The sequence below is a fragment of the Ipomoea nil genome, unplaced genomic scaffold, assembly GCF_001879475.1.
Source record: "Ipomoea nil cultivar Tokyo-kokei standard unplaced genomic scaffold, Asagao_1.1 scaffold0382, whole genome shotgun sequence".
Lineage (NCBI taxonomy): Eukaryota > Viridiplantae > Streptophyta > Magnoliopsida > Solanales > Convolvulaceae > Ipomoea > Ipomoea nil.
In genome coordinates, this window is record NW_017616810.1 from 2593777 (window position 1) to 2663241 (window position 69465).

The window sequence follows — 69465 nt, forward strand, 5'->3', positions numbered from 1 at the left end:
TGTGTGTGTGTGTGTGTGTGTGTGTGTGTGTGTGTGTGTGTGTGTGTGTGTGTATGTATATTAATGTATTTGTACACATAAAATACAGAATATAACATAAAAAAAAAAGAGAGATAGGGATTTGCTATACTTGGAATCATATCATCAGCATCTAATTTAGTACTTAGAACTGACATCTTGCTTAGCTTAGACTTAGAGAATATGTAAACAAGTTATATGTGGATATGTGTGTGTGAGTTTGTGAGACACATTTCTAAATTGTGTCAAAAATTAGTTCTTAGTCTTTGCACTTAATTGTCTTCAATTTTAGAAAACTAAAGTAATTAGTTGTTGCTAATAATTTTGGTAAGTTTTGTCCATAAAATTCACAACAATATTTAGTATTTACCACAGGTTTCCTCAATCAAAATATATGAGTAGGATATTCCTTTTCCCGAGACCTCCAGTTACTTAAAAGGGAAGTCACCCACGCTATCTCACTCACAACTTATGCGTGTATCTTTCCTCAAATTATGGAGAATTTACAAAGCTATTGAGTAGAGATTGTATTTGCCTTCTTACGACCTCATACTAAAGACTTACGATTCACTTTGTATCTTCAATAGAAAAACAATTCTCCCCCAATAACTTGGCAACCTTCCTTCTTCTTCTTAATTGCTGGTAGAGCGGTAAAAAAGGGTTAAGCTCGTTGGGTCAGTCTGTCTTGCCCTTAATAAGTAGCGGGCTGGGCTTTGATTTATATATAATGTATTTGTACATTATTATTGTAGAAATGATTTGTAATCTTTTAAAAGTTTTGTATAATAACATACCTAAAACTTTGTTAAAAATTTAGTGTACTAGCTAGTACATTATATAAATATTTTGTAATATATGACTATTAAGTGTGTTTGAAAATTTTAAACTTTAAACTAATTTTGTATAGATTATCTATTTAATTATTTGAACTTATTAGTTATTATTACTAACTTTAATAAGTTATATTAATGTTTATTCAAAGTATCTAAACAATTTTAGAAAAAATTATAAGCTTTTTAAAAATTTGACCGGTCAGCCAGCTAAAGCCCGTGAACCTAAGCAAGGGTGGGCGGGCCTTGCCCCTAACTCACTTTGACAATACTAATTGTTGACTAATGAGTTGGGCGTTGTATTTGAAATGCACATTACACTATAATGGAGTGGCCAACTCAACTAGGATTGTCCCGGATAATGCACTCTTAAGAAGTAAAATTCTTTCATATGTTCACATAGGTATTAAGGTAGTCGTATTTCTAGAACTTGAACCTGAGACCTTTAGTTAAATTAGAAGAGACTCACACCATCTCATATATTATATAGAGAAAATATTATTAATTTGTTTTTAATGTTTTTTAATAATATAAATCACAAGCATGCATGCATTTGTTAACTTTATAAATAAAATAACAAGTATGATGAGCTTTCACCTAACTAATATCTTACAATCGTCGGACTCTATGTTAGTTAAAATTACTCTCTACACCCCCCCCCCCACCCCCTCCCCCCCCCCCCCCCAAAAAAAAAATAAAAAAGGAAAATTCCCTACTCTCCTTTAGCTTAGTTAGTAAATATTTGGTGGCGATACCTTACCAGCTAGGTTACGATATCATAAAAATAAAAATAAAAATAAAAATAAAAATATTTGACTTATTTGATCATTATTAGCTGTTTGACTTTGTTAAACAATCAATATAAGTGTTTAATTAATTAGCTTTTTGTAACAATTTATTGTTTCAAAATGTTAAAGTTCAAAATATTATTCAAAATAACTTTTTTGATCAACTTTTTGAGAAAGTTATTTTATATGTTAATTTACCAAACATTTTTTTATAATCAGCTAATATTATCAACTAGTCAAACCTACTAACGCAATTAGCTAACAGCTATTTACCAAAAACCTCTTATATTGGTGCGACGATGCTAGGATTTTCAAGTAATGTACAATGCACCGAGTCAAAGATAAGTTTTAAGTGAAAATATCTATGATTAATATGGTTGGAGATATTAATTAATTTCTACTAAATTAGAGTAAGCATTGGAAGCAGGACAGAGACACGTTTCTTCCCAAAAATAGAAAAAGAAATTGATATTAATTAATTTCTGTGTATAATATAATTATGAATTTTGACCAACAAAATAAGAATATATATTTGATAATAAATTTATGTGCGATGCAGCGGGATGTAAAATAAATAAATAAATAAATAAATATATATATATATATATATATATATATATATATATATATATATATATATATATATATATATATATATATATATATATATATATTCTAATTAAGGAAAATTAATTTGATATGTTTTTAATGATAATATTCATTTTACTCTAGAAAAAAATCATTTTACTCATTAAAAAACATTAAAAAAAATAGAGAATTTCTACTCATTGAAATAATATATTACAAGAAAATATCATAAATTAGGTTAATCTTGAGACGTGGTTTAGAACCCTCAAATGTCTCTCCAACCCACCTGTAAATCTCAAATGCTTGTATACTGGTACTGCAACAAACCTTCATTTTATTTTATCCTTGATAGGGTCTGAATTCTATACCTTATTTTAATTTATTTTGAGTTGATTAGCTAGTTGATGGCTGTTTTTAATAGCAGTTATACCATGGATTCGGGTTCACTTTGCAAAGTAGACTCGAGTCCAAAATACACAATTTACATACTGAATGTTCACAATTTGTATTGTGAACATTTAGTATGTAAATTGTGAACATTCAGTATGTAAATTTGTGAACATTTCAATTATAAATTGTGTATTTTTGGATCGGGTTCACCTTGCAAATGGACATGGGTCCACAAAATAATTTGCATGTTCTTAATAAAAAGGATTCCAATTGGATTGCTACCTATAAATCTAGGACCAAAAATAAAATTTACTTTTAATTAAATGTATTACTGCATCTATCCTATTTTACTTATCATTTGTCAAACCAATTCTTTCATTTTGTTAATTTTTACTTATTTTTTAAATTTATTTTTTTTTTGTGTTTAATAATATTATAGTTTTTAAATATATAAATTTTGTAGGTTAATACTAAACTTAACATTATAAAAAATATAATTTAAACTAATTTCAGTTAAGTCTTATTAATTAAACTAGACACACAAATTGGAACGGAGTTAAATAGTATTATATTGATATTTGATAGTGATAATGTAGAAAGGGGTAAAAAGTCATAACGTGCAAGTCACGATTTTCAGTGGAATTTCTCACGCCTGCTACTCTGCTAGCCCTTTCTAGGCTTATTATTTTTATTTTATTTTTACCACTTTCTCTCTCAACTTTTAATCATAGACTACATTTATTTTAGAAACTTTGAGTCTTGTTATAGATTATTTTTTTTTTTAATGTTAAAATGATGAATTACATCAATGTTTTGATCGTTTACAATTTAAAATTATAAATTTATAGTTGGTGAGATTTTAATTGAATTGGTTGAAAGAAATTTGACAATTTCTTGGTCATTGATGTTAATGCTGATAATTAAATTCCATAGAGAAAAAAATATGATTAAATGAACTCTTTAACTTAATACGAAAGTATAATTATACTTTTTTTTATAAGTACTATTAACTATGTTACAATGCAGTATCTATTCATAACTATTTTTTCAACCTATAACAACCATCAATACATGGGGGGGGGGGGGGTGTTGAACAGTATTTATAAAACAACAAACAATTTATAACTATTCTTAAAATTTCAATTCCTATAATAATTTGTCTTTGTTCACATAACACACCATTTGTACAACTCCTAAATTTGAACTAAACAACCAAACAAGCCATGGGTAAAAGGCTAATTAAAACAACTGACTAGGTAAAATACAAAAGTTTTTTTTTTTTTTTCCTTTGCATTATGCATATCTAGATAAAGGTATATTAAGAGTAGAGAATAAAGTGACGAGAGAAATTTGTAACTGCTACTCGATTGTGTGCATTGAGTGAACCCCACAGTAGTAATGTAATAACTTATAAACAAGCTAACAATTAAGATAAATTGTACATACTATGAAGACCCTGTTTGACGGACTCGACCGAGAAGGATAGGTGTTGACGGGAACTAAACATGTAACCTTCTGGTACTATAATCATGCTTCATCTACTCTTTAACCCTTTCGAGACAAGACATGACATTTTAATATAATAATGGAGTCATATGATGTCACTGTTTTACTTGTCTATTAAGGTTAGACATTCAAACTCAAGTACTAAACTATTGGTGGAATAGGTTTAAATTAGTCAATTCAAATGGGAAGAGTCTTTTTAGAGATTGTGGTAATTAACTCGTTATATTTTACTATAGCATCCATATATTTTCATTGGAAAGTCCATGGTACCTTTTAAAGTATAGTACCTTAATGTTTTTGTTCTTTGTTTTTTTTGTGTGGAAAGTTAAACTTAGTTCATAGTTGTACACATTGAGATTATTATAACACATCATTTTAATTAAGAAATATTGAGTAAGTTTATTTTATTTCTCATCCTAATTCGGTTTGGTTGAATGCATAATGTTTTATGAGGCTTGAGTTCTTGAACTCCTACATATCTAGAGTCATGAATGCATATTATTAGACATGTTTTATCTCTGAATTATCCATTATGAGATTAATCTATGATTATATATTTCTGTTCAAATAATTTGTGTCCGGTGAGTTTGACTCTTACTCAAATAAAGCTTGACTCATGGCTCTTTGACATGAAGCTTGTAGTAGTTGTATTAGCAATCTGCTTAGCTTAAGATTGCTAGGTTGTGAATTATTTATTTTCATGTTGAAGTGTCTCAGATCAAAAAAAATCTAAATTTATAATGTTATATTGTTATGAGTTCAACTAAGTGATAGAAAACATTTGTTAGCAACCATAGAATGTTGAGTTTGATTCTTATCAATGACAAAAACGAGAGGTGTGTATTTGACCTTATTGTAAATACTAGTAGTGTACAAACATTTAGGGCCTATAGGTCAATTGAAGCACATCTTGTAATTTACCCGTCTTCAGAACAAGAACGGTACGGTGAGACCTCTGAATCACTGTAATTTAGTTCTTCACTACCCTGTCGAACCAAGGTGTAATAGCCTTGAGAGCGAGAAAATTCCATTGTTTGTGGACAAGGAAGGATGAGACCTTTAAGTTTGGGGTTCAAACTTATAAAAAGTGATAGGAAAACTTGGCCTCCACGTTAAATGACTGCATTATCCTTGATAGTTTTGACCTATGAACTTGAACGGATCGGAAGAAAAAGAAAAGAAGAGATACAATTTTGAATTTAACCAAAATACAATGGAAAAGGAATCTATAGATAAAACTGGAAAACTTCCAATGAGAGTAGCAAACCATTTATGTAATCACGCGGACCATTTACTTTGGACCACTTGATGCTTTATTGCGTGTGTTGAACGGTAAACCGTTACTTTCCGACTAATACTACTCTTCTTTAAAAAAAATGTCAAATAAACCCTAAACATTATACGAAAATACAATTAGGCCCGTAATTTTTTTTAAAAGAAAAAATAATTGAACACATAAACTTATCATTTTGACGTATCTAGGTCCAATAACCGATCACCAACCTGTAATGTAATATTCGGTAATTAAATTTATGATGATTAAATTGATTGTCGACAATGATTAACAAATGTCGACGATCGCTAAGGTCGCCTTCTTCCTTAGTCGAAGAAGGCAACCAGCGCCGTATTCTTCAACTGAGGAAGAAGGTGACCATGTTCCCTTCTTCTTGGAGAAGGCGAACAACTGGTAGTCGGCGGTCGTTTTTTGTCGTCGGTGGTCTTTTTTATTATTATTATTATTTAGGATGGTGGTCAACGACAAAAATAGTTACAGGTAACTTATTGGTCACCGGTTAAGTGGATTTATTTGATTGATTTTATAAAGTTGAAGTATTTAATTGTACTTTTTTTGAAGTTGAAGGGTTTAATTACATTTTTGTATAAAGCTTCAGAGTGCATTTGACCATTTTTTCCAAAAAATATGATTGAGCCGGTTGCATATATATTTAAAATGTGATTTGTTAATTATTACATAGAAACATAATTTACCCACCGAACACATTTGGATAGTGATTGCAGGTTTTCTTTGTCATTAAAAGAAAAGATCATTGTTTCAAAAAAAAAAAAAAAAAAACATAGGATTTTTAAAAAAGAGTTTGCTACACCCCTATAATAATTTTTTTTTTTAATATTCACCTCCTTATGTAACACTACTGGATTATTTTATTTTTTTTTAAAAAATGTAACACTACTTGATTTATTTTTTGATATTTTATTAATAAGTAAATTATTATTTTTATATTCGTGATAAAAAGTCGACTAACGAATACAAAGAATTTTATAGTTTATCTTATGATAAATATTAGGGGTAAATTCACGAGAAAAAAACTCTTTCTTAAAAAACATGCTAGTGGTACTCGCAAGGAATATTACTATGTTACGTGGCTTACATTATATGAGTGAATGGAAATTTTTATAAAAAAATAAAAACAAAACAAAACAAAAGAAGTGAGTCTTATGTGAGATCGTCACAGATTAGATGGATTGGGTCATGATAAAAATTTAATACTTAGCTAAAAATGTAATATAAATTGTTTGTTACCTATTAATTAATCTACACTATTTGTTATCTTCAGCTCTGATCTCTGCTAGAAGGATTTGCTGGTTCTAACTCTTATACATATAAGAATTCATTTTGCTTTGGGGCAATTCAACTGTCAACAGTTGGTTTGATAACCATACGATTTTAAATCTGACTTTTCATGGAAGCTGTTTATTGACATTTTTTGTCTGAATCGATTAATTATGGACAACTTAGTTGATTTATAGTAGTCTACTATGGCCACAAGACAAATTTAACTCATAACACATATTCGATAACGGCTGAGAATTTTTTCGTAAATTAAACTTTTCTTTGCTGGTTTTGCCCAGATTTTCTGCTCCGCTCTCTGTCTTCACTATTCAGCATGCTTTTCTGCATGTACTTATAACCCTGGCTTGGCAGCTCTGTATGGTTTTTGGCTACTTCTCTTGTTGTATCTATGAACTTTTTAAGGTTTTTTTTTTTTTTTTTTTTTTTTTTTTGAGAAACCACTTTTTGAGGTTTAATGATCTCTTTTCTTTTTCTTTTTTTTTTTTTGCTTTATTTTTGTGTACAACTTTTTGGACAGTTACCACTTCTCCGATTCTTGGTTTTCTATTCTCCCTTTTTTGTGTTTAAGCTGATAGTTGGACTACACATTTATGTTTATATATTGTATCTACTCGGTTTTACTGTACATCTTACAAACGAGAAACGTAAAGCATAAAATTCTGGTATTTCGATAACCTTGAGAAAAAAAAATGTCTGCAAACTCTTACATATACTGCTATTCATCTATGCACAACCACAAGACTTGTAAATGCAGATTTGTAAACCTCAGAGGCAGCTAAAATGCACATAAAGAAGAAGAAAAGAATAACAAATCTTGGCGATCGATAGGGCACCTCGCATAACTACACTATGGATGAGGAAAGTTCGACCTGGATCAGATTCCCAGCTCGACGTTAAGATCATCGTCTTCTTCAAAGAGCTTTAGCAGGCGGGCGTGCTGTTCTTCTCTCCTCTTCTTCTGCCAAAACTTGAAGAGGATGACTGCCCCTCCAACGAGGGCTAAGACCCCGAGGCACACGCCAAGGACTAGCAGCGCGGTGGACTTCTTGGATGAATGGTTTGGAGAATTCGTTCCAGAGTTTGCTGGCGCCGAGACATCTGCCAACCCTTTAGAACAGAAATGGGAACACGAAATAAGTGTAAAACCACACAGAAGCTCAGTCTAAAGAAAGCTGTTCTATCGGTTATTGGAAATTAGAGCCTCTGAAAGATGAATAGTTCATAGCTAAAGCTATGTTTGAAAAATCACAAAATATCAGTGATAAGAACAGTAATCTGACACCCATCAACAAACTAGATTTGACATAATGTTACCTTCAGTGAAAGGGAAGAAATTAAACGTGCCCCAGACCCACCCCCTTCCTTCCTAACCTCCACCAAAGGAGGCTGAATCAAGGGTAAGGCAATATAGGTACCTGACCCTCCCGAACGCTTAAAGGACTGATAATCAGATTCGGGTAGACAAAATAATACCATTCGGCTAGTTCTAAATGTATTCAGCTTCAAGAATGACTAAAACTGGCAAATACCCGAGGCAACCCCAGCCAAGTTGACAAAGTTGTTGCCTTGGTAACCACAATATTACAAGTTCGACTGTTAAGGGAAGCGGCTAATTAGCTTTTTTGGTTTGAACGAGTCAGATATGAACAATCTAGGCTGATTTACTTTCTTATAATCCTTTTCCGACTAGGATCACAATGTGAAGTTTATCCAGTCCACATTCCTTCTCGGGCAGTGGGTTTTCCTCGTCATCCAAAAAGAAAAGGGCCAATACCCTATCTGTTGTCATCCCTACTCATTTCTAGGCTGAATTCACCTCTGCTCATACCAGGGGGTTAGGGGTTAATGTCAAACTAACATTTGAAGATGAAGTAATTAACCACACAATATTTGCATCCACAATGTCAACTATGCTAAAACCAAACATGTTTCAAAGTACTAATCACAGAAAAATGAGAAAAGATCCAATCTTTGCCTCTAAAACGACAATCAATAATCAAGATTCATGATTTGCAGAACAATCACTCCAATCCCACAAACCCCATCAAACCAAATCAAACAAAAAACCATCAATCTGAACAAAAATTTGAACTGGGATTCAAGAATCAGGAAGAAGCAAAGAGGCAAACCTGGAATGAAGCAGAGAAAAACTGAGAAAACTACCGACAATATCGAAGATCGCATGAGCACCAAACAAGAATCCCCTTTCATTTCTGTTTCTTTGCTCCTCTCCTGTTCTTGCAAAGCTGAAGGCGAAATCAAAGAAGAAATTTTTCTTTTGAAAGAAGCAAAGGTCAGAGTAGTTGTGCCGTCAAACTCGTTTGCGAGTCGAATTTGACCGTGAATTTCAACGAGAATTGTCTATCCTTTTACTTGGTAAGAATCGAAACTAAATTTGAGATTGGAGCAAAATCAATGCGTAACGTATACGTGGGGTAAATCATAATTTTGGAGTTTAAAAGAGAAGAGTTGACTAAATTGCATATAGTATAGATAGTTTGATGGGACAATAGTGCATTTTTAAAAGAACAATGAAAATGAGTAGGATGGTACTCGGATTTGTACTAAAATGTGTGAAATAGAAGACTTTTACGGCTATAATTCATACCGAGTATAATTGTTAATAAGTTCAGGTATTAAATATATTGGTATGCCATATATATTTTTCCAATATGAAACAAAGTGATCTCCAAAATATTTTACAAAGCATTTTCTTATATTCACGTGTATACTTCTCCCAAATACTACCCACTAAATCATTGAGCTAAGTCCGTACGGGTAAACCTATAAATAAGAGCCCGTGAGTATACTTGATTTACCTATTCATCATCTTGAACCTATAAATAAGAGCATCTCCAATAACGTTTTTGGAGCAGTAAAAACTGATGTTGAGGTTTTTTGACAATGAGAAGCTTGGATTTTCATTAGACTTTTCTCCTGCAAAGACCTTGGTTTTTGCAGTAGAAAAAAAAAACATCAGAAGGCGCACTTGGAGTGCACTGTGCGTCTCATGGGCACATGGGAAACACGCGCCGCTGGTGGCCACTCTGAAAGTCTGAAGGAATGACCATTACTGCTCCTTTTTTTTTTTTTGTCAATTCTTTTTTTTTTTCCTTTTTCTTTTTCTCCCTCTTCTCTCTCCTAATTGACACCTCAAAAAAAAAAAAAAAAAAAAAAAAAAAAAAAAAAAAAAAAACTAAGAGCAACCATATCAGTGGTTTTTGCTCAAATTTTGAGAAGAAAAAACAAACATATGTTTTGTGAACTAGTCTGAGAAGGGGTTTTTAACTCATGCAAGTTATGTATTTTTATGGCTCCCCTTGCTGATAAAATCAACAAAGAATAACATGGCAGGTGCGCGTTTCGCACACCTGCTGCGCATAGTTGGCACGTGCATTCACTAGGCGCGTAAATGACTGGTGGTTTAATTTTTTGCTTGAGCTGTCATAATTTTTTTTTCTTTGCTTCATCTCTCTTCCTCCCTCTCTTTACTACATGGAATCACAAAAACTCAATAAAATTCTTAACTGATATGGATGCTCTAAAGACTATTAATGTTGCTCTAAAATCTTTGTATACTTTCTTGTTTCAAAATGAGTTTTTTTTTGGGTCATATTTTGCTTAGTTGAAATGAAGAAAAAAAAATCAAGAATTTAAAAGTGGTTGTTAGTTGGAAACCACTTTGACGCGCCTAGTGAGTGTGTTAAAGATACACGCTCCTCTAGGCATACTCTGTCCGCTCAGGACATGACTAGTTTGTTTTTTGTTTTTGTTTTTTTTTTTACAAATTTAAAATTTGACAAAAGACTGAGAAAAATTTAAAATTAACATTAAAACCCCTGCCATCTCTTTCCCCACTCTCCTTTATTTTCTTGCCAACAACAACAAAGGCAAAACCCCTTGTCCTAAAGGCTCCTATATTCTGACCAGGTAAAATTATAAAGGGGTTAGTTATTGCGATTACTCATTATGTATTTTCCCCTCTTTTTTCCTCTCTATATGGACAAAAATCACCAAAAAATTGAACATTTTGAACCAATGAAAATGTTCTAACGTGAAAGTGTGCAACCAAATTCTCATTGAATAATGGCTTTGACATTTGAGATACATTATACTCCCTAGTTGTTTTCTCTAGGAAGCTAAAATAGGATTGGCAGCCTAACATTTAGCTTGGTTTGATGGGCACATGACTATTATGTAAACTAGGGCATGCACCCTACCTTCTTACATATTACATCAAATTTTATTACAAACTATGTAGTTTTAGTCCCTCAATTATATATATATATATATATATATATATATATATATATAGTCATTATAGTGAGAAGTTAATTTCATGATTTTCACCTAAGTATTTAGTCTCACATAATGAAATTCGTTACTCGTATTTGTTTGTGAGCCTTAATTTGACATGATAAATTATTACTTTTAGTCTCTTGACTATTCTACATGAATTATATTTGGTCTTTGACTATTAAAATTTTATAATTATGTGCATAACTATGTAATTTGTATCAAATTTGGTCATGTCGTCTAATTTCTCAGCCAACTATTGTCGGATTTCGAAACGAGTATTGCGTTTGCTTCTTCCGGAAGGAACACTTCCGGTAATAGTTAGGGCAGAAAATTTGACAACAATACCAAATGTGATACAAATTACATAATCATACATCTAATTAAAATTTTTTAATAATTAATGACTAAATGTGATTCATGTATAATAGTTAGAGGACCAAAAGTGGAATATTTTCATTTGACATGATATTTTTGTCACTTGTGTAGACTTTTTTTCTCATACAAAATATGTTGACCAACCCACTTTATTATCAATACTAGTTTTTTTACGCGCTTTGCGCGAATGAGATAATGCCCAATAATTATTTTTAAATAAGTATTTCAAAGTATATCAATGCAATATTATATAGGAGATGTTCATGCATAGGTAAATAAATGTTGAATTTGTTTATTTATATCGGTAATTTAAAGTATATAAATGCAATGTAATATATGAAAGAGATCGATTATAATTGTCACTACAATAAATGTTTGCAACTTTGTAATAACGCTAGTTTAAATACTTAGTCTTCAAACTATAGTCTAAATAAATACTACTTTTGATTTAAATTTCTCTAATTCTTCTTAATTATCTTTTGGGTTGCATTGTTATTGTTTTCATCTTCAGTACATGTCCTTTTTTTTTTTATTATTGGTAGTGTGTCATATGCAATTAGGTTACTGATAGCAGCATAGAGGGATTCATCATGCAAGAGATTATGGTGTAGGCAGTGCCATCCCTGGACATGTTTGCCCAGGGACCTTGCACACTTTGGGGGCCCCAATTACAAAACATATATACATATACTATACAGCAGGCAGTGCTGCCTGCTGTATAGTATGTGTATATATATAATTTATTTTTATTTTTATTTTTATTTTTTTACAATTGGCCCTCAAATTTGGGGGCACAATTGTAAAAAAAAAAAAAATACTTATATACATATATTATATGAGTTATATATATAATTTTTTTTTCAATTGGGAGCACAATTGTAAAAAAATAAAAATAAAAAATTGTATACTTATATACATGATTGAAAAGGCACTCCTCGAGCAATCGGGGGAGCCTAGCATCTAGGGCACCTCGGCATTCATGTATTTTTTATTTTATTTTTTAAAAATTTGTTTAAAATTTTTAAATTTTTTAAAATTTGATTATTATAAACTATTTAATACTTTAATAGTTAATACTAAAATATTAAATATTCACTTTAAAAAGATGAGTTTGAACAATTTAGAGTTATTTTGCTCAAAACGATGTCGTTTTGAGTGAAATAATTTATTTAAAAGGAATGAAGCAATAGCTTGGCCGATTAGGCGGTTTTGTCGGCGCCTAGGAGGCCGAGGTGGCACTTAGGCGGCCGAGCGGCCGCCTAGACCACCGATTATGGTGGTATTGTAAACAGGGACGGAGCCAGGACGGAACAGTGCGGGGGGCCAAACTACGATTGAAGTACTAAATCAAATACATTGATATCCCGTTAACATATCTCAAAATAATCATTACATTACAAATTCAATAAAGTTTAGAATAAATTATTTATAATTGAATCTATATTAAATTATTTTGCAATATGCTTTTCAATGCACATTACTTTGTACGGTTGAAAGAATGAAAACATTCACGCATGTTTTAAAAGACTATTGATTATTTCTTGAAAAACCCTCTTCACAACATAACATAATAGCAATTGTTTTCTCAAATACATATACTACACAATTGTTACATTATTATGCATTTTAAATTAAATACAAAATTTATCACACAACCACAAATTTACATAATTAACCAAACAAATGCACTTGATATCCATGATTTAGAATCAAACAAAACAATTATTTAAGATAAACAATAGAATATGAAACAAAAATTAACCAAACAAGTAGTTATAAATAAAAATAAAAAATAAAAATTAACTTGAAAAATATGCATAGATTTTGTTAATGACAAATTATCTTATTATAACGTATATGCCGCATATATGCATGGTTCTAGGCAGAGAAACTAGTAAGTAGGTTAAATGAAATTTAATTTGAATGTGAGTCAACAATATATGGAATACATAATTTGAAATAGGAGAGAACTGAAAAAGTTGAGAAGATGAAAAAATTTATAACTTTACCTGTAACATTAATTAAGTGGAGGGGGGCCAAATATTTTGAAAAAACAACAAAATTTTAAAATTCTATATAATATTTTTTAAAAAAAATTTAATACATATATAATATTAAAAAAATTTTGGGTGGGGGAGGGGGGCCAAGGCCCCCCTAAGCATACACTTACCTCCGTCCCTGATTGTAAATAGTTGTGGCAAAGTAAGAGATTCGATCCTTTAGAATAATGCAACGTATTTATACAATTGAACAACTATTTATTATTTATATATATGAAATAGTTGAAAAGGGGCCCAAATTACGATGTCGCACAGGACCCCCATTTTTATTGAAACAGCCCTGGGTGTAGGAAGTGTTAGATTTGCCTTGCTGTGTATATGACTGGGATTTTAGTTGTAATATGAACTCTTTAGCGTACAAACACCTATTGATATTTAGTAGTGTTTTATGTGTTGTGAGATGTGTGTCGTAGGTTATCATGTGAAAGTATTGAACAAAATATTAATATTTATTATATTTGTATAAAATACTTGGTAAATAAATAAATAAATAAAGAAATAAATAAATAAATAAATAAATAAATAAATAAATAAATATATATATATATATATATATATATATATATATATATATATATATATATATATATATATATATATATATATATAACATGTTTTGTATTATAACTTTGATATTTAATTACAAGATAATGTAAAAAAAAAAAAAAAGACAATGAACAATGTAGTGAATATAATAAATTAATAAATTTGAAAGTAAGGAATCTTTGAATTGTAGAAAATAAAGATAATATAACTAATGAAATTATATTTCTTTTAAGTTTTTTTTTTTATAATGAATAATTTTTTTTAATAAATAAAGAATTATAGACATCTAATTCTAAATTAATTAAATGCGTATGTATTATTTTTTGTTGTAGTTACTAATTTATTTATATTTAATTAATAGGAGTAATAAAGTGTCGTACATACTTTTCTTCAACAATAATGAAATCAATGATTTTTTTTTTTTTTAAATTTTCATTCCTTGTTTAGACAAATTGTTTTGAAAGTTTGTCCATGACAATTGCTACAATTGCTGTCAATAGAGGATGATAATAAATAATTCAAAATATATGGTTACAATAGATATTAATATAATGATATAGTAAAAATTAACTTACAATTTTTTTTAGAAGTTTTCATGCATTGATAAAATTTTGATGTGTAAACTTGTTCAATTGGAGCTAGTAGGATGTTAACATTGTCAATTATTTGGAAAATGATCCTACCGTTTTAGAGTCCATGTGTAATTGTATTTATGATCAACAACTTTGTAGTTAGGCCGCGCATGTCTGATGTAAGAACAATTTTGTCTGATAAAAAAATAATAGTATAATATTTGTAAAGTAATGTACAATTGTACCATTATAAAAAAAAATATAAAAAATATTAATATCATAATGGCCTAAATCATTCCAATAATTCAAAAGCATAATTGAAATATTAAGTTTTGTTTTAAATAATCAGAAGAATATTAATTAAACAAATAAAAAAACTTAACATTATTTTTTTTAAATAAAAAATTCAAGAAAATCAAATGATTTTAAAGTAGTTCCTGATTTATAATCTTTGATGCTCAACTTTGAATGCTATGTATTTAGTGGATCTAATTATTTGACCAAAATTTATGTTAAATTTTATATTATATAGATATTTTTAATACATTTTAATATATTCATAATATATGTTTAACAATTATGCCAACTATACTTGGGATGAGGTTCGAACCTAAGACCTTATATAAATTAAGAGTATGTTAAGAATAATAAATAGTTAACGGAATATTCCGTTACTAAAGTTTAAACTAATGGAATTTAGGATTATTTAAGGGAAGAAAATAATATAATAGAAGGTAAATAAGGGAATCATTAAAAGATACTAAAATCAAAATAATATGAACAATTCATTTTAAGAAACAATTAGTACTGACATTTTTTTTGTTCCAGTTAAGGGCCTAACATTATTCGCTCTTATTAAATTTGTAGAAAAAGTGCTAATATTAGTTTCAAATTGAACTTATTATTGCAATTTTCTACTTGATATGAAATAGGTTGGTCTAAGCATCTTTAAAGAAAGAAGGAGATACAATTGACCAAAAAGACTGCTAGCTTAGAATTCATGTATTTTTTTTGTTAAGTAATTATTATCCTTGTTTCATTTTACCTATGACATTTATTATTGATTAGTCAAATAAATTATATAAATTTTATGTATTAATACTCAACTTTAACAAATTTTTAAAATGACAAGTAAAATAAGACTTTTGCTTAATATATGTTTAACATTTTATTTCACAATAAGAAAAAAAAAAAAGAAGGAACTTTCATTTTATGGGCAAAATAAAATTTATTAAATATGGGGTTTACTTGCAAATTTTGAAAATTGTTCAGTAGCGGAATTCCTAAAGTGCCCTTATTCAACACACTTTCCTGGGCCGACACAGCATATTCCACAAACATTTTTCCGGTACCCATAAAAAGAACTGTTCACACGGGTAGTATATATTTATCACATTCGTATCCGATTTTGACCTCTCGATCGAAACCCTAAACCCCACTCCTGCAAGTGAAGTGGCCTACGGCGGTTTCTCAGAACAAGTAAGTCGCTAAGATAATCTCTATGAATTTCATCCGATCTGAGATTGTATTTCTCGGTTCTTAGTGTATTTGGATGCATGCGTTGGTGGAGTGTTTGGGCGACGTTAAGGGGATTTTGGTTTTTTGATTTTGATTTTTCAGGTAGCTGTGGTGGGAAAATTGTGTTGGAAGTTTCTAATCTGAAGCCATGGCTCTGGTGAGTTTTCTTAGGGATCTTGCTTTGTAATGGATTCTTAATTTTGAGCTGTAGATCTGGATATTAATTGTGTATTATCATTTTGATTGCTTAAAGTTCAGTTTTTTAGCTGATTTTGTCGTTTGGTTAGAGGGTAAGATGCTGAATTTTGCATGTTTATAGCTTATGGTTTCGCCTTTGTATTTCTTATTGTTCCTCACATTCATGTACGTCACAAATTTGTGTTTCTGGGTGTGAAAAGAATGCTGCTTTTTATGGTTCTCTTAATTGTTTTTGTGAGTCTTGTGCTCTATATTTTTGGTCTAAATTTGTAATGCCTTTTCCTTCAAATGTCTTAGTTTTATGACTTTTATCTTGGCTAAGAACAATTCTTCAAAATTAGCATGTTTGGGATTCACATGCTTGTTAAATACTCGAAGATGGTCTGTTGTGGATATTATAAACATGCTAAAAGGCATCTGTTTTTGTGAATGGCGGGGTCGACGAGGAAGGCCAAAGAAAAGCATACATTTAATTTAATCTGTAAATCTAAAAGTTATGATTTTTATTAATTTCCTTCCCTTGATAGGTTTATTAAGTCTACTTTTTTATTTTTTTTTATTGATTGATTTTGGTTGAACCTGGAATTGGGTCCATTGCTGCCTAAATAACAGGTTTTGGACTTACCAACTTAATAAGTTTATACAGTTTGTAAATAACCTGGATCTATTTTTTAGAAAAATAGATCAGTGATTGCATTTGCACATTTGTCAATGTGCTACAGTGGTCTGGTGTATATTGCTCCCTATTTTTACACTTTTGACTAAAGTAACACAGGGCTAAAGTATGTTTTCAGATTTATGTGCTATAACAAGTCTTCTTGATTCTGCATTTCTAGGTTCTGCATTCTCCCAATGAAAACAAAAACGCATTCAAGGCACTCATTGTTGCGGAATACTGTGGTGTGAAAGTTGAGCTTACGAAGAACTTTCAGATGGGTGTGTCAAACAAGACTCCCGAGTTTCTTAAGATGAACCCAATTGGAAAGGTATTGCATCAGTTCACTAGGATATACGGAGTATCAGTTTTTAATTTTTTCCCCCCTGCAATTTGTTTAATGTCTGCCAATTTTTTTCCTGTTGTAGGTTCCTGTGCTTGAAACACCCGATGGTCCTATATTTGAGAGCAATGCCATTGCACGCTATGGTGAGAGTCGTGTTATTTTTGTTTGATATACTGAATTTGAAATAGAGTTCTATTCTGACCTTTACTTTTCCTAATCCTGTAGTTGCTAAGGTGAAGCCTGACAATCCACTTTTTGGCTCTTCATTAATTGAATATGTAAGTCTTATTATTTAAATTTTGACACGGTTATAATTCACTCGTTGAAATATGTTTTTTCTTAACTCCTCTTTTTTATAATATCCTCGGGCAGGGCCACATTGAACAATGGACTGACTTTGCTGCTACAGAGATTGATGCTAATACCGCAAAATGGTTGTACCCACGCCTTGGATTTGTGATATATTTGCCTCCGGTATGTGAGACTGCCTCTATTCATACCTTATGCACTTAGCATTGTTGAACCTGTCTTGTATTAATAATTTAATATCAAGAATCAATAATGGTTTCATGGTTTTTGTTTTTTTTTGTTGTCAAAAAAGGCTGAGGAAGCTGCAATTGCTTCGCTGAAGAGATCGCTTACTGCTTTGAACACCCATCTTGCCTCTAACACTTACTTGGTTGGGCATTCTGTCACACTAGCCGACATTGTTATGATCTGCAACTTGAGCATTGGATTTAAGTGGATCATGACTAAGAGCTTCACCAAGGAATTCCCACATGTTGAGAGATATTTCTGGACATTGGTTAATCAGCCGAAATTTGCCAAGATATTGGGTGAGGTTAAACAAGCAGAATCAGTTCCACCTGTCGCATCCAAGAAGCCTGCACAACCAAAAGAATCTGCTAAACCGAAAAAGGAAGAGCCAAAGAAAGAGGCTAAGAAAGAAGCTAAGAAAGAAGATCCAAAGCCTAAGGATGATGCAGATGAAGAAGAAGCGCCCAAGCCAAAGCCAAAAAATCCTCTTGATCTCTTGCCCCCAAGCAAGATGATTCTTGATGAGTGGAAGAGGCTATACTCCAACACCAAGACCAACTTTCGTGAGGTTGCCATTAAAGGTATATTTTCCTTTCTATATGCTTTTGTCAAATATTATGTCGTTTTTGGTGTCATGAAGCTTACCACCGTTTTTTTTTCTTTCCCCCCATTGTTTTTCAGGTTTTTGGGATATGTATGATCCAGAGGGATACTCTCTTTGGTTCTGTGATTACAAGTACAATGATGAAAACACTGTTTCCTTTGTAACGATGAACAAGGTGGGCGGTTTTCTGCAGAGGATGGATCTGGCACGCAAGTATGCGTTTGGCAAGATGTTGGTGATTGGCTCAGAGCCCCCGTTCAAGGTGAAGGGGTTGTGGCTTTTCCGCGGGAAAGAAATTCCCAAGTTTGTTTTGGATGAATGTTATGACATGGAGCTGTACGAGTGGAAGCAAGTAGACATCAACGATCCAGCTCAGAAGGAGCGGGTCAGCCAGATGATTGAGGATGCCGAGCCTTTTGAAGGTGAGGCTCTTCTAGATGCAAAGTGTTTCAAGTAAGCACATTGCCACATCGTATCATTCCCATAACTCGAGTTTCGAGTTTGTAGCTTACACACTGCAAATTTTGAATTTCCTCTGTTATGAACTATCCTTTTTCTTTACTGAGAGTATTTGTAGCGGTTTTGAATTTTGACCTTTGTTTTTGGCAAGAATGTTATTTATTATCAATTGGATGGATGCTTGTTATCTTGCTAGCTAGAATGAAGTTTTGCATTTCTTTTGTCACCTTGAGAACTGTCTATTATTCTTATTGGTTTGGTTTGAGTCAGTTAGCTATGGAAAACTTAGACTAATTTATTTTCTTGTAGTCTTTAACTTAGACTAATTTATTTTCTTGTAGTCTTTGGGCAGTTGAATGATTTGATTATACGCTGTTTAGTTTTGATTTGTTTTTCTTTTGTTGTAAATTAAAGAACTCTACAAGATTTTGAAAACATTTTTATGCCAAATTCATTTCAAGTTTTATCTTTGCAATCAGATATAATTTTGAAACAATGATTTAAGATAAGAACGTTCACAGTGAACATTGTGGCAATGGAACATATTTATAACATTAAAAGAAAATGTTACAATATGATCAATACAACTACATATAGTCCCATTCTAATTAGGAACATGCAACTATAAGACAACAAGAGACTATAAAGATAAATATACCAAATAAAAGGACAAAGGTCTGTCTTGTAGAGTTCTTTGATTTACTGGAAAACCTGCTGACACTACTTGAACGTGGGTGAAACCCAGGTAAACCAGTCTAAGTTGTCTATAGCTGAATAGACTTAAGCAGTATTTTCAAGAAATGGATAGTCATTATAGCCAATAATAGGGTCTGAGGTATAAAAAGTGTTTCTGTCATACTTGTTGAGAGGGGCATTGAGCTCGAATCGCTTTGGTAAATCGGGATTGGCCAAGAATAGGCGGCCATAGACTACGAGATCACCTCGGTTTTCGGCCACCGCCTTGATCCCGTCTTCCCTGTCATAACCACCAGCAACCAAGAAAGTGCCCTTGAATGCCCTCCTCATTGGCAAAAGACTGTCAAGGCCGCAGTCACTCTTCTCCCCAACTGTTTTCATTCTTGGCTCAACCATATGGCAGTACAGAATGCCATACTTGTTCAAGGATTCAGCCATGAAAACCCCCAAACCATTTGGATTTGAGTCTCCACATTCCATATAGTTAGCAAAGGGAGAAAGCCTTATCCCCACCCTCTCACCTCCAATCTCATCTGCAACACCTTCAACCACTTCCAAAGCAAATCTGCACCGGTTTCGCAGACACCCTCCATATTCGTCTGTTCGATCATTCACTCCATCTTTCAAGAACTGTTCTATTAGATAGCCATGAGCCCCATGGATCTCCACTCCATCAAAACCTATACAATGAACAAACCATATGGTTATCATATCAGACAGGTAAAATTGTAGAGTTTTCCCATCAAAACTTACCAGCTTGGATTGCATTTCTTGCAGCAAGCCTGAAATCATTGATGACTTGAGGGATTTCATCTGCCCTTAGCCGTCGTGGAGGAGTAAACTGTGCTTGATTTTGGGGAGTTAGTGGCTTATCAGTGCTGGAGATGGGTGCTTGTCCATTGGGCTGAAAATCTGCAGAAAACTGATAGTCAGCTGAACAAGCTCTGATATCATGTTATAAGCCAAATCACATTAAAAAAAAAAAGAAAAAATTGAATCCAATTAACTGGCCAGTCTAAGGCATGACCTTATAAACCCATATTTTTCAATGTGGACTCTTAACAACAGACAACAAAATGCCATGTAGCCAACAAGATTACCTGTATTTGAGACTCTGCCAACATGCCCAATCTGGCAGAAAAAGATGCCACCTTTAGCATGCACTGCATCTACAATGGGTTTCCAGGCTTCAACCTGCTGCTTTGTCCATATACCAGGTGTATCTGGGTATCTGCAACTCAAGGTTAAAGAAGAAAGGTATGAATTTAATAGTAGAAAAACTAAAACTTGCTTAATTAATTAAAGTGAAACAATTAGGTAAAATTACCCTAGGCCAGTGTCAGAAATTGCTGTGGCTTCTGCTATTAGAAGACCTCCTTTGGTGGTTCTCTGAGAGTAATGCAAAATAGCATGAGGCTGAGGAATGGTGTTGTAAGATCTCTGCCTTGTCAAGGGTGCCAACACAATTCTGTATCAAACATTAACATCAGAAAATGGGTTAGATTATATTTGTCCCTTAATAGTAAAGGCCTAAAGGGATTATAAATCATTATTCTTGCCAACACCGTTTTGATTTATCAGGTGGTATAGTTTTTTTTTTTTTTTTTTTTAAGCGTGATTTACTTCTTTTGTGTAGTTTGCAGGATTTACACCATACTCACCCTCGAACAGTAATTACGAAAAAAATGAGGTGGTTGATTCAAAAAGGTAGATATGATTACGGGTCAAACTCAACTCATGACCCTAATCGATAAAGGATCATACGGAGGTAAACTAGTCTACGTTATCCATAGACCATAGTTGACTTGCTTAAAATAAAAATTATTAATAATTAGCCAACTATCCAACCAATTTGACTTGGATTTCCCCCAACCCGTTCAGCTTTTAGTAACTAGTTTTGTAGCCCCTCTAGTTTGATTAAGAGAGAGAGAAAGAGTTGTTTACCTGTGAGATAAGTGAAAATTTCCCATTTTATAGGGTGTGAGCAGAGGAGTTTCCTGTCCTTGGGTGACACTGTTTGCCATTTTTTAAAGGTTTCTTTTGCTTATAAACGTATGGTTTCTTTGGATATAAATGGGTTTACTTCATGGAATATGGCATTTCCTACTCGTATTTATAGAAGGTGATGATGAAATGGGGAGAGAGAGAGAGAGAGATGTAAGCGAATTGCCATTTTTCTACTCCTTGAGATCTTCATTTGACCATTCATTAATTTTTGTTTTTCCCTATTATGAAAAGAGTAATACTATATTCCATTTCTAACTTTTACTTTCTAATTTTATATTTTTACGTGATAATATTTGACTTTAAAAAATGAAGTTAGAAAAATTATTCCCACGTTTGGTGTAATCTTTGAGGTCGGAAAGTTTGAAATAATTGGGAATTAAATTTCATGATATCAAACAAAATAAATCCCACTTATGGGAGTAAGATTCATTCTTTAAGGTGACTGAGAATCTACCAAATTTATTCAATTACATATTTATCTTTTTTAATACACTTATAAATATAGAAAATTTGTTTCTCTCACCATTACTCATTTATATTCGTGTACTGTATATATATAAAAGCAAACTCTTTTTTGTTGCTCCCCAATGACGCAGCACGAGAAATGTATGTCAAGACAATTCTTTATAGTTGAGCCTACATGATATTATTATTTTTTAACTTGATTTTAATTTTTGGGCACTTAATTAATTTGATAATTTGGTATTTTCAACATACATATTGTTTTGTATTATGAATATTCTTGTTGCATACTGAACTTTTTTAGCATATGATTTATTAATTTATAAGCAATTTATTAAACTCTCAATTAATTGTTATATTTCCAGGACAACACCAAACATGTTAATTAATTTTTTCAATTATTTCCATCAAATATATTCATCGAAAATATTTTTCCTAGAATTTAATTGAGGAAAAGTACTAAACGCCCTCTAAATGTAGTATGGAGTACATTTTTTTCCTCAAAATATCACATTTTTCCTAATAAGTATTAAACTTTCCCGTATAAATAATAATCAATTTATCTATGACTAATATTACAATTTTTTCGATGAGTAGTATGTTTTCTCTCAAAAGTAATAATCAATTAATTTATCTCTAATTAGTATTACATTTTCTTCAAAAGTAACTTTTTAACCCCTAAATATTATATTTTTTTTAAAAAATATTACATTTTAAATCAAAATTATCCGTAAAACGAGTCAGGTTTAGATAGAAATACAATACATTTTTTTTTATTTAAAATGTAATACTTTTAAAACAAAATATAAGATGGATATTTATTGTAGGTGTGATCATTTAGAAATTCCGATTAATAAAAAATAATAAGAATAATGAGATATGGAAAGCAATGAAAGAGATATGGAAGTCAATATTTGGCTATAGTCAGCTGAGGTTAGTGTTCTGGAATTATTCAAATCAATGATAGATTCATAGTCCAAGCAGCCAACATCATTCATACTAACATTCTAGAGTTTTCAATTTTGAGTATCTCTAATGAGAATTTTAGTATAAGATTTGAAAATTTGAAACTTGACAATGCAAAGACTTAACTAATAAGATTATATTTATTCTTGGAGTATCTTATTAGTTTCAAATGTGACTATATGTTGAAAAAGAAAGAAAGAAACAAAATATATTAAATAAATATATGTCACGTTACACTAATAAATTTTGTAAAAAGTAAGGCTCTGATCTCAAAATTGTTGAAATGTTTGACTTTTGAATATTATAGAAAACAACCATATGAGCAACATCAACCGAGTTGGTTACACAATTAGCTTGTTCTTTTTCAGTCTTAGCCAGTTAATTATGAACAATTAAAGCTAAGTTAATTTAACTACTCATTTACCTTCTCCTAAAAAGTTGAATGCCCGTTTTGGGCATAATTCAAACACTATCACCACCAAGATTCAAACCTTGGTCTCTTCTCCCAAATATTACCCACTAAACTATTGAGCTAAGTCTGTACGGGTACCTAATCATTTACCTATTTGAATTATAATACGAGTTTCACCCTAAGCTCAATTTTTAAGGTAACCACGCGGACAAATTGCACCATTAATAAGCTAACAAATAGCACCAACCAACCAAAACTCCTAAAGTCGAAAATGAAGGTTATTTGTACGTGGACAGGAAACCAGACAAGATACATTGTACATCCCAATCATGCCTGTCATTATCATTTTTTTTTTTCTTCAAAATTTACTATACAAGTAAATGTAATTAGGCCACTGAACTCAAAAAGAATACAATTGGACCACTGAACAACGCAAAATATTGCAATTCAACCAAAAATGACTTGTTTACTTGTTAACTTGCTGATGTGGAGGTTATCATTTAAAATAATATTTTTTTATTTTATTATAATAATTTAAAATAAAAAAATTAAAAAAAAAAAAAAAAAGGTTTGCCGCCGGAGACGAAGAACCAATCTTCGTCTCCGGCAGCCTGGTCTTCGTCTCCGACCGGGGATGAAGAGCTCTTCGTCCCTGGCCGGAGCTTCGTCTCCATGCCGGAGACGAACCTCTTCGTCTCCGGCCAGGGGCGAAGAGCTCTTCGTCCCCGGTCGGAGACGAAGAAGGTTCTTCGTCTCCAGGCTGCCGGAGACGAAGACTGGTTCTTCGTCTCCGGCAGCGTTTTTTTTTTTTTTTTTTTTTTTTTTAGATTTGTTATTTTAAATTATTAAAATAAAATTAAAAAGTATTATTTTAATATTGTAACCTCCTCGTCAAGTAAACAAGTCATTTTTGGCTTAATTGCAACATTTTGTGTTGTTCAGGAGTTCAATTGCACTTTTTTTGAGTTCAATGGCATGATTGCATTTTTGTGTGTAGTTCGATGGCCTATTTGATCCTTATTCCTTTAAAATTTAAGAGATAATTAGTTCAGTAGCACACAGCCACACACAAGAAATTGTTATGGGATAAATGGTGGAATGATGATATCATGGATAACTTTATTTGTAGGAAAATGGCAATTAGCTTTCATCTCACTTCCCTTTCACCGCCTTCTATGAATACGAGAAGGAAATGCATCCAGGAAGTAAAACCACCACTTAGCTTCGGCAGAATTGTAGAAATCAGAAAAATTTGTAGAGCAAAAGTAACCTCAGAAATGGCGAACAATGTCGGCGATGTACAGGAAGAGAAGCAGCAGGAAATTCCTCTGCTCACACCCTATAAAATGGGAAACTTTCACTTATCTCACAGGTGAACAATTCTTTCAATCCCTTGTTCTTGCGAGTATTTAATTTTCTGATTTATACACTACTTGTTTCCCAATTTTGGATTGGGGGGATAGATTCATGCTTGAGATGTGTAAAAAAGTTTTGGTGAAGTTAAAAGCATTCTTGAAATAATTGAGTAGTGTAAATTCGAGATTCATCCTAGTATGATGGACTAAAACTTAGTTGCAGAAATTTGATATGTTGAGCATATAACCATTAATGTGCAATCCAACTATAAGCTTTTAGTTGAGATGGAGCACATGTTTCAATTTGGTATCAGAGCCAAACCAAAGGTCATGGATTCGAATCTCTACGGTCCACGTGAGCACATGCTTCAATTTGATAGCCACTATATGAGAGTGTTGTGTGGGTAATCCCTGCCCGCCTTGAGACCCTAGCCGACAGCCCGACCAACTTGGCTAGGGTGCTGCAATTCTAAAGTTTTTGGATATCATGGACTAGAGTTTCAAAAGAATTCTGTCATATTGATCCTCTGACTCGCTAATCAGTTATTGTCAATCTCTGCTACATGTATAGATACACTTTACCATTGTGTTTTCTGTGTCAAGGAATGCAATGGAAGCTTGAATGTTACTTGATTTGCAATACCTGTGGTATTGTGAACAAAACTTTCCCTTCCCATTTATTATGTAGTAATGGTGCAAGTCTGGCTCAAGTATAAATCAGAACTGGAAAATTAATTGGCAGAAGACTAATTGCATTTGCTGAAAAAATTTACCCTTCAGATAGGCAGTGCCTGCTAGATCTTAAGTTTCTTGTTCTTTTCAAGAGGATTCATAGCACTACAGTAGTACAGTCTTCAATTTGTTGACCCGGTGTGATAATTTGATTGCATTAATACCGAGACACTGCATATCGATCATAAAAGTATCCTTAGCATATTGAACTTCCCATATGCTCATATATTGAATTTGAGTTTTCCGTCTGTTCATTTATTGAGAAAATGGCCAATAATGTCGCAGATGACTATATTGTTTTATGGCTATGAATTTAGTTTTCCCCGTGGTTTATAATCCCCTTACTTTTTAGGGACAAATCTAAGTTATCTAACCCATTTTTTTGTGTCAATGTTTCATTTAGAATTGTTTTGGCACCCCTGACAAGGCAGAGATCTTATGGCAACGTTCCTCAGCCTCATGCTATTTTGTATTACTCTCAGAGAACCACGAAAGGGGGTCTTCTAATAGCAGAAGCCACGGTAGTTTCTGAAACTGCCCAAGGGTAATTTTAGTTTTTGTACCATTCATAAGACCCTCCAAATCCTTCTTCAAAAGTGTTCCTGCGTACTTATTACTTTTAATATTTATTTAACGTTGAGTTGCAGATATTCCGATACACCTGGTATATGGACAAAGGAGCAGGTCGAAGCCTGGAAACCCATTGTAGATGCAGTGCACGCTAAAGGCGGTATCTTTTTTTGCCAGCTTTGGCATGCCGGCCGAGTTTCAAATAAAGGTAATCTTCACTACCTGGTGTTTTGTTGGCTGTAAACTAAACATAAGTGGAGATTGTATGAGCCGAGTATGTCACACAAAGTTTTTTTGAGTGACAAGGGAAACCTGTAGCCACTACCCGAGGGTGTGCACGGGGTAATCCCGCCTTGTGGCCCTAGCCGGCAAAGGACCACAAGGAGGTAAACCAGCCTAGGTTGGTCATGGCTGACCGACTCAAACCAAAAAGGCCAATAGGCTGCTCTCGCTGGGAGTCAACTTATAACCTTGTGGTTACCAAGTAAACACTCACGCAAAGTTTTATACCATAGAAAACTGCATAAGATGGATTTTGTTATTTATGTGAGCACAGACGACTTGCTTCTGTATCCTATCTGTTTCATTCCATTAAACCAAATAGTTTTCTGCAGGTTTTCAGCCCAATGGACAAACACCTATCTCCAGCACAGACAAGCCATTGACTCCCCAAGTTCAAGCCAACGGCATTGATGTAGCAGAGTTCACTCCTCCACGACGGTTAAGGACAGATGAAATCCCTCAAATCATCAATGATTTCAGACTTGCTGCAAGAAACGCTATCGAAGCTGGTAAATTTTTTCGGGAAAAATCTACAATTTTACTGCAGATATGCTTAAATTAATATTTGTTGAATTGAAATTTTGATGACATCACACAATGATTAAACTGAACCAGTGAGATATTGTTGCATGTAGGTATTTATGTTTGTTGTGTCTGAATATTGCCCACATTCAACGTCTACACTGAACTGTGTGATTGCATACTACCGGAAATGAAATTAACCATATGGTCTGTTGTTGTATAGGTTTCGATGGAGTGGAGATCCACGGGGCTCACGGGTATCTAATAGACCAGTTCTTGAAAGATGAAATCAATGACCGAACCGACCAATACGGGGGCTCTCTGGAGAACCGATGCAGATTTGCTTTGGAAATAGTCGATGCTATTGCGAACGAGATTGGAGCTGAGAGAGTAGGGATAAGGCTTTCTCCCTTTGCTAACTATATGGAATCTGGAGACTCAAATCCAAATGCTTTGGGACTTTACATGGCTGAAGCCTTGAACAAGTATGGCATTCTGTACTGCCATATGGTTGAGCCCAGAATGAAAACAGTTGGGGAGAAGAGTGAATGCCCAGACAGTCTTTTGCCAATGAGGAAGGCATTCAAGGGCACTTTCTTGGTTGCTGGTGGTTATGAGAGGGAAGACGGGATCAAGGCGGTGGCTGAAAACCGAGGTGATCTCGTCGTCTATGGCCGACTATTCTTGGCCAATCCCGATTTACCAAAGCGATTTGAGCTCAACGCCCCTCTCAACAAGTATAACAGAGACACATTCTATACCTCGGATCCTGTGGTTGGTTATACTGACTATCCATTTCTTGAAACCACTGCTTGATATGATTCTAGGTGAGCCTCATGTATCCCAAATGTTGGGCAAATTATGCCGTGGTTGCAAAAACGGCGTCGTTTTAATCAAAACGACGTGTCCGACTTTAAAAAAAAAAAATCAGTTTCGATTGCCATTAACGACGTTATGTTGTGCATAATTTGAACTATATATCCAGAATGAATGAACTATATATCCAGAATGAATAAATTATATATCCAGAATGAATGAATTATATATCCATAATAAATGAATTATATATCCAGAATGAATGAATGAACTATATAGTTCAAATTATGCACAACATAACATCGTTAACAGCAATCTAAACTGATTTTTTTTTTTTTTTTTAAAGTCAGACGTCAAAACGACGTCGTTTTTGCATGGTGCACACGGTTACACAGCATAACGCTCCCAAATGTTGTATATGATACTATTGAGCACCAGTGTTGCCGACATGCCCAACAATAATTGGTACCAATCGTTATACCCTGCACCACGGCGCGTGTAGCACTGTTCGCCGCGCGCCTCCCAAAATGACGTCGTTTTGGTAAGTTATGTAGGGAGTTGACGTGATTATGTGTATTTTGTTTATACAATTATGTGTATTTTGTTTATACAATTATGTGTATTTGTTTATACAATTATGTACATTTTTTATACAATCGTGTACATCTTTTTTTATACAATTATGTACATTTGAAACAGGAAATTTATGTGTATTATGTTAAGAGTTGATGTTTATTATGTTAAAAGTTTATGTATATTATGTATTATGTTAGATTATATGTATTATGTTTAACCATATCCTTATAACAATTAACATAGTAGTCATCTTGTAATGCCCATGCATATTACAAACATAGATTCTCCTAAACATATATATACCCGTATAGTTCGAAATATTTTGAATTTTGGAATATTTGTGGAATTGGATATGATCTTCTTAAGATGCTGATTTAATTTGGCTAAGGAGAAAATTTCAATTTTGGTCCATTGACTATTGGAGTTGTATTAATTGCAACACTTGACTTTCAAAAATGTTAATTGAGTACCTTGACTATGCAATTTCTTTCAATTTTGGTCACTCCGGTCAAATTACCGGTAAAATCTCACCGGAAAAATTTAATAAGTCAAATAAGGAGGGTATTTTAGTCATTTACTCGTCTTTTCTTTCTTCCCCGGTGAGTTTCTCCATTTCCGGCGAAATTTGATGAGTTTCCCGATTCTCTTAGGAGAATCAAAAGAATGTATCAAAAGAATATAATGTAGTTTCTGTCAGAAATAAATTTGATACTTCAAAGTTTTGGTTTACTTCAATTACTGTTCATCTCTGTTGAAATCCTTGAGATTATGAGGAATCAGAAGCCCACTTTTCTTTTGATTTTAGCATTTTCAAATCTAAATCTCTGTGCCTTGCCTCCCCAACTCCAAACTCCTTTTAACTCTCCAGGTTTCTAACAGTGAACCCGTGGTTTCAAATTCTACAAACAAGCGCAAACCCCTAAGCTGGCAAGAGCAAAGAAAGCTCAAACGGCAACAAAAGCAAGTTGAAGAGGATCAACAAACTCTGTCCAACTTAGAATCGGCTATTCCGCAATCAAACATTGGGTTCAAAATGTTGAAACAAATGGGTTACGTTCCTGGCTCAACGTTAGGCAAGGATGGCTCAGGCAGGGCTGAACCAGTGGCTCTGGAAATTCGAAGGGGCCGTGCTGGCCTTGGGAAGGAAGATTCAAGATTAGAGAAGGCAAGGAAAGAAAAAGAGACACTTGAAATCGAGAGAATAAAGGAAAAAGAACTTTACTCTGCCGACTCCCATCATCGAATTTCGCCGGAAATGGAGAAACTCGCAGGGGAAGAAAGAAAAGACGAGTAAATGACTAAAATACCCTGCTTATTTGACTTATTAAATTTTTCCGGTGAGATTTTACCGGTAATTTGGTCGGAGTGACCAAAATTGAAAGAAATTGCATAGTCAAGATACTCAATTAACATTTTTGAAAGTCAAGTGTTGCAATTAACACAACCCCAATAGTCAGTGGACCAAAATTGAAATTTTCTCTTTGGCTAAGTATTCTTGCACAAGTTGCATGCCATATTGTCATCCAATGTTTCACTTTATGATTGGTGCTTATGCTTTTGAGAGGTCATTTCTAATTCTATGCTTTTCATTCAACAGTACACCTTACCATTAGCCAACCAAATAATACAAATTTTTAAAAATTATTTAATATTATTGAGTTAAAAAATGAAGTGAGATCTTAATCCTGAATCTAATTCAGAACAATTTCGAAATTGAGATGATGAGATCTTAGCACTGGATCTGATTCAGAACAACATCGAAGTTGATGTGCACAGATTTATACTACAAAGTGCATAAGTTTAATACTACAAGTGCATAAGTTTATATTACTAATTTATAAACTTATGCACATGTAGTACAAAATTTATGCACTTATAATATAAAACATGTGCACATTATAGTATAAATCTGTATGCATGGGCCTATACTACAAAGATTGATAAATTTCTCGCTTTTTAGCAATCTAGACAACACAACTATGTATAATTGAAGTATGTGCTCCAGAATTGCACATTTATGTTGATATATAGTATATGACAAACCTAAGACTTTTGGCATGAATCTGATACCAAATTGAAGCATGTGCTCTCTCCCAACTAAAAGGATAAACTGATAATTGAATTGCACAGTTATGTTAATATATAGTATATGCAACAGATATATAATCCTTTCTTCGTAAGCAGGCACCTTTTCAAAAATTTTAGGGGTAATCAAGTAATTTATTTGTGGTGTGCATCATTCTGTTTTTGTAATCCGATCCAGTGATCATCTCCATCTTCCCTTCCTTGAGTTTATCTTCACCGATTCTTCTCTTTTTTAACATACGTATTGTTTTGTACTATGAGTATTCTTGTTGCATACTGATTTTTTTTTTTTTTTTTTTTTTTTGACATATGACTTATTAATTTATAAGTAATTTATTAAACTCTCAATTAATGGTTATGTTTCTAGGTAATTTAATGTTATGTTTCCACGGCAACACCAAACATGTTAATTAGTTTTTCAAGTTATTCTCATCAAACATATTCATTGGAAACATTTTTTTGAAAATTTAATTGATGGAAAAGTACCAAATACCCTCTAAATGTATTACGGAGGAGTACATTTTTCTTATAATATCACATTTTCCTAATAAGTATTATACTTTCTCGTATAAATAATAATCAATTTATCTATGACTAATATAATATTACAATTTTTTTTTCATAAGTAGTATGTTTTCTCTCGAAAGTAATAATCAATTAATTTATCTCTAATTAGTATTACACTTTTTTATAGAGTTAACACCTAATTATTATATTTTGTTTTAAAAGTATTACATTTTAAATCAAAAGTATCACATTTTCTCTCATAAATAATAATCAATTTATCTTTGATTAGTATTATATATATATACTCTCCCTCTTTTCCGTAAAACGAGCTAGGGGATATACTTTAGATATATATTATCTATAAACCTGGCTCGTTTTACGGAAAAGAGGGAGAGTATGTATGTATATATATATATATATATATATATATATATATATATATGATTTAATTAACTTGGGGTAGCTCGAATCGATAAACCTGATAAATAAGAAATGGATAAATGCGTAGGCAAAATAGGACAAATATGTATCATAAGGTCGTGGAGACCAAATATTGTATTAGATAATACTGGTAGAGCTATTACAAATTTACAAGGGTAGCGCAATGCCGAGTACAGTAGTCAATTAGGACAAAGTAAATAGAATATTGTAAGAGATGTGGCATGTCCTAATGGAGAAAACATAGGGTATTTATATAAAATAAACCCCCAATCGCCCTCCTAAATCAGGGGCTGGTTGCATCTTCCGCGCTGATCACGGCGGGCCGAGATCAGATCCGTGGGTCAGCCGTGCTGAGCTCAACTGCGACCGAACCCAAATAGCCGAGCTCAATAGGCCAAGAACGGAGCTCAACCCCAGGGTCCCAGATCCACTCCATGCTTCCTCACTCTGTCTCTTCGAGTCGATTTACTATGATCTTAATATATCCATCAATATATATAATGTTATCCAAAACCAATTATCAAGGAAAAAGGCATTTATTGCAGGTGTGATAATTTAGAAATTCAGATTAAAAAATAATAAGAATAATGAGATGTGGAAAGCAATGGATGAGATGGAAGTCAATACATTAGGCTACGGATACGTCATGGCTATAGTCAGCTGAGGTTATTTGGTCTTAGTTCCCAATAAAATTCAAATCAATGATAGATTCATAGTCCAATTCAAGCATGAAGCAGCCGACGTGGTATAACTCCACATCATTCATACTAACATTCTAGACTTTTCTATTTCGAGTATCTCTAACCAGAATTTTTAGTATAAAGTTCGAAAATTCGGAACTTGACAATATAAAGACTTTACTAATAAGATTACATTTATTCTTGCAGCACCTTATTAGTTTTGAATGTGACTATATGTTGCAAAAGAAAGAAAGAAACAAAATATATTAAATAAATATATGTCACGTTAAATTAATAAATTTTATAAAATATAGGGCTCTCAAAATTGTCGGGAGCTAATGTATCTTGAGAGAGAAAGTTACCTTATTGCGAGTAATTCAATCATAACATTGTTTGGCCGCCTTTGAATATTACAGAAAACAAACATATGAGAAACCTCAACCGAATTGGTCACACAGTTAGCTTGTTAAGCACAAAGTTTCGAGTTCGACTTCATGAGCAACCTATTGACCATTTCAGCTTGAGTCGATCAACTATGAATAACTAAAATTAAGCTGATTTATGTGATTATTTACCTATTAAGATCATAATACGAATTTCACTCTAAGCTCATTTTTAGGTAACCACGCAGGACAAATTGCACCATTAATAAACCTAGTTCCATTAAGAAGCTAACAAATAGCACCAACCAACCAAAACTCCTAAAGTCAAAAATTTGAATCATTATGCACGGAACAAAGTGAAGGTTATTTGTACGTGGACAGGAAACCAGACAAGATACATTGTACATCCCAATTATGTCTGTAGCACACACAAGAAAATTTTAATGGGACAGAGATGACAAAAATTCTTGAAATTAACTCCATTTTTGTCTTAGATTTATATGGAAAAAATAATGCCCTAAAAATACTTAACAAGCAAATGAAACAAGATTTTTGAATTAGAAGATCATAAATTTGGCTATTGTCAACACCGCTTCATTGAGTTTTTATGTGTGATTTGTAAACTATTATCCCTTTATCTCATTTTACCAGTCCAATTTACTATTTATTGATCAAACTAACTATTTCTTCATTGTTTATTTTTTTAGTAATTTTTAATTATTTTTAAATTTAATTTTGTGTGTTTAATAATACTTTTAATGTAATTTTTAAATATATAAATTTTATATGATAATACTAAAATTAATATTATGAAAAATTAAATTAAAAATAACTTCAGTTAAAATTAAAGTGGCTACATATTCTCTTGTCATAATAATAATAATAATAATAATAATAATAATAATAATAATAATAATAATAATAGTCCGCATGAGTTTAACTCAATGATTCAGTAGACAGTATTTGAGAGGAGAGACCAAAATTTGAACTTCGGACGATAATGTGGGCATTACGCCAAAAGTAGACAGATCTCTTGTGTGAATTGACATTTGGCCTGTCTAGTAAGTCATTGAGTTATCGTGATTTACATCTTAAATGTTTTATCTGGTCAGAGTGTGGGACCTTTGGAGTCGGGATCAACATTTTGGGGAAGAATTAATAATAATAATAATAAATTTTCAAAAAAATAAAAAATAAAAAATAAATGGTGAAATGCTGACATCATGGAGTACTTCATTTGTAAGAAAATGGCAATTAGCTTTCTTCTCACTTCCCTTTCACCGCCTTCTATAAATACGAGAAGGAAATGCGTCCAGGAAGTAAAACCACTTAGCTTCGGCAGAATTGTAGAAATCAGAAAAATTTGTAGAGCAAAAGTAACCTTAGAAATGGCGAACAATGTCGGCGATGGACAGGAAGAGAAGCAGCAGGGAATTCCTCTGCTCACACCCTATAAAATGGGAAACTTTCAGTTATCTCACAGGTGAACAATTCTTTCAATCCCTTGTTCTTGCGAGTATTTAATTCTCTGATTTATACACTACTTGTTTTCCAATTTTAGATTGGGGCATAGATTCATGCTTGAGATGTGTAAAATAGTTTTGGTGAAGTTAAAACTTAAAAGCATTCTTGAAATAATTGGGGAGTGTAAATTAAAGATTCATCCTAGTATGATGGACTAGAACTTAGTAGCAGAAATTTGATAAGTTGGGATATTTTGTTAATTCATCATAAATAAGCTCAATATATGTAATGCTTTTGTTTATGGAATTGGTTATTGGGGCATTGAGTTCTAGAGATTTTTGGATGACCAGGAAACCCGTAGTCACTATACGAGAGTATTGTGATGCAGCAAAACCGACTTAGGCCAATAATGTTGCAGATGATTATATTGTTTTATGGCTATGAATTTAGTTTTCCCCATGGTTTATGATCCCCTTACTTTTTAGGGACAAATCTAAGTTATATAACCTATTTTTTGTGTCAATGTTTCATTCAGAATTGTTTTGGCACCCCTGACAAGGCAGAGATCTTATGGCAATGTTCCTCAGCCTCATGCTATTTTGTATTACTCTCAGAGAACCACGAAAGGGGGTCTTCTAATAGCAGAAGCCACGGGAGTTTCTGACACTGCCCAAGGGTAATTTTAGTTTTCGTACCATTCATAAGACCCTCCATATCCATCTTCAAAAGTGTTCCTGTGTACTTAATATTTTGAGTTGCAGATATCCCGATACACCTGGTATATGGACAAAGGAGCAGGTCGAAGCCTGGAAACCCATTGTAGATGCAGTGCACGCTAAAGGCGGTATCTTTTTTTGCCAGATTTGGCATGTTGGCCGAGTTTCCAATAAAGGTAATCTTCGCTACTTGGTGTTTTGTTGGCTATAAACTAAACGTAAGTGGAGATTTTATGAGCTGAGTATGTCACACAAAGTTTTTTTGAGTGACAAGGGAAACCTGTAGCCACTACCCGAGAGTATGCACGGGTAAATCCCGCCTTGTGGCCCTAGCCGGCAAAGGACCACAAGGAGGTAAACTAGCCTAGGTTGTTCATGGCTAACTGGCTCAAACCAAAAAGGCCAATAGGCCACTCTTGCTTGCTGGGAGTCAAACTTATAACCGTAGTCGCATCGAACCCTTGACCTTTGGTCTGGCTTTGATACCAAATTAAAACATGTGCTCATTTCAACTAAAAGCCTACGCTGATAGTTGGATTGCACATTAATGGTTATATGTTCAACATCCTATCTGTTTCATTCCATTAAACCGAATAGTTTTCTGCAGGTTTTCAGCCCAATGGACAAGCACCTATCTCCAGCACAGACAAGCCATTGACTCCCCAAATTCGAGCCAACGGCATTGATGTAGCAGATTTCACTCCTCCACGACGGTTAAGGACAGATGAAATCCCTCAAATCATCAATGATTTCAGACTTGCTGCAAGAAACGCTATCGAAGCTGGTAAATTTTTTCGGGAAAAATCTACAATTTTACTGCAGATATGCTTCAATTAATATTTGTTGAACTGAAATTTTGATGACACCACACAATGATTAAACTGAACCAGTGAGATGGTATTGTTTCATGTAGATATTCATGTTTGTTGTGTCTGAATATTGCCCACATTCAACGGAAATGAAATGATGTTTCGAGCATAAGCTAGCCTCGTATGTCTGATGCATATCGTGATTAATTAACCATATGGTCTGTCGTTGTATAGGTTTCGATGGAGTGGAGATCCACGGGGCTCACGGGTATCTAATAGACCAGTTCTTGAAAGATGAAATCAATGACCGAACCGACCAATACGGGGGCTCTCTGGAGAACCGATGCAGATTTGCTTTGGAAATAGTCGATGCTATTGCGAACGAGATTGGAGCTGAGAGAGTAGGGATAAGGCTTTCTCCCTTTGCTAACTATATGGAATCTGGAGACTCAAATCCAAATGCTTTGGGACTTTACATGGCTGAAGCCTTGAACAAGTATGGCATTCTGTACTGCCATATGGTTGAGCCCAGAATGAAAACAGTTGGGGAGAAGAGTGAATGCCCAGACAGTCTTTTGCCAATGAGGAAGGCATTCAAGGGCACTTTCTTGGTTGCTGGTGGTTATGAGAGGGAAGACGGGATCAAGGCGGTGGCCGAAAACCGAGGTGATCTCGTCGTCTATGGCCGCCTATTCTTGGCCAACCCCGATTTACCAAAGCGATTCGAGCTCAACGCCCCTCTCAACAAGTATAACAGAGACACATTCTATGTCTCGGATCCTGTAATTGGTTATACTGACTATCCATTTCTTGAAACCACTGCTTGATATGATTCTAAGTATTGTATCCGATACTATTGACCCAACAATAATTGGTACAACTAAAATAATAATCTTTGCAAATTGATGCCCTAGAAAATTCCTAAAATTGTTATAAGGATATGTATTATAGTATAGCAGAGACACACTGTCTTAGTGTCTCTATCTTAGATCTTGTTATTGGCGGTGACTACTAAAGTAAAGTTTATAAAGTTATTTTGAGTTGGTAGACCAGTTGAGTTGTTTTTCGTCTTTTTATAATTATATTTATGATAAATGTTGTCAGTTACTATTAAACCTCCATTATTAAACTCATAGCTACTCCAACCACATGCTGGCCTATAACTTCTATTAATTTTATTAAAGTCCATCCTATACACTATATCACATCAGATTTATTTATTTTTAATTAATTTTCTTACATAGTATATCCATATCATGTCAAAAAATTATTTTTGATGTGCTATTAGTATATTACCACATCAAGTTAACAAAGAGTATTAATATTGTTAATAATTATACTTAGTTGAGAATAAAAATAAAATAAAACCACGATGCATAAATTAAGTTAAACAAAACAATACAATAACTTCACAAATCTTAAGAGTAAAACCCCAGCTGACAACATCCATGACGTATTTGTAATATAATAATTGACCTTCTTTTATTGACAATAGCCCTGACGTATTTGGTGTGTTATAAAATGTAGTAAATGATTTGCCATCGTTGTCTGCCTGGGTTAAAAAAGGCCGGCTATATAGAGATCGTGGAGTTAAATTATTACGATATTTCAGCGGTCTTTATGTGAAAGGATTAATGCTTGATGATTGATTTAATTAATCGGGATGGACCTGAATTAATAAATCTGAATAAGAACGTAATACGAATAATAAATAAATAATATAGAACGATGTCGTAAAAGGCCGTGAGACCGTATATTATATTAAATGCCGTAGAATTGACCTATTACAACGGTTTGGTAAGACAAAGTAGCTGGAGTATGAATTAAGTTGTCCTAAAGAGACAAGGTGGGGTGGTTTTTATATGCAACAAACCCCCCAACCGCTCCCTCTAAAAAGGGGGGCGGTTAGATCGCCCTTTGACCGGGGACCTGTGCGGACCGGGTCGGGTCGGGTCGTGCTACCCGATCTGCGCCCCACGTAGCTCATGTCCGTGTGCTTTTAGGCTCCAACGTGGTGCTCCGGGTCCGTGTTGCTACCCCGGGCCGGGTCGTGGATATAATATATCCATCACTTGGTGATCACAATGAGCTACTCCATAAGAGGGTGAAATTCTTACATTATAGCGATTGTTAAGATTTGATAATGTATTATTCACTGTAATCTTTCACTCTACAACCAATTGAGCTAACCGTGAGAGTGTCATCATCATTATCTGTCCAGAACTACGAATTTGTTGTTCTTCGAATAATTTTCTATGTCATATGATACCCTAATATAGTGAAGTTGTCTTTTTTGATCACCTTTGATTTACGGAAAAGCTAGGGTTGCTATCCGAAGGTACGTTATGGGTGAAACTCACCTTGTGATCTCAAGGACCACAATGAGGTAAACCATGCTAGATTGTTTATAGTTGACCAGCTCAAACAAAAAAAAAAAAAGTTAAACTGACTTTTCGGATCACCTTATAGCGAAAAGTGTTAATAAAGCGATTTGTGACAAAACATAATCGATTTTCGATTTAAGTTTTTTAAAAAAGTATTTTACTAATAGTGTGTTATCCATCTAAATTAAAACTAATTTTTTTTACTAAGGAATCGGGGTCAAATAGGCCATCATCTATTGAACTACACATCAAAATGCAATTAGGTCATTGAACTAAAAAAATATGTAACTGGGTCTCTAAACTAACCAATTTCATGCCATTAGTCCAATTTGTAGATTTTTTAAGTTTCTAACAGGTCACCCCAAATTTAAAATATTTTTAAAAAATAATTATTTAACACTATTATTTACAATTAATAATTATTTTTTTTAAAAAAAATGTCATCATGCCGAAGAGGAAGAAACCTTCGCCTCTGGCCGGAGACGAAGAAACTCTTCGTCTCCATGGCCGGAGACAAAGAGACCTCTTCATCTCCGGCATGGAGGCCTTTTTTTTAAAAAAAAAAAATTAATTTTAAATAATTATTTTTTAAAAATATTTTAAATTTGGGGTAATAACTCGTTATAAACCTGAAAATCAACAAATTGGACTAATTGCATTGAATTGGTTAGTTTAGAGACCCAACTACATATTTTTTAGTTTAATGACTTAATTGCATTTTTGGTGTGTAGTTTGATGGCCTAATTAAACCTTATTCCTTTTTACTAATACAATTTGGATATTTAATGGTATTAATTACAATATAAAATAAAGGAGTAATTGAATTATGATTTTGTTTTCCGCGGCCGCTAAAGTCAAAAGCGGTTAGAATATACATACGTCGTTGGTGAACAATGAAGGCTATTTGTACATGGACAGAAAACCAAATGTGCCTTTGTCCTTAACATTGGTTTTTTAAGGAGTCCACGGTTGAGTGATTTAGACTCGCAAGGTTCCGAAGTGTAGGGAAAATGACTCCAACAATATTTGAAAATAGAATATGATGGCTTTTGGGTAGGGAGGTTTATATGGTGAAGTTTTTAGTGGAGATTATGGTGATATGATGTGTAGTCAATCAATCAATAAGATTAATATATCAAAATGAATATCAACTCTAAAAGTAAGAATATACATAACATTTGAATTGAAGTCTAATTAGTATACCGTGTCAAATTGGTATATATTATTATTTATTATGATAATAACATAAAATTTGATCTCACTTCCCCGTCATCACCTAGTATAAATATGAGAAGGAACACATCAAAAGAAACCTTAAAAATGGCAAACAATGTTGGGCAAGGACAGGAAGAGGAGCAGCAACAAATTCCTCTGCTCACACCCTATAAAATGGGAAACTTTCACTTATCTCACAGGTAAACAATTCCATATTTCCATTCCTTCTAGGAACTGTAATAATTTTCATATTTTTTTTTACCACATTTGTTCATGTCAATAATGTTTCATATATATATATATATATATATATATATATATATATATATATATATATATATATATATATATATATATATATATATATACACACACACATACAGAATTGTTTTGGCACCCCTGACAAGGCAGAGATCTTACAACGCCATTCCTCAACCCCATGCTGCTTTGTATTACTCTCAGAGAACCACAAAAGGAGGTCTTCTAATAGCAGAAGGCACATCAATTTCTGACACTGCCCAAGGGTAATTTCGCTCACTTAACCCACTTTTGGTACCATAAGTGTTGAGAGAGTCCCACCCGCAACCATTATCTAGGGTGTGCACAGGATAAATCCTGTCATGTAACCCTATCCGGCAAAAGACTACAAGGAGGTAAACTAGAGGTTGCCCATAGCTTACCTAGCCTTATGATTACCAAATCAATAGCATGATTACGTCTTGTGGCCTAGTTGATAAAGGACTACAAGGAGGTTAATCAATCACGGTTGCCCATAACTAACCTAGTCTTGTGGTTACCAAGTTCTGACCAACTTGTTTGTGATTACAATGTGGTAAATTAAATTAGCTTAGGTTGTCCATCCCTAATCAGCTCAAACCAAGAAGGTCAATAGGCCGCTTCCACTAAGAGTAGAATTTGTAACCTTGTAGTTATCACGTCAATAGTCAGACCAATTCGATTTGAGTTGACCCCATATTTATAGTATTTTGGTTAGACTTTTAGTGTTGATTTGGCTCCCGGTTTGACATTGAGTTGCAGATATCTTGATACACCTGGTATATGGACAAAGGAGCAAGTTGAAGCCTGGAAACCTATTGTAGATGCAGTACATGCTAAAGGTGGCATCTTTTTCTGCCAGATTGGGCATGTTGGCAGAGTCTCAAATACAGGTAATCTTGGCTACATGGCATTTTGTTGTCTGTTGTTAAGAGTCCATATCAAAAGATAAGATAAAAATATGGGTTTATAAGGTCCCTTTGGCCTATAACATGATATCAGAGCTTGTTCAGCTGAACATGTCACGCAAAGCTTTATACAACTATCAGTTTTCTGCAGATTTTCAGCCCAATGGACAAGCACCCATCTCCAGCACCGATAAGCCATTAACTCCCCAAAATCAAGCACAGTTTACTCCTCCACGACGGCTAAGGGCAGATGAAATCCCTCAAGTCATCAATGATTTCAGGCTTGCTGCAAGAAATGCAATCCAAGCTGGTAAGTTTTGATCGGAAAACTCTACAATTTTACCTGTCTGATATGATAACCATATGGTTTGTTCATTGTATAGGTTTTGATGGAGTGGAGATCCATGGGGCTCATGGCTTTCTAATAGATCAGTTCTTGAAAGATGGAGTGAATGATCGAACAGACGAATATGGAGGGTGTCTGCGAAACCGTTGCAGATTCGCTTTGGAAGTGGTTGAAGGTGTTGCAGATGAGATTGGAGGGGAGAGGGTGGGGATAAGGCTTTCTCCCTTTGCTAACTATATGGAATGTGGAGACTCAAATCCAAATGGTTTGGGGGTTTTCATGGCTGAATCCTTGAATAAGTATGGCATTCTGTACTGCCATATGGTTGAGCCAAGAATGAAAACAGTTTGGGAGAAGAGTGACTGCGGCCTTGACAGTCTTTTGCCAATGAGAAGGGCATTCAAGGGCACTTTTTTGGTTGCTGGTGGCTATGGCAGGGAGGATGGGATCGAGGCTGTGGCCGAAAATCGAGGTGATCTCGTCGTCTATGGCCGCTTATTCTTGTCCAACCCCGATTTACCAAAGCGATTCGAACTCAATGCTTCTCTCAACAAGTATGACAGAGACACGTTTTATACCTCAGACCCTATTATTGGCTATACTGATTATCCATTTCTTGAAACCACTGCTTGATATGATCCCAAATGTTGGCATCACAACTCTTAGTTGTATCCGATACTATTGAGCACCAGGATATGTATTAAAAATTTATAATATAGCAGAGACACACTGTCTTAGTGTCTCTATCTTACATCGATCTTGTTATTGGCTGCTATGTTTCGGGAGCCTACTAAAGTAAAGCTTATAAAGTTATTTCGAGTTGATCAACCAGTTGAGTTGTTCTCCACCTTTTAATAATTATATTAAGGGAAAATCAACGATTTGATCCCCGAAAATAATTGTTTTTAGTCGATTTAGTCCTTCCGGTCGTAGTCCGTCAACAAGTCGGTGAGAGCTCCGATTTACCATGGGCAATTTGGTCTTTTCACGCCATCTTCTTCATCCACTCTGGCCAAGCTTCGCCGGAAACGCTCTTCGCCAGGAAAATGGAGCCTAGTGTATCTATCACCAGATCAGCCGCTGAGCCCGTCAGTTCTGCTAGGTACGGTGGTCCGTCGTGTGCTGGAGAAGCTCGAGCTCGCCGGAGGGAGCTCCATCTCTTTTGCTCGTTGGAAGGAGCTCACCGCCGGGAAAAAAAAAAAAAAAAAAAAAAAAAAAACGACCTGAGCCGTCCCATTCTGATCGACAGGCGATCGCGACATAGTGCCGAGGTCTCCAGTCGCGACCGCTGTCCGAGCTCCACCATCAGCCACGATAGGCTGTCGAACTGTGTCCTAACCAGTAGGGCATGGAGTGCCGGCCCCGTCGACACTCTCACAATCGGCTGAAGCCTTAACCGACTCTGTATCTGCCCGGGAGTTCCCCGGAGACGCAACTGCCTCTAACAATTCTGGAAGCCGGCGATCATCAAATTGGTTGGTGAATTGTGATCGTAACATATCCCACAGATTATCCCCTCCTTCGATTGCCCATGCAACACCTCCACTGCTGGAGAATCCTCTAGGGTGACTCGGACCACCCGACTTCGCAACCGCCAGCTGCTCTTCAATTCGACCATGGTGATCACTCCGCTGAGGCTCTAGGGGGTCGAGAGGGGCCATCGCTGGCGTTGACTAAAAACAATTATTTTCGAAAATCAAATCAATGAATAAACGATTGAGGGATTACATTATCATTTTGCTAATAATTGAGAAATCAAATTGTTAATTTTCCTTATGATTGATGTTGTCTGTTAGGCTGTTAGTATTAATTATGATGCAAACTTTAAGGCCCATAATTTCATTAAACCCCACCTGACAACAGGCATGATGTATTTGTAATCTAATAATTGACCTCCATATCTTTCATTGACAATAGCCGTGACGTATTTGGTGTGTTATAAAATGTAGTAAATGATTTGCCATCGTTGTCTGCCTGGGGTAAAAAAGGGCGGCTCTATAGGGATGGTGTAAGAGTTAAATCACGATATTTTAGTGATTTTTAGGTGAAAGAACTAATGCTGAGTAATTATAAGGAGCTACTCCATATGAGAGTGAAATTCTCATATATATTATATTTAAGTCAGGGTCGCTATCCGAATGTGCACTATGGGTGAAACTAACCTTGTGATCTTAGCCAGGCTAGATTATATTGTTCATAGTTGACCAGCTCAAACCAAGAAAATCAATAGACCATCGCTACAGGGAGTCGAACTTAAAGTCTTGTGGTTATAAAATCAATTGTCTTTTTTTATCACCTTATAGCAGAGATGTGTTAATAAAGTGATTTGTGACAGAACATAATCGATTTTCAACGTAATTTTTTTTTTTTTAAAGAAAGTATTTTACTAGTAGTGTGTTATCCATCTAAATTAAAATTATTTTTTTTACTAATACAATTTGGATATTTAATGGTATTAATTAAAATATAAAATAAAGGATTAATTGAATTATGATTTTATTTTCCGCGGCCGCTAAAGTCAAAAGTGGTTAGAATATAAATACGTCGTTGGTGAACAATGAAGGCTATTTGTACATGGGCAGAAAACCAAATATGATTTGTCCTTAACATTTGTTTTGTAAGGATTCCACGATTGAGTGATTTAGACCCGCAAGGTTCCAAAGTGTAGGGAAAATGACTCCAATAATATTTGAAAATAGAATAGGATGGCTTTTGAATAGGGAGGTTTATATGGTGAAGTTTTTAATGGAGATTATGGTGATGTGATCTGTAGTCAATTAATCGATGAGATCAATAGAGTCATCAGTAACGCGTTTTTTCGACATAGACTGAACGAAGATCCTTAGTGTCGTAGCTATTATTATTATTATTATTATTATTATTATTATTATTATTATTAGCTTGAAATTCGAGTTTATTCATTTCTTCATTGGTCCGAGTCAAATTTCAAGCTCTTGAGCTTCATTTTTTGAGTGGCACTTCTATTAGCATGGTCGAGCTTCATGAGGTTTTCCCCTTTAACCATGGCGAATGCGAATGCGCTACAGAGGAGATCAGAGAAGAGAGAGGACATATGTGTTTTAAGGTTAATTCACTATTTTATCATTTAATTTAACTGCCTTTGGACATATTTTGTAATAGAGGATCAAATTGAGTGTGATTTTAAAGTCAGAGGATCAAATTAAGTAAATTTTAAAGTCAATGATTAAATTAAACAATACTCAGTAGTTCAAAATGAGTATTAACTCTAAACATAAGAGTACACATAACATTTGAATCAAAGTCCAATTAGTAAACCCTGTCAAATTGGCATATCATGATTTTTGGATATACCCAGAATTTCTATCGTCAAATACAATGACTAATTCCCTGGTTGAATTGAATTGACATATCATGATAATAACATAATATTTGATCTCACTTCCCTGTCATCACCTCGTATAAATATAAGAAGGAAATGCATGTGACAGACAGCAAAAGAAACCTTAAAAATGGCAAACAATGTCGGCCAAGGACAAGAAGAGGAGCAGCAACAAATTCCTCTGCTCACACCCTATAAAATGGGAAACTTTCACTTATCTCACAGGTAAACAATTCCTTCTTGCAACTGTAATAATTTTCCTAATTTTTTTTTTACCACATTTCTTCATGTCAATGTTTCATATATACTACACAGAATTGTTTTGGCACCCCTGACAAGGCAGAGATCTTACAACACCATTCCTCAGCCCCATGCTGCTTTGTATTACTCTCAGAGAACCACGAAAGGGGGTCTTCTAATAACAGAAGCCACTGGAGTTTCTGACACTGCCCAAGGGTAATTTCACTCACTTAACCCACTTTTAATTGGTACCATTCATGTTGAGAGAGTCCCACCCGCAACCATTACTTAGGGTTAGGGTGTGCACGAGATAAATCTTGTCGTCACGTGACCTTAGCAGACAAAAGATTAGACAACCTAGGTTGCTCATAGTTTATCTGGCCTTATAATTATCAAATTAATAGCATGATTACGCATTGTGACGCTAGCTGGCAAAGGACTGCAAGGAGGTAAATCAGTCAAGGTTGTCCATAGCGCAGCTAACCTAGCCTTGTGGTTATCGAGTTCTGACCACCTTGTTTGTGGTAACAATGAAGTAAATTAGCCTAGGTTGTCTATAGCTAATCGACTCAAACCAAGAAGGCCAATAGGCCCTTCCACTAATAGTAGAATTTGTAACCTTGTAGTTATCATGTCAATAGTCTGACCAATTCGATTTGAGTTGACCCCATATTTATAGTATTTTGGTTAATTTTGTTGAATTTGGAAGATGGAATGGCCTGGCCGGTGGAGAATAACACTACCCGTGACCCGCCAGTTAGGCGGAAGTAATGTGAAGAATCAAGGACTAGGAAATGTGTATAAAACTGAAATTATATTGGTATTCTTTTTGTTTCTAATACAGAAACACAGTACATATATATACACAAATACATAATTATAAGTAACTATCCATAACTACGCATAACTGACACCTATTCATAAACAGACACAACCCTATAAATAAACCTAACTCTTTAGTTTTCAACAAATTTGACATTGAGTTGCAGATATCCTGATACACCTGGTATATGGACAAAGGAGCAAATTGAAGCCTGGAAACCTATTGTAGATGCAGTACATGCTAAAGGTGGCATCTTTTTCTGCCAGATTTGGCATGTTGGCAGAGTCTCAAGTATAGGTAATCTTGGCTAGTAGCTCGAATCAATAAATCCAATAATTAGATAAGATTAATCTGAAACTGAAAGGGCCAATCAACATCCCTACTAAGCTTCAAATCAATGGAGATTGTATGATATGAGCTGAACATGTCACAAAAAGTTGTGCAGATTTTCAGCCTAATGGACAGCCACCTATCTCCAGCACAGACAAGGCATTGAGCAAAGACGCCATTGATGTTGGGCAGTTTATACGTACACCTCCACGGCGGCTAAGGACAGATGAAATCCCCCAAATCATCAGCCATTTCAGGCTGGCAGCAAGGAATGCCATGGAAGCTGGTATGTTAGTTTAATCTACATTTTTTCTTGCACGCCACATGTTTGTTGAAATGTCTGTTCACTGCGGCCACAGGTTTCGATGGCGTGGAGATCCATGGGGCTCATGGCTACCTAATAGACCAGTTCTTGAAAGACCAAGCCAACGACAGAACGGACCAGTACGGCGGCTCTCTGCAGAACCGGTGCCGATTCGCTCTGGAAATCGTCGAAGCTGTGGCGGATGAGATCGGAGCTGAGAGGGTGGGGATAAGGCTTTCTCCCTTTTCCGATTACTTGGAATGTGGAGACTCAAATCCAAACGCTTTGGGGGTTTTCATGGCGGAATCGTTGAACAAGTATGGCGTTCTGTACTGCCATATGATTGAGCCCAGAATGAAGAAGCTCTGGGAGAAGAGCGATGGCCCGCAGAGTCTTCTGCCTATGAGGAAGGCGTTCAATGGCGCTTTTTTGGTGGCTGGCGGCTATGCCGACCGGGAAGATGGGATCTCGGCCGTGGCCGGAAACCGGGCCGATCTAGTGGTTTATGGCCGCGTGTTCTTAGCCAACCCGGATTTGCCAAAGAGGTTCCAGCTCAATGCCCCTCTCAACAAGTATAATCGAGACACGTTCTATATTCCTGACCCTGTTATTGGCTACACCGACTATCCATTTCTCGAAAGTCCGGCTCGATAATTATGATTCTCCGTCTTGAACATAATATATGTGCAATCTAATTATCGGTTGAATAAAAGATTAGAGGTTTATGAGTGAAAAAGTTTGGTTGGGTAATATGTATTTAGGAACCGTTTGAAAAATCATTCTGGTCAATGAAAAATGTCTTTCTAGATTTTTTGCCCGAGAGACATTTATTGAATTCTTTATTTTCCTCTATTTATCTTTTCTTGCATCTCTTCTCAATCTAGTTTATAGTTTATTATTATCACTACCACCACCATACAACCACAATCACCACCACAATCACCACCACTACACAACCACTATCACTACCACCGTCACCACCACTACACCACTACTATAATAATAATAATAATAATAACAATAATAATAATTATTATTATTATTATTATTATATCTTCAATAATAATAATTATTATTATTTTATAACAAATAATATGTTAATTTTTAAGAAAATGAACCAAAAAGAAAAAATTTAATTTTTTAACTTTTGGCCAAACAAAAACAGATGGTTTTATGACCTTCAATCAAATATTAAAAAATTAAATTATTTTTTGAAAAATGAGTTATTTTCTGAAAAACATTTTCAGATTTTCAAACGAACGTTTAGTCTAGTTTGTATCTTTCTATTTTTAAATAATTCCGAGAAAAGACTAACGGTCGTTACTAAAGGTACACTCTAAGCGAAATCGACCATAAGGCGGTAAATCAACCTAAGTTATCTATAGTTGATCGTCTCAAACCAAAACGATCACTAAATAGCTCCATGGCTTTATGATTCCCTAGCTAACTCTCTAGCCAACTCCAATACCTTCGACGGTTGAGAGATGTGAAGAGCCAAGATGAGGAATTTGAGTGAAATAATGAGATGCAATGCAATTTTCCAGCAGACAAAATATAGGAATCTGCAGAGTGTTGTGCTTTGATGATGTGACTCTGAATTCTTTTGAAATGGCATTTCTTTTGTTATGGCTTTAATTGATACCTTGTACCACCCAAAAAAAGAACCATTTTGATACCATAGTAGTGATCTTGTAATGCCCATGCATATTATAAACATAGATTCTCCTAAACTTGTGTCATGTGATTATTGGGCTGGAGCAAAGCATTAGTGGGCCACACCATTGAAGACTGATATAGGAAATGAGGAATAGGGATCGCAACGGGGCGGGGGCGGGGGCGGGGAGTATACTCTCCGTCCCCGTCTCCGTCTCCGCGACCCCAACCCCCTCCCCGTTCCCGGCGGGGAATTGAAAAAATTTCTCATCCCCGTCCCTACGGGAAATTTGACGGGGACGGAGAATCCCCATCCCCGGTCAACCCATAGTCGAAAATAATACAATTTTTAAAAATAAAAAATAAAAAAATTGAAATTCATAAGTCCTAATATACTTATTTTAAAAACTATAGTTCTTCAAAAGTTAACATTCAACTAATTTACTAACATACGAACTAACGAAGTTCAAATTCCAATTCGAAATAGCAAATGCAAATTAAACTAAAAATAGTTCAAATGTCCAATGTTCAAAAGTAAGTCTAAATCTCTAATCAACACAATTACAATTTATAATAAAAAATACAATAATACTCCGTAGGTGTTACTGTCTGTCTGTGTTAGGGAGTTTAGAATTAGGGTTTGATTGTTTCATACTTTCATTGTTTGAATAGTTGAATACTAATTAACTAAAACTAATTAACTAAATAACTAATAAACTAATAATCTAATTCCTAATCCCTAATATAATATATAATATATATAATATATATAATATATAATATATTTTAATTTTTGGGGACGGGGCGGAGCGGGGAGGGGTATCCCCGTCCCCGGCGGGGAATTTAAAAAGTTCCCCATCCCCATCCTCGATCCCCGAAATTTTTTTCCGTCCCCGTCCCCATCCCCATCCCCTACGGGGACGGGGAACATTGCCATCCCTAATGAGGAAAATGAACTTTAAACTTTTAGTTATTAAGTCAATGATTAACTAATTTGATTGAAATTGTCCTAATACTTTGGGTTAGTTTTCAATTTAGCATTCAAGTAAGAAAATCTAGGTCAGTTAGTGCCAAATAAAATGTAAACGGTGATCTGATTGACAGTAAAAGTTATTAGAGCTGAGTGACCAAAATCCACCTATTTAACTGTACAAAGAACTAATTTTACATTTAGAACTTGTTGATGACTAGAATGATTAAACCTAAATAACTGAGGAACTAAAGTTACATTTTTATGAAAAGTCATTCTTGTAATGGATATAATCATATGAGAACCACTCCTCATGTGAGAACTTGTGGACAAATCCAAACCATTGATCTGCAAGATCTGATAGATAGAAAATCAAGTAAAAAATGAGTGAGGTCTTTTTCATAAATATTATAAATTTTTAAAATAAGCAAGGCCATTTTCATAAATATTATAAAATTTTGTTCATTTTTAACCGCTAGATTTACTAGATCAATGGTTTGGATTTGTTCACAGATTCTCACCTGATTATATATATATATATATATATATATATATATATATATATATATATATATATATATATATATATATATATATATATATATATATATATATATATATATATATATATATATATATATATATATACCCGTATAGTTCAAAATATTTTGAATTTTGGAATATTTGTGAAATTGGATATGATCTTTCATAAGATGCTGATTTAATTTGGCTAAGTATTCTTGCACAAGTTGCATGCCATATTGTCATCCAATGTTTCAATTTATGATTGGTGCTTATGCTTTGGAGAGGTCATTTCTATGCTTTTCATTCAACACCTTACCATTAGCCAACCAAATAATACAAATTTTTTATTTAAAAATTATTTAATATTATGGATTTATGGGATCTAATTAACTTTAGCATTTTCACCCTTTAATTTGCATCCATTTGCTTATTGGCAATAGATTTTGGAATCTTTATGTTGCATGTCACAAATTACACAACATATCTTGGATATTATATAACGAGTGTGACAATACAATTATCATAATATAAGCACAAGTATTTTATATATTATTTTTTAATCGAACTCTAATGGACTAAATACAATCAATATGACACAACTCTCAAGTTAAAATAAATAAATACCTTCAAAGCAGGGTCCCTCTTCCCCGGGCCTCTCTCATGTAAGAGGGCATGTGGGCTATACAACAGGTCTTGGTGTGTCAATTTTATCTCTTTAACTAAAGAAACATATTTGTGTTCTAGTAAGAATTCTATTTAACATGATATGTAGTAGTTTTCAAAAAAAAAAAAAAAAAAACATGATATGTAGTTGATGGTTTTAGGGTTTTCAGGCCCAAGGAGGTCCAACACAACCTTTGGCTGGAGGGCGCACCTTTCAATAAAAATGTACGCCTAACTCAGAAATAATGCTAGTACTAGGAATCTTTTCGGTATTCTCCCTTCTCTGGGTGTTCAGTCGTCTGTCCTCTTACAAGAATGGAGGAGCCTTTATATAGCGGCTCCTCCTCTACCGACTTGAAGGCCCTTAATGGCCGAGTTTAAGACTAATTAAGATATGGAGCCGTTGGACGCCATTACTCGGTCGACCAACGGCTCTTCCCGGTTTGTAACAGCCTGACCGGGTCCTGTTTTCAATGCCCTAACGGCTCCCTTTTTAAACAAGCCTCTTCAATGCTCTCAACGGCTCCTCGAACCGAATCTTCTCCTGGTCTTGGGCCTTGGTCGACTTCTCGTCTCGGCCCGAATTTCCACTGGGCTCCTCTTCAGCAGCTTCGATCCAGACCCCGTGCCTGGGCTTGGGCCAACTCCCGGACTCGGCCCAATTGCTCTTCGGGCTCCTCTTCGACGCTGACCCACTTCTCCTATCTATTTTCTCTGGGCCCCTATCTTTTGGGCCGGGGTCCTTACCCCATCAACTAGTCCCTCACTTTTCCATACCCGGTCCGCTAGCCTGGGTTTGGAAAAGTAGCAACTGTCCATCTCCTTCCATCACCGTATCCGTGCCCTGAATAGCCCCTTATAACGTCCGGATCGTCAGCCATTCTCTCCGGATCTCGCGGAGCCGTTTGGATTCTTCTGTCTAGGCTTGGCACCTATAAATGGCCTCTTCCCTTCTCTCTTACCTTCACAAGTCCATCATGGGTCGTTCTCCTCTGAAAGGAAAACGAATTGACTTTGGGTCTCCTTGGCGTCCGCTGCCTTCCAAGCGGACTCGGCCTGAAAGGGAACACAAAAAGAAGACTCCTCGCCCGGCTTCTCAGAGGTCTCCTGTCGGTGCTGCTTCTTCAGCTTCTCAGCCGCCGACCCCTCCTCGACGTGAGGTCGCTCCGCCTTCACGCCATCCGCCTACGCCCACAACTGCCCGAGTGACTTCTCAAGACGGGTCCTTCGTTGAGGTGGCGGTTCCAGAACAACTTACTTTCAAAATGACTTTCTCAATCCCGCTGGAAGACCTGGATGGGCCGGTTACGGGCCTAATGGATGATGAGGATTACGCCCGCTACCTGGAGGCGTATCCGAATGATGAGGAGCCAATTGCGCCACCACTCATGCCAGCTTTTTGGGACTCGTTCTGCCCATCCCCACCTGGACCATCGGGGGGATTCTTTGGGGGCGACTCTTCCTCACCTGGCGAGTGATCGTATGTTCCGGAGTCGGCCATAGCTCGGAGGAATCTCTTTTAGGAGCATTTTCATATCCCTTATTGTAATAAGCTCCTTGCCATTTGTACCCTCCTTCTTTATGATAATAATAAGAAATGCTATTTTCGCCTTGCCTTATGTTTTGTCGTGTACGTCTCCTGATGACTGGTCAAGGAGTCGGTCGCACTGTCAAACTTTTCCAGTCTGACACCTGCAAGATTCCCCGTATCCCGGGTGAACCTAATCTCTTCTGTATGGCGTGCGAATCTACCGCTTCTCGGGCGGATTTGATGGAACTAATCTCTGACAGAGATTCGCGCCTTCCGTCCCATCCGGCCTAGTAACGTCAGTTACGATTTCTTCCGTGATTAGCGCCTGGGTACCCGTTCCCTTTGGGCTATATAAGACTTCCTCATGGTTTTTGCAAATCACAATTCCTTTCATTTTCTCAATCGCATAACTATGAGCTTCAGGGACGGTGGTCGCCGCTGGTCCATCCGCAACCAAGAGCACGCTCGGCTGGAGGAGTTGGAGCGGAAGCGGCGGGCAAACGGAGGTCACCTGGTGGGCGACTCAGCCTCGGACCCAATCATCGTGTCCCCGGACATGCTGGACCTGATGCCTGTGGAGCCAATCAGCGCGGAGATGGAGCCGGTGGCTAAGGATCCCGGACCGGAGGTCGGGAATCCGGCTCCAGAGGAGGAAGAGGTGTGGGAGGCTCCTCCGCTTTTCGACGTCGCCATGTCGCCAAGTGCTTTGGAGAGGCATCTGCAAATGATTGATGATGGGAAACCGGCCGTGTATCTGGATGAGATGCCGGAGCCTGAGCCGAGTCCTTTACCATTCTGCCCTCAGTACTTCCTGGAGGGCCCTCCGACTGCTCGCCCGTCGACAGAGAAAGAAGCTAAGCCTTGACCCATTTTTCTCTTGTAATTTGCATCGGCCGAGCTCTGGGCCTTGTAATCTTCGTACTAATTAAATAAACTATGTGTTTTTTTTGTCCGACCCCACATTTTCTTATTATCTGGTCGCCCGACCTCTGGTCCGTGGGACCGATTCCTAGCCTCGTTATGGCGAGACCCTCCTGGCGAGGGAGTCGCCGAGTCTGCTTGTCGACCCGACCGGTTGACATCCTTCGATGAGTCGGGTTCTACCGGGTCGTTCTAGAAGCTTCCAGCTCGCATCTCGTGGGCCCCGAGGCCATGGCCCACTACAGGCTTCCGGCTTAGCAGGCCGGGTCACTGACGTTCGGCCCTAGCCTAGGGCAGACGCGCCGTCTGTAGGCTAACCCTAGGCCTGAACCGTCACCCCGCCTTTTGAGGCATTAAATGCGGCGTCCCTTCAAATCCCGTCACCTCCACTTCCTCTAATGAGAAGGTGGCACGTGGCCGTCCTTTGAAGTTCCTCCCCCTTTAAATGGCCATTTCGTTTCTCCTCTCCTCCTCTTCTTCAATCTCTCATTTCAACCTCCGTTCAAGCTCCTCCGATTATTCTGCATTTCTCCGGCCTCGTTTCCAACTTTAGGTAATGTCTACTTCTTCGCATTCTTCCTCTTCTCGCCATTACTCCGTTGACAATCCGGCGGCGACGTCGCCGTCGTCCTCGTCTTCTTCCTCCGTTATTCGTCGCCTGGACGCTCCGGCGGGTCTACCGGCGGCGTCTTCTTCCCAACCGACCCCCTCTTCTTCGGGGGCGGCTACTCCGATGAGCCCTGCCCCTTTAACTACGGTGGCGGCTCTGCCGGACGGCGCCCGGCGGCCGCGCAGCAAATTTGACTCTATTGTCCGGCCGACCGGGCTTCCGTCGTGTGCCACGGACGGCGCCAGTGATGGTTTTAGGGTTTTCAGGCCCAAGGAGGTCCAACACAACCTTTGGCTGGAGGGCGCACCTTTCAATAAAAATGTACGCCTAACTCTGAGATAATGCTAGTACTCGGAATCTTTTCGGTATTCTCCCTTCTCTGGGTGTTCAGTCGTCTGTCCTCTTACAAGAATGGAGGAGCCTTTATATAGCGGCTCCTCCTCTACCGACTTGAAGGCCCTTAATGGCTGAGTTTAAGACTAATTAAGATATGGAGCCGTTGGACGCCATTACTCGGTCGACCAACGGCTCTTCCCGGTTTGTAACAGCCTGATCGGGTCCTGTTTTCAATGCCCTAACGGCTCCCTTTTTAAACAAGCCTCTTCAATGCTCTCAACGGCTCCTCGAACCGAATCTTCTCCTGGTCTTGGGCCTTGGTCGACTCCTCGTCTCGGCCCGAATTTCCACTGGGCTCCTCTTCAGCAGCTTCGATCCAGGCCCCGTGCTTGGGCTTGGGCCGACTCCCGGACTCGGCCCAATTGCTCTTCGGGCTCCTCTTCGACGCTGGCCCACTTCTCCTATCTATTTTCTCTGGACCCCTATCTTTTGGGCCGGGGTCCTTACCCCATCAGTAGTAATTGATTAACTATTAAATTAGGAATCTTTTAATTAGATAATAAATTAATCATAATGCCTCATGTATTCATCTACACAGAATTTTTACTGTAATAGTATCCTTAATTAAAAAAAAAAAATGTTGTTGTTGTTGAATAAAATGTTTGATTTGATTTCACCAAAAAAAAAATGTTTGATTTGACAAGATTCCTTCTTTATTTTTAGAATCAAGCTTTGTTTTTGCATTCAACATTATCATTTTCTTTCTATCTTTTTTATTTTATTAATATTATAATTTCAATAATATTATTATAATTATTGATAAACATATTATGTATACATGTACATAATCTATTAACTGTAAACACATAACATATTAACTGCAGAAACATAATTTTTGGACTAAGATTCACATGCTCAATGATATAACAATTGGCCCAAGACCACTTGGATCAAGGTGAACATGGATGGCAACTCCAAGTCTATAGCCAGCTAGGAAGATTTGTTTTGGAAACTAGTCGTGAATTGACTCTAAAACATAACCAATGGTCAAATATGTTGAGAGGGATGGTGAGTAAACTAGTGGAGGAATGTCGCTGATAGTTAGACAAGTCATGCATGGCAGATGGAACTTCATAAGCATCACAACAACCAATAACGAAATATTATGAGTAAATTAGAATTTTATTTAAGAATAAAATGAAATTAGTAATACCAAAAAAAAAAAAAAATGCTTTAAAGTGCCTTTTCATTGGACACACATCAACCGTGAACAAAACTGTGTGGCTGATGCTCTAGCAAAACTGGCCATGAACCATGACTTTGGACTCTTGTCCTTAACTGATCCACCTGATGAGATTATCACAGCTTTAGAACATGACTTAGCTGGCTTTCCTACCTGGCGTACGTAATATGAATAGTCCTTTGTAACCTTGCTCTAACTCTTTCGGGTATCCCCCTTCTCTTTCAATTTAAAAAAAAAAAAAAGCCTTTTCATTTTTTAATTTTTATTTTTGAAAAAAAAAAACGAGAAATTCATTAATCAAACACTCAAGTCATGAGTTACGGTAGAGGAAAAAAAAATCCTAAATCAGTCCATTTCTTTTCATTTTTAAGAGTTAAACGACTGTTTACCAAACACCCATCAGGCCATCACCTCATCAAAATTAATTAAAATTTGACTGTTTGAGCAAATTACTAAACACTTGCTATTTTTAAAACAATAATCGGAATATATATATATATATATATATATATATATATATATATATATATATATATATATATAATAAAGATGACAGCTTATTGGTTCATGATTATAGTTGTGGGATGCACATGAAAATCGAAAAAGCATTTCCACTAGCTACATATACATGCCGACTGCCCTTCAATTGTACGGATACATGCCGACTGACTTTCAATTGTACGGATACCCTACCGCTGCCCACAGAAAATTTCTACTCTTTTTTGGCTGATTTCGTTAAATATATACGCAGTACGAGGAATAAATATCAATTTTAATCTCACAAGTATTAGTAAAATAACTGTTTTAGTTCATATGTTTAATTTCTATCACAATTTTCATCCACGACTATTATTTTAGTTTCAAAATTCATCACGACGGTCACCCTTCCATTTAAGACATACCGAAATCTAAAAATTTTAAAGATATTTTTCTTCATTTTCAACTTAAAATTTCAATTTAAGCAATAAAAAAATTTAAACCCTAAAATCAATCTTAATTCGTAAATTAAATCTCCCTTCATCCTACTTTAATTTCATGGGGATCTTAATTTCTTTATCTTTATTATTATAAGATTAACATAAATCTATTCTTTTTATTATTATTTATGGATTGTTTGTATATGCAATTAAATTAATTAAAACTCCCTAATTTAGAGTAAGCCTTTAACAAAATCAACATTAATTGCCTTGATTATATTGTTATAGTTGGCATCCAATATCCCTTGTCCGTGAGATCTCAAATTAAATTTATGCCTTATTATCTCATGCATATGAGTTTGAATATGGGTCACACCATTATAAATCATTATTTAATTAGATACCAACAAATAATAGTCCATTCGCAAGGAACTAATACTATGCACATGTGAATGTGAATGCACTTTTACAAGTTCTGAGAGCATGCAACACCAATTATTCATGAATACATTATATCAAGTGTTTCCAAATATACTGTCATATTTACAAAAATATCACTAAATTTTTTTTTTTAACTTTCCGCCTTTAATCATTTAATTTCGGCATTCCCGCGAAACTACAAGTTCTAACATGATCCCAGTGCTGCTATATATATATAGTTTAAACTCAATCTTAGTTTCAATCAATTGAATCGGGGTTAAAATTTATAAAAATTAATCAGTTGAACTGAAACTCTAAGTTTCAAACTTGATCGAGTTTGCTTAAAGTCATCGTAACTATTTTGAGCTCGAACTTTGAGCATGACTCAACTCATTTACAGCCTAAAACAGAGAGTAATTTTTTTATTTTTTTTTTTAAATGAGGACATCAAATGTACTGATGTGTAAAGGTGTTTTTCCAACTATTAATTAATTAATTTAAAATAACTTGTGGGAATAATCACCAAAGGGGTTGCGGCATTATATGTAGTGTGTGTATATATATAAGCAAACAAACATTTTGGGAAGAAGATGAGTGAGTTGTTGTATCAAGCTGCAGCTATATACGGCAGCAAATTAGCGACACTGGAGCGCCGACAACCTGGAAGCTAGTCCATACTAGTGGAAGGTTGTCGTTGGTCTGCAACTCTGATCTTAAGAATCACAAATCTTAATAACTTGGACGAATTGAAGAAGAAGAAGTTTGGAAACGTATATATATATGGGTCGGGGGAAGACTGAGTTGAAGAGGATCTCGAATCCGGTGCACCGGCAGGTGACGTTCTGCAAACGCCGCGGCGGGCTGCTTAAGAAGGCCAAGGAGCTGTCGGTGCTGTGCGACGCCGAGGTCGCCGTCCTCGTTTTCTCAGCTCATGGGAAGCTCTACGACCTAGCCACTCAAGGGTTAGTAAGACCTGTTTGTAATCTTCCGGTACAAAAATCATGTTTCACCTATTCGGTCACTTCTTTTAGATGAAGTTTTTTTTTTTTTTTTGTTTAAAAAAAAAAAAAAAAAAAAAAAAAAAAAAAAAAAACTAAAATTGAGTATTGTAAACTATCTAGGCTATGTTTGGCAAACTTTGCTGAAATTAAAGCTGAAAAGCTATAAGCTAGAAACTGAAAATTGAAGAGCTGTTAACTAGCTGACAATGCTTAAAAGTGTTTAGTAAAATTAGTTTTTTGATAAGTTGATAAATATAAAAAGACTAAAAATGACATTTTCATAAAATTTAAATGATATGATTATTATATTGTGTTTATATTATTAAATATATGAGATATATTTTCCTTTCAAAAAAAATATGAGATATATTTAATTTATAAAAAAATGTTTTTGTTTTTAAAATGTATATGAGATATATATTAAATTAAAACAAAAGAAAAAAAATTTTAATTGGTAAGGGTAAAGGATGTCATTTATTTATGAACGGATGATTGTAGTTAGAATTTTAAAGGAGTTGCTGGGTAGTGAAGAGTTGCAGATGAGGATAAATAAAAATATAGAAAAAAAGAAAAGACCAAAATGGTTTTAATTGAAAAGGTAAAAGATGTCATTTATTTAAAATAAAAAGGATAAAGATGAAAAAAATGTTAAGAAGCTTCTAGCTTATTTTTAAAACGCTAAAGGCTCTGTTTGGCAACGATAAGCTAGGAGCTTATAGCTTATTTTAAGCTACTAATAAGCTATAAGCTCTGTTTGGTAATGTTCCCAAAATAAGCTCCTAGCTTCAAATAAGAGCTTATTTTGAAACGCTACTTTAGCGTTTCAAAATAAGCTACTAGCTTCCTAACTTTTTTTTTTCCATCTTTACCCTTATTATTTTAAAGTAATAACATATTTTAACCTTATGAATTAAAACTCTTTCTCTTCCCCTATACCAACTTTTACGTCAATCCCTTCATCTTTAGCTTATTATTATTATTATTATTATTATTATTATTATTATTATTATTATTATTATTATTATTATTTTTAAATTAGCAATATGGCTTCACGTCAATCCCTTCATCTTTATCTTCTTCTTATTATTATTATTATTATTATTATTATTATTATTATTATTAAATTAGCAATATGGCTTCAACCAATGATAATATTGCTACTTCATTATGGAATGCTAGATCATGATCATGCTAATAGTTTTATTTTAAAAATGTTTACTTTTTTTTTTTGGAAGACGAAATGTTAAATTTTAATATGTAAACAAACTAATTTAAATTTTATGAAGATGTCCTTTTTAGTCTTTTTACATTTATCAGCTTATCAAAAAGCTAATTTTACCAAACACTTTCAATCATAACAGCTAGCTTAACAGCTCTTCAATTTTCAGCTCCGAGCTTATAGCTTTTCAGCTTTCAGCTCCTTTTCAGCTATCAGCTCCTAGCTTATAGCTTTTCAGCTAGGTTTGCCAAACAGAGCCAAAGTAACTTTTCAAAATAAGCTTTAATTTTAAACTATTAACTTATTTTGAGAACATTACCAAACAGAGCTTATAACTTATTAGTAGCTTAAAATGAGCTTATAAGTTATAAGCTCTGACAAATCACTAGTCTAGTTTAACCAACATGCATGCTAGTATATATGACATAATTTTCTAACTTTTTTAAAAACAGATTTGATTAATTTCTAATAAGATTTTTTTTTTTTTGAATAAATAAATGAAAGAAACATGCAAGGGATGATCGACAAGTACGTGAACTTTACACGGGGAGCTCGGGTGACTGAAGTCAGTGAACAGGAACCCAGAGAAAAGCATGTTCAGGTAAATCTCTGTATATACTCTTTTTAATTAATTAATTTTAAAAATTTGCTTGAATCTTTTCTAAACAAATAGAAATAAATACCTGCAAATAGTAAAAAGCAATTTCGTGTTTAATTTATGTGAATATATGATCTTAGAATCAGATGCTATATACAATATTAATAACAAATAATAATAATAATAATAATAATAATAATAATAATAATAATAATAATAATAATAATAATAATAATAATAATAATAATAATAATAATAATAATAATAAATACTTGCCGATCTTTGAAACGAGACTTTGAAACAGTGTCTATTGAGTATGTTAGTCGATCAGTGAATAAGCTCGCTCATGCTTTAGCTCGAGCTGCAAGTTCTCTGATCATCTTTGTTGGTTTTCTACAATTCCATCTTGTATTGAACATTTAATCGTTTGATTTAATATAGTTGGTTACCTTTCAATAATAATAATAATAATAATAATAATAATAATAATAATAATAATAATAATAATAATTATTATTATTATTATTATTATTATTATTATTATTATTATTATTATTATTATTATTATTATTATTATTATTATTATTATTATTATTATTATTATTATTATTATTATTATTATTAGCAAAAGGAAATATGTGTGTCTTTGTCTTTTATTTATAAGTTTTAGTGGTAATTGAAATTATATTTCTCTAGTAATAATTACACATTAATATTCCTATGATAACAATGAATATTCATAATTTATTTATTAGGATGCAAAAGAGGAGATTAACATGCTGAAAAACGGAATTACAATACTCCAAGAGGGCCTAAGGTATATATTTTTCTCTCCATATTCAACTTCCAGGTAGTTTCGGGTGAAAATTACAAGTGCAATCGCTAATATGTAACTATATATTATTGTACCATTACATATCAGCGATTGCACTTATAATTATTGGTGCATACACTTTAAGTTTGAAATAGTTATCAAAATGTTACCATGTTTTTTATTTTTAACTTTATAGTCCGATCATCCTGCTAGATCAATTATTAAAATTAAACTACAATTTTTATCTAAGCGGAACTTCTCATTTGATCCAATACCTATATATATGCATGTGCCACTCATTTATATATGTGTATGTATATATGTATAACCTAGTTTAGTACATGTTATATTTTAGGTTCATGCATGGGGGAGGAATTGGAACAATGAGTATATATAAATTGGATGCACTTGAAAAGTATCTTGAAGGGTGGATGCATCATGTACGTTCAGCAAAGGTGAATTGAACTCTAATTGTCAAATTATTGTCTCACATTAATTATATAATTTACTTTTCTATTCATTTTTCACTACTCTAGTGATGATAGTTCATATTTACAATGAGTTACTAACTAATTTAGAGTCAAGTAATTACTATATTACTAAACTTTACATAGGGATCTATTTGTTTTTAATTTTTCAATAGTCATGCATGCAAAAGAAACATACTTTTAAACAAGAAAAATGTCGAGATATTAACAAGAATATTCTCAAATTTCTCAATCAAATACCACAAAGGAATTACTCTATGGCCCTGTTTGGTAAAAAATTGGCCTATAGGCCAATTTTGGCTTATTTGGCCACTATTAATTGTTTGATTTAGTAAAAATATCAATATAAATGTTTGGTTAATAAGCTTTTTGCAACTCCAAAATGCTAAAATTCAAAAAGCTACTCCAAGCAATTTTTTCAATTAGCTTTTTGAGAAAAGAAATTATACTAAACAACTATCAGCTAACAGCTAATTTACCAAACACTTTTCTACAATCAGCTAATGTTATCAACTATTTATACATTCTAATTAACAGAATCAGCTAACAGCAAACAGCTATCAGCTAACAAACATTTTACCAAACAGGGCCTATGTCTTATTATTCATTAGTTAAACTAGTTTTTTCTCTATTTGAGTTGATCAGCTATAGACAACCTAAACTGCTTTACCTTATTGTGGTCATTTTCTGGTTAAAGTCACAAGATGAACTTTTTTAGGTATAAAAGGAAAAAAAAAAAGTAAAATAATTTAAATTAATCAGAATCCTTAATTGAATATTGAACATACACTACCATGCAGATGGGTCTAATGTTTCAAGAGATACAGCTGCTGAAGAATAAGGTAAATCCCTATTTCTATTACAACATTAAAAATTATCATGACTACTTTTGATTTTATTATCTTTAATCAAATTTAATCTAAAAGTGTATTAAACCCAATGATTAATAATGTATTGATTATTTCTATTGTCCTTCTCTGATCTATATATAATTTTACTTCTTTGCAATAGGGTAGGTCTTGTATTAATTAATTAGACTGTATCATATGAAACATCACACGTGTAATACTTTATATTAACGTGATCAGGTCATCCATTTGAATATATCAATATTTGAGGGTTGTTGAGAAATAAAAGAAAAATTGACGGATCTATTTTATAAATATTACAAATTAAAAAGTTTACCGTAATTATAAAATTGATCATTTTTTTTTACTAAAATTTTCAACCATTGATGAATTTTGATCGACGACAATTATTCTCAATGCTCACTTTTTAGTTGTTTCGATTCTCTATTATAAGAAGGGACTCTAAGAGCAACAAACAAACACTTACAAGAAAAGGTAATATAATTATCAATACCATATTAGTTATGATTGTTTCATTACAAATTAGAATTTTCAGTCCACACTCTCATGTAGTGATTATGAATTTCACTCTTTATATATATATATATATATATATATATATATATATAATTGAGAATTTTCTTTTGATATATAGTTATATTTCATTGTTAATTATATAATTTGCAGGTGGATGAAGAACATCGCACGATGATAACAAGTATGTCATCAATTGTGACTGAGAATGATATTTTCATCATGCCCACATCCTGGACTGATTATTAATTGAATATTGTGGGGAGATAACACTTCCGGTGTCAATAATGTAATATTTTAACTTTTAATTATCGACTATTAAGTTTGCTAAATAATGTGGTCTCTTGAATATTTTAAGTCAACTAGATTCGTCAGTTTAAAATGCTCGAAATAATCTCATATGAAAAAAAGATTTAAAGTAAAAGTGAGAGCATTTCAAAAAATTTAAGCCAAATTTGGATAATTTGTGAGAGTCAAGGAACTAAAAGCGATCAAATAATATCAGCTATCAACTAATAGCTATTTACCAAACAGGGTCATTGCGTTTTGCAATAAAAATGTCGCTTATATAAACTAAAAATAAAATAAAATAAAACATCATTATATTAAAATAAATAGTTTGTTATTTTATTAATATTTGAAGCCAAATAACATTAATAATTGTCACGCATCACAAACGATTTGACAAGTACAAAGGCTTTGGTTTGCTCCAGCAGCAGAACATCTACAACGTTGAGGCATTTTGCTTGCTGGCCATTGAAATAATGCCAAATTTCCACAACTAATGTTCTCACATACATCATTTGCAGTAAAAGTTCCTGGGCAAAACTTAATTTGACCTTTAAAAAAAAAAAAAGAGGTGAAAATGGTTAAAACAAAACCAAAAATAAGTTATTATATTTTATGAATTAATTTAAAAATATTAAAATTTGAGAAAAAAAAAAAAAAAAAAAGTACCTAGAGAAGGATTAAGTAGAGTCAAGAAAATTGCCAAAGAAAGAATGGCAAGCACGCTGGAGTTCTTCATCATCTTTGCTATATGTTGCAACAACAATTACTTTTTTGAGAATGAAGGATTATATTATCTTTCACAAGATATTACCCTTTATATAGATCTTGAAAATAAACAATATTATTTTTTAAAATAAATTATCAGCTAAGATAATTACGGTAAGTTACATACTTAAATTATCAAATCGTTATCTACAAAAAGTGAAAACGTTCAATTAATTAAAGAGTTAAACCATTTACTGAATTAATGTTTATAGAAAGTAAAAACAGTTAATTAATTACATGATTAAAGCTAGCAAAGAATATTTGTATAATCTATCCAGTATAATTTCAGCGTGAATTCTGGATTGAGAGAACAAAAATAATATATTTCAAAGAAAAGGGAATTGAAGGGAATATATGTGTACTGAAATACTGATTCACATAATGAATAGAAACTATATTGCAATAAGAAATTCTATTTCAATGTTTCATTTGTGTATGTGTGTGTCTATATATATATATAATAGAGATCACATGCGGACCCATATGAAAGATGCGGTTGAATGATAGTCGTTGGTCTCACTAAAAAGGACCGTCCATTGCGGTGGGAATTTGGTCTTTTTATATTTAGGCCAGGTCAAACTTAAGGTGCGTGGTTTTGTGCTTAAGGTGCGTCAGTTGAGAACTTACTGTGCGTTTTTTGTTCCGATGATCCAGAGTACACCTCTGAGTAGCTGATATTGACTTTTTGTAAATTAAAAGATAAATGTATTTTGACAATATTAAAAAAAATTCCCTCTCATATATTTTAATTCAATAAGAATGTATGTGATCGCATCTTAATAACTATATATAAATATAAATACTTTATATATTTTTAAATAACTTTATATTACTAATTATATATTATTTATATATGTTATTTGTCTCTCTTGAATTCTATCACCTTCTAGTGTTTACCATCTAAGTGGTAATAAAATTATTTATATACATTGGTTGTTCATTAATTTATCAATCCTATCACGAGTTTAAAATAAAAAAGGAATTTACCCAATAATCAAATGCAAATAATATTCAATCAAATATTACCACACAAGAAGATGAATATTATAACGTAAATTTGAGATGAAAGTGTAGTGGTAATAACTTATTATTTGGGAAAGGGTTTTTAAAGTTTATGTATTAAACTTCATTGGTCAACAATAAATTCTATTTTTAAATTTTCAAAATAACTATTTATTTATTGTAATTTACCAACATATATCATAAAATTGTATCATCTATAAATTAAATTTGTTTAATTTGATACTATAACTATCATAATTGCACTTTTAAAATAATGATATTATCTTTTAGAGATTTTAATCTAAGAAGAATAATATTTTTAACTTAACAATATGAGAATAATTTATATATTTATAATAATTTTACTCTACATTTTATAATATGATTTTATATTTGAAATTAATTATGTTGCATTTAATTGTTTAAAAGAGGTCATCATAATCATATTCATTAATTTGACGATAATACTTTAGATTATACTTTCCAAAAAACTTTGAGTATGTGCATATACCATCACAACAAAAGGAACCCATCAACCTCAATTCATTTGGCTTAATCAAACAACACTTGTGTTATTTACATTTTGATTTTTCATGTAAAAATTATATGTTCTACTTTTATTTAAATTATATCACTTATTATCTAACACTTAGTGCTAATCTCTAACACCCTTAAGTCTAAAATCTAACAAAATCTGAACATAATTTAATTTACTCGAGAAGTCACCTGCTATTCACTAAATATTAAAATATTACAAATCTTTATTATCATGAATGTCTCAACAAGAAAAAAATTCACTGTCCCAACAAATGTTTATCATAAATGTCTCAACACGAAAAATATTGCAATATTGTGTTCTTAATAAAATTTTTGCTTATATAAACTAAAAATAAAATAAAATAAAACATCATTATATTAAAGTATTTTGTTATTTTATTAATATTTGAAGCCAAATAACAATAATAATTATCATACATCACAAATGATTTGACAAGTACAAAGGCTTTTGGTTGCTCCAGCAGCAGAACATCTACAACGTTGAGGCATTTTGCTTGCTGGCCATTGAAATAATGCCAAATTTCCACAACTAATGTTCTCACATACACCATTTGCAATAAAAGTTCCTGGGCAAAATTTCCATTCTCCTTTTTTTTAAAAGGTGAAAATGGTCGAAACAAAGCCAAACATAAGTTATTATATCTTATTAATTTAATTTACATTATTATATTAAAATTTGAAAAAAAAAAAAAAGTACCTAGGGAAGGGGTAAGTAGAGTCAAGAAAATTGCCAAAGAAAGAATGGCAAGCACGCTGTAGTTCTTCATCATCTTTGCTCTGTATATGTTGCAACAACAATTACTTTTTTGAGAATGAAGGATTATATTATCTTTCACAAGATATTACCCCTTATATAGATCTTGAAAATAAACAATAAACAATATTATTTTAAAAAATTATCGACTAAAGTAATTACGGTAGGTTACATATTTAAATTATCAAATTGTTATCTATAAAAAGTGAAAACGTTTAATTAATTAAAGAGTTAAAGCATTTACTGAATTAATGTTTATAAAAAATTAAAAAGTAAAAACAAGTAATTAATTACATGATTAAAGCTAGCAAAGAATATCTGTATAATCTATCTAGTGTTATTTCAAAAATTCAACATGACTTTTGTAGTGAGAGAATAAAAATAGTGTTTCAAAGAAAAGGTGGGAATATGCAAATAGTGGAATACTAATTCACATAATGAATAGAAACTATATCACAATAGGAAATTATCTATTTCAATGAGGACATATTTTTTCGTTGTGTTCATCACTTCTTAATTAATATATTCTTTCGTTGTGTTAGCTTTCAAAAAAAAATATAGAGTAATTAGTGAATGGACTATTAATATAATTTTAAGGTCAAATAATCGACTCTTGTAATAATGCGTTGAGCATTCCTCAACTAGTTTTGCATACGAGTCTAACACTATTGCATTCCCATCAATATCTGGGTCATGCCGATCAAATCACATCTCAAACAAATTATTATGTAGATCATGGTCCACACAATGTTGTGTGAACCATAAAAAAAAATACATTTTTAATAATAAAAGTATATTATTTGAATAGTGAATATACATTATACAAAGAGTTAAATCCAAGAATGGTCCCTTAACTATTGTTATTTACTAATTTTTATCCTTTGACTTTCAATTGAACCATAAATGGTCCATTGACTATTGATCTTTACCAAAACAAATACAAAAGCTGCATCCTCCTAGTGCAATATTTTAACAATAAGATTAAATTGCAGTCATTCATGCCAAGAGAATCCTTTGATTTTCCAAAAAGAATGATGAGAATTGGCATAATCTATAAACATGGAACAGAACCATACAAAGACCAAGGGAAGCAAGTTATGAATTTATGATCCTCATAGAACTTTATAGATTTCGAATGTAGCAGAGCAGTAAAAATGAGCAATAGTATGCCAACACACAAAAATTGCAGACAATTCCATACACAATAGTTACAGATACTTGGCAACTTCTTCAACTCACCCTACGCGTTTTTCCTTCTTGTCCCAAGCCTAGAGATTTTTGTGCATCTGCTATTCCATCAGGATCTGGCCAAACGAAAAATCAAATTAGAACGGCTGTGGAAATGATCGCCCCAACCAAGCTAGTCAGGATGTTGACTTGGTAATCCACGATGTTACAAGTTCGACTCCCAACGGGGGTGACCTATTGAGTTTGAGCTAGTCAGCTATGGGTAACCTAGGCTAGTTTACTTCCTTGTGATCCTTTGCCGGCTAGGGTCACAAGGCAAAGTTTACCCAATGCACACCCTCAGATACTGACTGCAAAAAAAAAAAAAAAAAAAAATGCAGCCAACCCCTAAAACTGGGGGAGAGTGGGTGTTATGAAACTGACTCGACTCTAAAGATCAACTAAGTTTTCGCAATAGTAATAAACAGCTAGCTAGTATTAGTAAGTTCTCCTTTGTCCTGGTGGCCAAAGAAAAAGGTCCGGTGTCTTTACATTTTCCCCAAACATGTATGTATAGTCAAAACAAATGGATAATAATCAATGGGTTGAAACTTACCAAAGAACTGTGTAAAGATGCGAGTAAAGAAGCTCAAGTTACGAGAAACATTGTATTGCATTCCCGATGGGAGAGGTTTAACAATGGTGTCAATGCTGAAAACACGTTGAAGAAACTGCAGAAGTGGAAATCTTATTAGATAAACTAATAGCCTGTCTCAAATGCAAAAATTGTCACACTAGTCACTACTCAACAAGATAAAAGAAATGGAAATACTAAATTTCATTACTAGCCAGTAGCCACCATACTGGCCACATGCAAGTCAGATTAGTTGTTATTATAATGTTTCCTGCTTTTGACAGGTAAGGATGGGCAAGTACAAATTAGATATTTCAAAGACGAAGAAAAATTCCATTGAACCAACAATTTAGGTGTCCTTTTTTTTAAGACATGGGCTGGACTTTAGGCAAACCAATCCCCATGGGTATATACCAAAAGATCCCATCAACAAATATCAAGGTACACTTCCGAACCATATGCCCAAGCGGGTATGGTTGCAAGTAATAAAACAGCATAGACCAAACCCTCAACGGTAAAATTAGGCCAACTTTGCTTGATGCTAGTTGACCAAGATCATTAGAATTCTTGTTATAAACAACAAACAATAATTAAAGTTATTGCAATATTCTTGCAACCATAACAATATTGCCAACACAGCGACTAGATTAAAGACTTTATTGAAAGAAAAGATACAGCCAGAGTACAAGATGTGCACAAGTACACACAACTTATGGACACATATATAGCTCCTTGGCTAGAAAACGGGTCTAAAAATAACGGACATCAAATCTCGAACAACATATCAGTGTTTGGCAAACATTGAGCAAGTGAGAAAAGTCAGAAAACTCCTCAACACACGTCTGAATTTATTTTTTTCAAAGACACAGTAGTGCAGATGTGTGCACACTGCACAACCATGTCCAACGCAAGGTGACAAGGTCGCAAGCCAGACAGTGATACTTGGTGAAAGAATTGGAGTCCATGTTTTCTAGGACTACCACTATAGTAGGCAACGGTTTTGAATGGCTAGTTTATAAAGTCGGAAGCCCTACAAATAAGAGGAAAATACAGGCATATTCTATTTGACCATAGATCTAGTATCTGCTCACAAAATGTGAGATTCAATATTGATATCTTTACCGTGACCCAAACCTTGCATGGCTACATCAAAGAATAGATCACTCTGCTAGATCATTTTGATTGGAAGTGTATGTACCAAATCTATATTCCTTCAGAAAATGATCTTGCATAAAATCTTTAATTAAGATACTCGAATTACATTTCTTGTTTTTGAGGCTTACAGAAGTGCCATATTTCTCATTTAAACGAAAAATGGAACAGCTCAAACATAGAACTCAATATTCTTGTTCAAAGTTATATATCTTGACCAACAACCATAACATGGCTAAAAACAACCGTCTTCTGTCATCTTCTTTAAGGTCACATGAGGGCAGCACAAAATGGAAGAAATTGATCAAACGTTAACTTTAAACAAACAAATTGAAAGGCCAGAAAAGAACACATGAACCCCAACACAACCAATTTGACTGTTCTGTTAATTAAAATTTGTTAAGGCACAATCTTTACTACTATGGAGCAATTACAGCATTACATGATTAACAAATTGTGCATCATTCAACTGAGCCCATGCCATTCTCAACAACAAGCAGAAAACCAACAATCCCAACCTCCCAAAATATATAATTTAATTTTTGACTCCAAGTGGGGGCGGCCTTCTTGAGCCGCTCAGCTACGGTAACCTAGGCTGGTTTAGCTCGATCCTTTGGGGTCACAATGCAGGGTAAACACACACACACACACATATATATATAGGGCCAGGTTCCCGTGCGGTCACTCACCATTAGGTACGCATAAATGCATCATTCAAAGTGTTCAGAAATGCACTATTAGGTGTGGTGCATTTTGTAGTACATTGGTGCATTTTTACATATCTAATGGTGAATCCGCACCAGCAGCATAGGAAACACAGTCCGCCGCATAGGAAACACAGTCCGCATTTAAACCAATATATATATATATATATATATATATATATATATATATATATATATATATATATATATATATATATATATAATTTACACGCAAACGAAGCCAAATAAGAAGAAATATATATTAGTTTGAGGTCAATCCAACTAAAACATTGTCCATTACGCATTAAACGTTGTACGTCTTCGGTAGAACAAACCAAACTACCATTCCAAATGAGAAAGCATAGAGACACCAAAACTACAACCGATCAAACTAGGTCAAATTTAGGCAGGAAAATCACACTTTTTCAATATATTCTCCATAAATGTATATATACATAAACATATGTAAATGAGGGGAGGGGGGAGACCTGGAAGTTGCGCTGGAAGCTGTAGCGTAGTTCAGGGTCAATTTCAGTGCGAGAATCGTCTTCGAGCTCACTGGCTTTGGATTTAACGGATTTCACTCCGGGGACGTGCATAGTGGGAGTCGAACCCGGCTGGCTCGTAACCTTCATCTTCGCGTCCTTGAACTTTTCGTCCTCTTCGGGGCCCACCCTCCATGGGGCCGACGTAAGAAGCTCCTTCTTGCCTTTCGCCATTTTCGAAGCTTCAATTCGCAGAGTGAACAGAGCGAGCGAAGAAGACGATGGAGCACAATAGCGAAGGCTCCAAATGGATAGGGAAGGAGAGACTTATCTCGGCGTTAATACGACGTCGCTCTATTTTTACTTTTATTTCATTTCAGCCCCGTGTTAAACATTATTAACAAAATCAACCCCCACGTTTCGTGGAGGTTGGGTTTCCAAAAGTAATTTGAAAAAAATGGCCCAAGCCCAATTAAAGAACTAAAGAGGCCCAATCCATTTTAGCAGGCAAATTATGCTGTGGAACCGCAGTTAACATAGAGTTGTGCATATAATTATGAACATATAATTCTGTAATTATGAATATAGAGATTCAATAATTGTGAATATAAAGTTCAAAAATTATGAATATATAGTTTTATAATTATAAACATGTAGTTCAGTAATTATGAACATAGAGTTCTGTATTATTTATAATTGTCCGCCTCAAACTAAAAATTGTATTATAATTGTGAGTTGTGACAAAAGACAAAAATTATAGGGTAGACACTAATGTAGGGTCTTCTTTTGTGGTTAAAGGATCTTCACCAAGTGGTAGGACTAAAGTACAATCTTCTCATACAGTTGAGCCAACCGACATTAGTACCAAAATTTATTGCAAGTAAATTAATCACAATTTTAATTTTAACAACTCTTTCCATATATTAGTGCAGTAAATTAATCACAATTTTAATTTTAACAACTCTTTCCCTGACTAATGGAGTATGAGGAAAACAATCACATTAATTAGCCTTGGGGTTATAAGAAACAATTGTTATACCATGAACCATAATCCACATTGTAAAATCAAGCATCGATACATATATGTTTATTTTTTGTACACATCATATTCA

General features: G+C 34.1%; 9 protein-coding genes across 14 annotated transcripts; 6 read left to right on the top strand and 3 right to left on the bottom strand.

Moving 5' to 3' along the window:
- Positions 1-7354: 7354 nt before the first annotated feature.
- LOC109172036 lies at positions 7355-9095 on the bottom strand. The gene is made up of 2 exons (XM_019321177.1): positions 8843-9095; positions 7355-7820 (listed from the first exon to the last, which is right to left on the bottom strand). Exons 1-2 carry the CDS (start codon positions 8922-8924, stop codon positions 7588-7590), a joined length of 315 nt encoding a protein of 104 aa, XP_019176722.1. The 5' UTR covers positions 8925-9095; the 3' UTR covers positions 7355-7587.
- A 6843-nt stretch (positions 9096-15938) lies between these two features.
- On the top strand, positions 15939-19108 carry LOC109172034 (elongation factor 1-gamma 2-like). Its single transcript, XM_019321174.1, has 8 exons — positions 15939-16044; positions 16186-16240; positions 17118-17267; positions 17365-17425; positions 17508-17560; positions 17655-17756; positions 17884-18400; positions 18501-19108. The coding sequence occupies exons 2-8, from the start codon at positions 16232-16234 to the stop codon at positions 18878-18880; spliced, it is 1272 nt and encodes a 423-aa protein (XP_019176719.1). The 5' UTR covers positions 15939-16044; positions 16186-16231; the 3' UTR covers positions 18881-19108.
- Positions 19109-19556: 448 nt separating this feature from the next.
- Positions 19557-21687, bottom strand: LOC109172035 (12-oxophytodienoate reductase 2-like). The gene is made up of 6 exons (XM_019321175.1): positions 21523-21687; positions 20906-21046; positions 20679-20809; positions 20332-20490; positions 19614-20258; positions 19557-19579 (listed from the first exon to the last, which is right to left on the bottom strand). The coding sequence occupies exons 1-5, from the start codon at positions 21600-21602 to the stop codon at positions 19663-19665; spliced, it is 1107 nt and encodes a 368-aa protein (XP_019176720.1). The 5' UTR covers positions 21603-21687; the 3' UTR covers positions 19557-19579; positions 19614-19662.
- Positions 21688-24576: 2889 nt separating this feature from the next.
- Positions 24577-27730, top strand: LOC109172037 (12-oxophytodienoate reductase 2-like). 2 transcript variants are annotated; one of them, XM_019321178.1, is made up of 5 exons: positions 24577-24797; positions 25916-26056; positions 26160-26290; positions 26697-26921; positions 27083-27730. In XM_019321178.1, exons 1-5 carry the CDS (start codon positions 24601-24603, stop codon positions 27700-27702), a joined length of 1314 nt encoding a protein of 437 aa, XP_019176723.1. In that variant the 5' UTR covers positions 24577-24600; the 3' UTR covers positions 27703-27730. The 2 variants fall into 2 exon arrangements, with proteins under 2 accessions (XP_019176723.1, XP_019176724.1); XM_019321179.1 differs by having other exon boundaries at positions 24595-24797; positions 26697-26873; positions 27110-27730.
- Positions 27731-33647: 5917 nt separating this feature from the next.
- On the top strand, positions 33648-41181 carry LOC109172038 (putative 12-oxophytodienoate reductase 11). 3 transcript variants are annotated; one of them, XM_019321182.1, is made up of 7 exons: positions 33648-33857; positions 34374-34514; positions 34600-34730; positions 35162-35338; positions 35598-36204; positions 39741-39750; positions 41130-41154. In XM_019321182.1, the coding sequence occupies exons 1-5, from the start codon at positions 33763-33765 to the stop codon at positions 36188-36190; spliced, it is 1137 nt and encodes a 378-aa protein (XP_019176727.1). In that variant the 5' UTR covers positions 33648-33762; the 3' UTR covers positions 36191-36204; positions 39741-39750; positions 41130-41154. The 3 variants fall into 3 exon arrangements, with proteins under 3 accessions (XP_019176727.1, XP_019176726.1, XP_019176725.1); XM_019321181.1 differs by lacking the exons at positions 39741-39750; positions 41130-41154 and adding an exon at positions 41159-41181; XM_019321180.1 differs by lacking the exons at positions 39741-39750; positions 41130-41154 and having other exon boundaries at positions 33649-33857; positions 35598-36274.
- Positions 39055-41151, top strand: LOC109172040 (12-oxophytodienoate reductase 2-like). Of its 2 annotated transcripts, XM_019321184.1 has the most exons (5): positions 39055-39162; positions 39346-39486; positions 40001-40131; positions 40298-40456; positions 40530-41151. In XM_019321184.1, exons 1-5 carry the CDS (start codon positions 39068-39070, stop codon positions 41123-41125), a joined length of 1122 nt encoding a protein of 373 aa, XP_019176729.1. In that variant the 5' UTR covers positions 39055-39067; the 3' UTR covers positions 41126-41151. The 2 variants fall into 2 exon arrangements, with proteins under 2 accessions (XP_019176729.1, XP_019176730.1); XM_019321185.1 differs by lacking the exon at positions 39346-39486.
- Positions 41182-43952: 2771 nt separating the features above from the next.
- LOC109172039 (putative 12-oxophytodienoate reductase 11) lies at positions 43953-46374 on the top strand. The gene is made up of 5 exons (XM_019321183.1): positions 43953-44078; positions 44169-44309; positions 45083-45213; positions 45362-45532; positions 45606-46374. Exons 1-5 carry the CDS (start codon positions 43984-43986, stop codon positions 46202-46204), a joined length of 1137 nt encoding a protein of 378 aa, XP_019176728.1. The 5' UTR covers positions 43953-43983; the 3' UTR covers positions 46205-46374.
- Positions 46375-55909: 9535 nt separating this feature from the next.
- LOC109172060 (agamous-like MADS-box protein AGL12) lies at positions 55910-61173 on the top strand. Of its 2 annotated transcripts, XM_019321219.1 has the most exons (7): positions 55910-56301; positions 58064-58160; positions 58913-58974; positions 59327-59426; positions 60260-60301; positions 60761-60802; positions 60995-61173. In XM_019321219.1, exons 1-7 carry the CDS (start codon positions 56120-56122, stop codon positions 61088-61090), a joined length of 621 nt encoding a protein of 206 aa, XP_019176764.1. In that variant the 5' UTR covers positions 55910-56119; the 3' UTR covers positions 61091-61173. The 2 variants fall into 2 exon arrangements, with proteins under 2 accessions (XP_019176764.1, XP_019176765.1); XM_019321220.1 differs by lacking the exon at positions 60761-60802.
- A 4072-nt stretch (positions 61174-65245) lies between these two features.
- LOC109172061 lies at positions 65246-68669 on the bottom strand. Its single transcript, XM_019321221.1, has 3 exons — positions 68357-68669; positions 65995-66109; positions 65246-65515 (listed from the first exon to the last, which is right to left on the bottom strand). The coding sequence occupies exons 1-3, from the start codon at positions 68585-68587 to the stop codon at positions 65442-65444; spliced, it is 420 nt and encodes a 139-aa protein (XP_019176766.1). The 5' UTR covers positions 68588-68669; the 3' UTR covers positions 65246-65441.
- Positions 68670-69465: the final 796 nt, after the last annotated feature.

Bases quoted from the DNA above. Each gene is read 5' to 3' on its own strand.
- LOC109172040 (XM_019321184.1), top strand. From the start codon at position 39,068: ATGGCAAACAATGTTGGGCAAGGACAGGAAGAGGAGCAGCAACAAATT. The intron at 39,487-40,000 runs GTAATTTCGCTC...ATTGAGTTGCAG, and splicing joins ATTTCTGACACTGCCCAAGG to ATATCTTGATACACCTGGTA. The intron at 40,132-40,297 runs GTAATCTTGGCT...AGTTTTCTGCAG, and splicing joins TGGCAGAGTCTCAAATACAG to ATTTTCAGCCCAATGGACAA.
- LOC109172039 (XM_019321183.1), top strand. From the start codon at position 43,984: ATGGCAAACAATGTCGGCCAAGGACAAGAAGAGGAGCAGCAACAAATT. The intron at 44,310-45,082 runs GTAATTTCACTC...ATTGAGTTGCAG, and splicing joins GTTTCTGACACTGCCCAAGG to ATATCCTGATACACCTGGTA. The intron at 45,533-45,605 runs GTATGTTAGTTT...CTGCGGCCACAG, and splicing joins AAGGAATGCCATGGAAGCTG to GTTTCGATGGCGTGGAGATC.
- LOC109172034 (XM_019321174.1), top strand. The intron at 17,426-17,507 runs GTGAGAGTCGTG...CTAATCCTGTAG, and splicing joins CAATGCCATTGCACGCTATG to TTGCTAAGGTGAAGCCTGAC. The intron at 17,561-17,654 runs GTAAGTCTTATT...ATCCTCGGGCAG, and splicing joins GCTCTTCATTAATTGAATAT to GGCCACATTGAACAATGGAC.
- LOC109172035 (XM_019321175.1), bottom strand. From the start codon at position 21,602: ATGGCAAACAGTGTCACCCAAGGACAGGAAACTCCTCTGCTCACACCC. The intron at 20,810-20,905 runs GTAATTTTACCT...CTTGAGTTGCAG, and splicing joins ATTTCTGACACTGGCCTAGG to ATACCCAGATACACCTGGTA. The intron at 20,491-20,678 runs GTAATCTTGTTG...AGTTTTCTGCAG, and splicing joins TGGCAGAGTCTCAAATACAG to ATTTTCAGCCCAATGGACAA.
- LOC109172060 (XM_019321219.1), top strand. From the start codon at position 56,120: ATGGGTCGGGGGAAGACTGAGTTGAAGAGGATCTCGAATCCGGTGCAC. The intron at 58,161-58,912 runs GTAAATCTCTGT...TTTATTTATTAG, and splicing joins CCAGAGAAAAGCATGTTCAG to GATGCAAAAGAGGAGATTAA. The intron at 60,803-60,994 runs GTAATATAATTA...TATAATTTGCAG, and splicing joins ACAAACACTTACAAGAAAAG to GTGGATGAAGAACATCGCAC.
- LOC109172061 (XM_019321221.1), bottom strand. From the start codon at position 68,587: ATGGCGAAAGGCAAGAAGGAGCTTCTTACGTCGGCCCCATGGAGGGTG. The intron at 66,110-68,356 runs GTCTCCCCCCTC...CCACTTCTGCAG, and splicing joins GCTTCCAGCGCAACTTCCAG to TTTCTTCAACGTGTTTTCAG. The intron at 65,516-65,994 runs GTAAGTTTCAAC...TCGTTTGGCCAG, and splicing joins CATCTTTACACAGTTCTTTG to ATCCTGATGGAATAGCAGAT.
- LOC109172038 (XM_019321181.1), top strand. From the start codon at position 33,763: ATGGCGAACAATGTCGGCGATGGACAGGAAGAGAAGCAGCAGGGAATT. The intron at 33,858-34,373 runs GTGAACAATTCT...TGTTTCATTCAG, and splicing joins AACTTTCAGTTATCTCACAG to AATTGTTTTGGCACCCCTGA. The intron at 34,515-34,599 runs GTAATTTTAGTT...TTTGAGTTGCAG, and splicing joins GTTTCTGACACTGCCCAAGG to ATATCCCGATACACCTGGTA.
- LOC109172037 (XM_019321178.1), top strand. From the start codon at position 24,601: ATGAATACGAGAAGGAAATGCATCCAGGAAGTAAAACCACCACTTAGC. The intron at 26,057-26,159 runs GTAATTTTAGTT...GTTGAGTTGCAG, and splicing joins GTTTCTGAAACTGCCCAAGG to ATATTCCGATACACCTGGTA. The intron at 26,291-26,696 runs GTAATCTTCACT...AGTTTTCTGCAG, and splicing joins CGGCCGAGTTTCAAATAAAG to GTTTTCAGCCCAATGGACAA.
- LOC109172036 (XM_019321177.1), bottom strand. From the start codon at position 8,924: ATGAAAGGGGATTCTTGTTTGGTGCTCATGCGATCTTCGATATTGTCG. The intron at 7,821-8,842 runs GTTTGCCTCTTT...TCTGTTCTAAAG, and splicing joins TTTTCTCTGCTTCATTCCAG to GGTTGGCAGATGTCTCGGCG.